The following is a 72,089-nucleotide window of genomic DNA, read 5'->3' on the forward strand; positions in this document are numbered from 1 at the left end:
TTTCGAGGATCTACGCTGGCACGAGTTGGAACAGTAGAGCCATAGGGATCAATGAGAGGATATTACGAATGTGCACGCAACTGGGATACCACTTTATTGATCCTTGGTATCTCTTTTCTAGGCGTCATGACCTTTATGCTTCTGATGGGATCCACCTTACTCGCAGAGGCAAACAAGTTCTTACAAACCTCATTGTGGGAGTTTGTAATGCACTAGTTCCTTTTCTGGGGTAGGAATTCAAAGGGAAGGGGAAATAGAGTGTATTGGGAAAACAGAATAGGGTATAGTAATAATGTAGAGCAATATGTCAGTGTAAGACAAAACATCATTTCAGGATATAATGTCGGTAGAAGACGAAATATTACACTAGGATGTAATGTCAAAGGACAAAATATCACTATGGGATATATTAATAGTGGAGGACAAAATATGACAATGGGATATAATAATTGGGGAGGAAAAAACATCACGATGGTATACAATCATAGTAGAGGACAAAATATCACGATAGGATATAATGTCAGTGGAAGACAATATCATTTTAGGAAGGGATGCCGGACAAAATGTCAGCGAACGACGGGTGGCCGGTGTGGAACGCGATGACGTAGTGGGGCAAAGTGTACACAAGAGATCAAATGACTAAGAGGGACCAGATGTCCATGATGGGGCAAATGTCTATGAGGCATTGAATGTCAAGGACCAAATGTCATTATAGAGCAATGTGTCAATAACAAAATTATAATGTAAGGCATCATGTTGAAATACAAAACGTGCCAAAAAGAAATAATCTCGAGTTTCTTAATACCATGTACTTTAATGCTCGTAGTATTAGGAATTAATTTCAAGAAATACAGGCATATGTCAAAAGTAGAAATCTCGATATGATAGGAATAAACGAGACATGGTTAAATGGTAAAGAGTTTGAAGCTGAATCTAATATTGCGGGATTTAAACACTTTCATCAGGATAGAAACCACAAGAAAGGTGGGGGTGTTCTGTAATACGTTAAAAGCAATGTCCATGCCTGTGTTTTAGAGAAAGTAAAACGGGATGCATATGATAGTTTGTGGGTAGAATTAACCTAAGCAAGATGTTGTAATGACTATCATTTATTTTATGTTATTTGTTTTTGTTTTGTTATCGTTTGTATATTATTATTTGATTCTCATTATTAGTTATGTCAATTTATCATTATTTACTATTTACCTGTTTATCATCTAAATATACATGCATTTATTTGTTTCATTTAGTATTTACATTGTTATAGTTTTTATTTATTCATTTATTTGTTTATCATTATTATGATTTTTTCGCATCCGACCTCGATATGGACCAAAAGGTCTCCTGTCGGCGTGCTCCGCCTTTGTAATCCTTTGTACTAGTAAGTACAGTATGTTACTTGAAGAGTTAATCTGAACAAACAGCCTGTCATTGGCTTGTGTCCAGTACCTCTGATATCTGATGGTGATTTACCATCGAACAAAAAAATATATATAATAACTACAGCGTCCAACCTTATGTGGTCTTAGTATCCTTCGGGGTACTTAATGGCCAATACTAAAGGTAATTATTATATTGTGGTTTATCTCAACATCCTTTACTGTATCAGTGTATGGAAGTGGTAGGCAATTCAAAGTTTTCGAATCGTACATTTTACATGCATTATATATATATATATATATATATATATATATATATATATATATATATATATATATATATATATATATATATATATATATATATATATATAATTATATATATGCATTACGTCATGCTATCAATATACATGCATTACTATATGCATTGTTATACATGTATTATTATACATTATACATGTATTGTTATACATGTATTATTATACATGCATGCATTATTATACATCATGCATTACTACATGCATTTAAATAAATAATCACAAATTTATAATATGATATTCTATGGACGTGAAATTCAGGTACGTAGCACCTCAAATATGATTGCCATATGTTTCCAGAGACTTGGTTACCATCAAAACAACTGAACTGACATCACTATGCGGTAGTCGTCAAGTGACCAGGGTAGCGGTAGTATTAAGTGGTGATAACGAGTAAAGATTTTGGCAATCATGATTCGGTCCCTTTTACGACCTGGCGTTTTGCAATTATTGAAGCCTAATATTGCTGCAGCCAGTTACTCAACGGCTGCCATCCCCAACCCAATCACTGAGCCTGAAATTAAGCATACTGGGGTAAGTCTATGGAGCCCATGTCGGACCAGAGATTGCATTATACTATTTATAATTATCATTGCTATGACATTACTTCAGATTTGTAATAACTTTTAGTAGACTATGACATATGTTAGCTTACATGTTTACATTTTACTGGGAGATGTTCGTAAATTAGATTTCACCAAAGCGGTTCCAATCCAAGGAACCACAAACATTTCCAATAGTATGTTCAGGTTCTTCAGTTTGCTGATTCTAAATACAGAATGAAGGAAACAGGAAAGTGCACTATTTTGGGTATAATTAATTTCTTGATGCACGCGGTGTAGTTTGGGAACAGTTTAATATTCAAACGGATGGTACTAGGCCTAGGGTAACATTTCAAGTCCTATCCAAGTGGGTGCCAATACAGCAGATGAGGGCAGGTTATTTCAGGAGGTTGGTCACTTAGAAATAATCTTTTGCAATACTCATTCTACATGAGGATAGAAAATCCAGAGAGAATGGTCCCATATCATGATAACTGGGTACTTGTACAGTGTTGAAAGATGTCAATTTCTCCAATTCATAGGTCTAACTCTAACCCAAGACCAATGGTACCTGCACATAGTAGTCATGCAAGATAAAAGGAATTTTGTATGAAAGAGAGCCTCAAAAATATTACCTCCTCCCTATCTGTTTTAGCTTGTCATTAGTACAATTTTTGTTGCAAAGTCTCCTTGGGTAACCAGTACCTAGAATAATCATGTGAAGTCCCTTTAGAACTAGGGAGGGGAGGGAGTGAAGCCATTCACTTCATTAGCAAAATGCAGTAGACCCTTGGTGACATTGCCACAATTATGTGGGGGGTCACAATTCAATATACTTAAATCCTGAAGGGATCAAATGAAGTAGAGGGGCCAGTGCACAAAGCAACAGGTGCCTCAGCAAAGTCCTCAAACCCAAACCTTATCCTGTCCAAGCTCCTATTACTGCAGTACCCCAATCTCTGCCTTGGTTGGTTACCAATTTCAATGTTCCACATACTCCTGTACCCTACTCCCAGTTCCATTGTGTTACCTCTAGCTTTCCCCATGATCAACCTTTTCTGGCATTGCAACTGACTTAAATGTCCCATTATCCAACCAAAAGTGATAAAAGCTGGTTTGTGTAATGTTGGTAGCTTTATTAATGAAGTTTTTGTTAAACAGTTCAATCTCAAAACGATTTACATTTTGGGTATAACTGAGACCTCGTCAGTTTATTCTTGATGCCATCAAATGTGTACTTTTAAGAAAGGTGTTGTGAAGGTTTGTGATACATTGATTTTTGTTAATGGGTAGGTAGTGATCATTTACATCTTTCTGGCTTTATAGGACACATTCCAGTCTTTTCTCACTTTTTCAGTAGTAACTTGTTCTCATGAAAAAGGAGTGTGGGGTTCCCTCTGAAGGGAACCTACTTCAACTACTTAGGAGAGAGAATAAAGCTTTCCACTGCAATAGCCAAATGTTAAACCCTGGGTGACATTGATACATTTATGTGGAGGAGGGGAGGATTACACTTAAATGTGCATTAATAATGAAGGGATCAAATGAAAGGAGGGAAGAGTTACTCTTTCTATGACATGCATTGGGAACGTGCCCTATAAGCTCATGGTTCATGCAACAATTACACTGATCTTGGTTCCACTTTAGCTACTGATTGCATTCCATAAGAGAACAGTAAATTCATGTGTGGTAATCATATTAAATCCATTATTCTTGTCCTCTGAGGTGGCTGGCATTAAATACAAACATGATTGACCCCCTACCAGATCGGTCACGAGTACAATAGTGTGTTTTAAAATTCTATTTCACATCACTCTTATGTGAGCAGTAGTGTACTAGACTGCAGGGTTATATGAAACTCCAATATATGAAGATTCAAAGGTATGAAAAAAAGGATAGGACAATTTTCTCCTTATAAAAGGCCTATGCTTCATTGGTATGAAAAGAAGTATGAAAATAATGCACAGAAGAAAGTTGACAGCATGAGCAACAGCGGCACCAGTCTTGCTTCAATATGTCAATTATCAGTAAACAAAAGTGTTTAAAAAGTACGTATCCTTTTGGTATATAAGGGCATTTCCTGTATTTTGTTTCTGCTGTACTTTGTATAATATGGGCCCACATTCAGACCCAGTAACCAAAGATTTTTCTCTGAAGTCTAGGCATGCGAGGCAAAAGTTTCAGTTGCAGCTAAGAACCTGGTGTGAGCTCTGCATGGGATTGAATTTGTAAATAGACCCCTCTTGAGTTTATACATAGGTTTTACAAATTATCCATTTTGCCAAGGAAAGAATATACACACTGTGTCATATGGAGTAGGGATTTGGAATATAAGGGAGGCAGAAATGTAGACTGAATGTCTTAGAGGTGAGGTTGGGTTAGAGGAACATGATAGCTATTGTATTTCATTGTCAGTAATCAGTGGGTCCAACCTTTCCAACAATATAGCACTGAAGATGTGAACGTAAGAATGAAGGAGACAGCAAGAGACCACAAGGCCTACACTAAGCAGATCCATGCCTATTACCATTTGACATCCCCATCCATAAAGTTGTCTAACCATTTCTTAAAGCAACCGATAGTTTCAGCACTTGCCACGTGGTTACTAAGTTGATTCCATTTGTTGACCACCCTGTTAGTTAACCAGTTCCTGCCTATTTCCTTCTTAAATCTAAAATTATCCAATTTAAATACATTACTCTGAGTCCCATCCTGTTTTCTTAATATGATGACCTTGTTTGCATTGCCCTTGTTAAAACCTTTAATCAACTATTAACAACTCTAATAGATCACCCTGCACTCTGCATCTTTCCAGGGAATGTAAGTTAAGGTGCCTAAGCCTCTCCTTGTAAGGTAAATTTCTGAACCTATGTATCATTTTGGTCATTATCTTCTGTATTGATTCTAGTGAATTGATGTCCATTCTATAGGACGGAGACCAAAACTGTACTGCATGGTCAAGGATAGATCTAACACCGGATAATTTGATAATTACCTCTGCACTTGTATTCATAACTGTCCTAGCAATGAAACCTAATGCTCTGTTAGCTTTATTCCTGTTGCTAATGCACAGTTTCCTGGATTTAAGGTTAGGACTCGATAGAACTACGAAGTCTCTCTCGCACTCTGTTTTCTCAAAAAAAGCATTATCTAAGCTATATCTACTATTGGGGTTGCATAACCCTATGTTTAACACACTGCACTTTGAGATATTAAAGTCTATTTGCCATTTCACTGACCATGTAAACAATTTAAGATCTTTCTGAAGAATCTTGGCATCTTCTCCTGACCTAATTAGGCATCCTATTTTAGTGTCATCCACAAACTTGTTGATATTATTAATCCCATTGTCAAAGTCATACACACAGTGAACAATAAGGGACCCAATACAGAGCCCTGAGGAACTCCACTAGAAACACTCCCCCATTTGGATTTTACACCTTCCATGGTGACCCACTGTTTTGTCACTGATCCAAGCTCTAATCTATTCAAACACTTTTTCTCCTATGCCATGAGCTTTGACTTTTAGTAGTCATTGGTGGGGCACCTTGTTAAATGCTTTGCTAAAAGCCAGGTAAATAACATCATAGCAATCATTGTTATCTGATGCCTTGTAATTTAGTGTAAAAAGAGATTGGTCACATATGACTTACCCTTGGAGAAACCATACTGTCAGTCACAAGTCTAATTATGTCTCTCAATTTGATCTGTGATTATTAGCTATTATTGATTCAAGCATTTTACCTATAACTGATGTCAAACTGGCATGTAGGTGCATATAAGTGATTTATCTCCCTTTTTGAAAACGGGAACAATGTTTGCCTGCCTCCAAGCAATAGGCATAAAATCAATGTCTACCAACTTAAAATATTCTGTTAACTGGTTGCAGATTTCAAATTTACACTCTTTAAGCGTTCTTGGAAAATTTTGTCTAGATCCAAGAACTTTGTAGCTTCAAGTCTTTCATTCAGTTTAACTACTTCTACCTTACTAATGCTGGTATTAGTCTTTCTTCATCCCCACTGAAAATTGGATCAGTCAGGTACTATATGTAACCTCTCCATTGTAAACACAGAGAAAATATTTGTTAAACACCTCGCTTGTTTTTACCTCCGTGGTAAAGAAATAACCAACTTTGACTTTTGGGCCCAGCAGTGGAGATGCCATTTCTTGCTGCATTGCATCTGACCTGGACTGTCGGTGGGCAAGAGACAGGGATGACCCTTCATCCACAAGGAGCTAAGATAGAAGGAACAACAAATAGGTGTTAGGTGTGTGAAAGGTGGGTGTATGCCTTGGCTAGGGCATTCTTCTTATAAGGGGGAGAGGACATTTTGGTATGTATTTACCTAATTGTACATAGTATACAGGAAAGGAGCAATGCTCGTTGAGTCCCATCTCCTACTCTCTAATTTGTCATACCTAGCCTCAAATTGATGTCCATATGTCAAAGTAAAGTGATCAGCAATCTTTTCTGAGTAAAGGTTAGTTCCAATTCATAAAGCAAGTTATTACTAGAATAGGAATATGGAGAAATGTGAAGGTGGACAGAAAATTGGATGAAAAGGAAGCTGTTACATAAGGTTATATGGTGCTGATATGGTTTGGGCACATGGAAAGAATGAACAAGGAAGACAGTTAAGTTGTGGAAAGCAAAAAGGGATAGAATTTGGTTGAAGACAAAACAAGATGGATGGATGGGGTGAGGGAGGGTTTTGATGCACACTGTTGAGCAGTGAAGAGTGCAAAATTTAGAAGTGAATGGATAAAGATGTTCTCATCTGCTTCATAATTTGTTTTGGGTGTATGAGAAGGTTACCATAAAGTTAAAGTAGCTTCAGCTGCCAGGCCCAGTTGTGGAAAAGCTGTGCCGTGCTTTACACTGAATAGCTTTTGATCCAGTCAGTATGGCTCAGGAACTGAAAAACTGGAAAAGGAGAACCAACTACACCCCACCATCTCTTAGTGGTGCTTCTTGGGACCTGCTCCCACTTGGGAGTTGCCAAGAGTGTGGCAGTGACTGATACTGGCTAAGGAAGCCCTTGGTCATAACCCATATGGCAGGCATTGTAGGCCCAGTGGTCATCCTGTGTGAATATGAAGAATGGCGGCATGCAACTACAAATTTATCTAACACATCCCCGATGTGTAAAGGTTGACAGAATATGAAGGTGAGGTAGCAGTGGAAGTTTATGGTGAGAATGGAGTTTCATCCAGAACCAGACACTTCAACCCTTTTTAGCAGTCTTCAGTGGACTCGGAAGAAGGCCCAAGAGATTGAAATGTCTGGTTCTGAATAAATTTCCATATTCTAGCCTTCAAGTTTCATTGCCACCTTACTTCCAAACATCCACCTACCCATCCAAACACCCTCAGTCCTCCCACCTGAAAAAAAGAATACAGGGATCTTTCTGTACGTTTGTACAGGTGATTCCCTCCACCTTCACTAGTCCACTACAACTCTCACAAACCTATTCACCCCCTTCCCTTATCCACCCTAACACTTACAGTGCTCTTATCCCAAGAAAAGTTCTAACTCTCAAAGAGAAATCATGTGTACATATACCAACAGCTTTTTCCCCCTTACAAGGGAGATAGCATAAAAAAAAAGGCATAAAAGCCGCTCCCACCCATTCCATCCCCACATACTCCACACCCATTCATCCCTTCCCTTCCTCTTATTTTGGCCTCTCCTGGATGACAGATAATTCCTGCATCTTGTCCACTGCCCTGGGTCAGAAGCAATGTACCAAGACACAGCACAACCACAGCAAGGCCACTTCACTTAATCAGTGATCCCCCCTCTCCATCTCCTCGTGCAGAAAAAGAGGAGAGAAATCTTTTCTGGCTTTATCGAAATATCATTCACACTTACTCCCCCCATCCCCCACCCACTCCCATGCATCACAGCATTATCCATATACAACCATTCTCCACTTGCCCCTATTTTCTGTCTTCTCCCTTCCTTAACAGACATTCCTCTCTTTCCTAATGACCCTTTTACCCCATCCATCCATCTCTCGCTTGGTTGCCCCTCATGTTCACTCCTTCCACCTCTCCATACCTCTTTCACTAATCTTTCATCACATATTCTTTCCATGTATTCAAACCATCCCAATACTTTCATCAACCCTATCTCCCAACTCCCTTTCCACCCCCCACTCTCTTCCTCACCTCCTAGTTTCTCACTCCATCCAACCTATGAACCCCCACCATACCTCTCAGGCATTTCATCTCAAACATATTCAAACTCTTTCTCTCTTATGTTTCATGCTTCCACCCCACACAGTGCTGCTGGGACAATCTGCCCCCCCGCTACAATCTCCTCAGCATCCACTCCCAAATGTCTTTCTCACCATACTTTTCAGTCCCCCCAGGGCATCCACCTGCCTCTCCCAATCCCCATTCCACCTCCACTCTTCCCCTTCTACCCCCTCCTGCCACATTGCACCTCAATACTCACCTCCAACCCACTGCCACTTTCTCCCCTTGCACATCTCACCACCCCACTTTTACCCACACTCACCTTCAACCTCCTTCTTTCGCACACCTTCCCAAACTCCGTCACTAACCTCGCCAATCCCTCCTCCGATCCTGCCACAAGCACAGCATCACCAGCAAACAACAACCGGCCCATCTCCCATTTTTCTCCACCCTCCTCAACCATCTCCAATCCCCAGCCTATCACCCCCCACATTCACCCCTCACACCACCCCACCCATGTACAAATTGAACAGCCAAGGCAACACAACACATCCCTGGCAAAGCCCCACCCCAAACCACTCCACTTCCAATCCCAACACAGGCTCCACCGTTCTCGCAAAAACTCCGGACTGCTCCCAACAACCCTCCCCCCATCCCATACATCTGCAACACCTCCCACAGTGCCCACCCCATCTACCCTATTACAAACTTTTTCCAGATCCACAAAAACCAAAAAAAATCCTTACCCCTCCCAAAGCCCTCTCGCACATCTTCCCAACCACAAAAATCTAATCCACGCAACCCCTCTCTGTCCCAAACTCACAATGCTCCTCACCAATTACTCTGTTCCTCTGCTAATCCTCTCAATCTAAACTCTCCCATAAGCCTTCCCAACTACTCAACAAACTGATCCCTCTGAAACTACTACTCGCTTTTCCCATTTTCCCTTGTAAAATGGAACTATACAGGCACTCATCCAGTCCTCCGGCACTCTACCCTCTTTTAGACAAACATTAAACAACTACACAAGCCAGTCCATCTTCAATGTATCTCCCTTTTTAGACACTCCACATGACACCCATCCAACCCAGGTGCCTTACCTGCTCTCGTCATTTTAATAACTGCTTTCACCTCATCTTTCCTTGTTTCTTTTCCATTTTCCTCATTCATCACTGTCATTTTCTTAGCACTTCCCACTGTAACTACCCTTCCCTCCCTATCCTCCTTCACATTTAGCAACTCCCAAAAATACTCTGCCCATCTTTCTCTTACTGCCATCTCTTCCATTGTCATATCTCCATCAGCACCTTTTGCATTTTCTTCTATGCTTCTCAAGCAGAGAAGAGAAATCATAAAAGATATGGAGCACATCAGCCCACACCAAAAAAACTCTTCACCCCAGAAATTCCAACAAACTGTTCCCTTTATCAAGAACAAAGATAAACTTCTCCTGTTCTCAGTGTCCGCTGCAGCCTCGACATCAAACATACAAACTGAAATCCATCCCAGTACTAACCTTCTATGTAAACCATCTAGATCTGGTACTTCCAGATCCAACTGGAATAAATGAATGAATACATAAATATCCAGTCCTAACCAATAACCTAGTTGAATTAACCTCTTCGTTACCGACCCGTCAACCTTACGTAAACAAACGTTTCAAACCATCCCACGAATGGCTGGAGCCTTATGTTTGTAAACACACACTTGCCACCACGTGGGTAGAAATAACCCAGTAACCGAGGCCTTGAGAGCCCTCAATACACACAGCTTATTAATGTGACACGTGCGTGTCATGGGGAGCACGCTCGGTTCCTGGCGGGTGCAATCAGCCGTGACACGCAGGTGTCACAAAACACACATCCGGTACTCAAGGGGTTAACAAGTCCTACACCAAGGGAATACAACCCAAAACAACACACAAAACTAAACAATATATTCCTTTATACAGTAGAACTCCCATTTGCCAAAATAAAGTTCCCATCACAAAATTGTACATACCAGACTGTCCAGTTTACATGCAATAAGTCAGAAAGCAACATGTGAGGATGGGTATTTTATTGGCACATTTTGCTCATTCAAGCTTTATCAAGTGTACATGATGCTTAGATGAGTGAAATTGTGCACCAATAAAGACTTCATCCTCACATGGTGCTTTTCCTGACTTTTTGCGAACAGTTGCCTTTCTTTCACCTGCAATAACCACTTACTCTCATCTACCCCCTCAAATAGCACAGACTCTGTAATGAATCCTGAACGACAAAAACCCAATGCCTCTATCATTTCTCTGCAGCTTCTCACAGAAAACAGGATTATTAAGCAAACTATAAATATCCTGTACTGACTAAACCAATATATGATAACACAACAGTGGTGCAAGAATGTCCAAAAGGATAGAAGCACAAATTAACTACAATCCATGACTTCCAACCACCCCCCTCATAACGAGGAAAAGGTCTTTGGTATACATGTCATGGGCACAAGTCATCCGAGCTCAGTAACTGTACCTGAAATATGTCTCCTGTTTTCTGTGCAATAGCCATTTACAAGTCGGTTGGTCCCATTTTTCATTTCTATGATAAGGTAGGACTTCACCAGGGATGTCATGTCACCATGGAAGTTCAGTATGTACATGGATGGGGTGGTGTGAGAAGTAAGCGAAATGGCCAAGAGATTGGAGATGATTAAAGAAAATGGAGAAAAATGAGAGATAAGCCAGTTGTTTGCTGATGACACTGCACTTTTAGTAGGATCAGAGGAAGGATTAAGGAAGTTAGTGACAGGGTTTGGAGGGATGTGCAAAATAAGGAAGTTGAAGATAAATGTGGGTAAAAGTAAGGTGATAAGATGTACAAGGGAAAATGATGACAGCAAATTGGAAACGAGTATTAAGGGAGAGAGGCTGGAGGAAGTGGATAGCTTTAGATACTTGGGGGCCCATGTGGCGGGAAAGGGGGGGAAGTGGAGGTGGAGGTAGAATGTAGATTTGAAAAGCAAGTAAATGCCTTGGGGGATTAAAAAGTGTGACGAGAAATAGACATTTGGGAATGGGATGCTAAGAGGAGAATGCATTTACCTAGTTGTATTTTGCGGGAAGGAGAGCTATGCTCGTGATGTCCCGCCTTTGTATCTCGCAGTGTCTAGTTTGCTCTTAAACTCATGAATGGTTTTTGCACACACACTTTCAGTGTCCACCACTCTGTGGAAAAAAAAAATTCTTCAGATTTCTTCTGTAGCAATGTTTTTTTATTTTCTTTCCATGTCCTCTTGTGTTTCTCTTGTCCCAGATTAACAAGTCCTCTATATCAAGTATTTCTGTGCCTTTCATGATTATGTAGATCAGTGGTTCTTAACCTGTGGGGAATGGCAGAGTTGCCAAGTGGGGAATGACCGGTTGGACATAAGAACCACTTCTTTTTTTTTTTTTTTTTTTAATCAATGTGTTTTTTTCTTTTTGTTTGTTTCTGGTGTCTTCTTGTCAGATTTCGTGAATTTGTTTCCACCCACAAATAATCAATAGTGCTTCAAAATTTAATACATTACATCCAAATGTTGACTTACTTTACAAATCACAACCATTTACAGACTGTTTTAATAACAAAAACAACCAATATATGAGGTATTGTAAGTCATGTTTGGGTAAAAGTGACAACACTGTATATTTACGTACACTGCATGGGTTAAAATCGTATTTGTCAAAGACCGATGCTGTGATGGGAAATGGAGAGTTGGCTCACTAAAAAGTGGGGAATTGAAGAAAAAAGGTTAAGAACCCCTGATGTAGATGGTCATTATGTCACCTCTCTCTTCTTTGCTCCAGAGTCGGTAACTCCAGTTTGGCCAATCTCTCCTCATATGACAAGTTTGCAAGTGCAGGTGCCATTTTTGTTGCTGCTCTCTGGATTCTTTCCATTTTCTTTATTCTTTTTGGTACTGGGTGACCACAATGTCACCACATATTCTAGTCTAGTGCATAGAGGATTTAGGGAGAAATGTCAAATGTAATAGTACTGGGAGACCTTAATGCTAGGGTAGGAAATGGTCCAATTGATGGAGTGGTTGGGAAATGTGGAGTTCCAGGAAAGAATCATAGTGGAGAGTTGATGGTGGAATGTTTTTTGGGCTTTTATGGATCTGGAAAAGGCTTATGATAGGGTAGACAGAAAGGCACTGTGGGAGGTTATGCAGATATATGGGATAGGAGGAAAGCTTCTAGGAGCTGTCAGGAGTTTTTATGAGAGTAGTAGAGCTTGTCAGGATTAGAAATGGAGAGAGTGAGTGGTTCAAGGTAAAGGTGGGACTTCGTCAAGGATGCGTTATGTCGCCCTGGCTGTTCAACTTATACATGGATGGGGTAGTGCGAGAGGTAAATGCAAGGGTAGTGGGTCAGGGATTGGAGATGGTTAAAGAAAATGGAGAAAAGTGGGAGGTGAGCCAGCTGTTGTTTGCGGACGACACTGCGCTTGTGGCAGGATCGGAGGAGGGACTGAGGAAGTTGGTGACAGAGTTTGGGAGAGTATGTGATAGAAGAAAGCTAAAGATAAATGTGGGTGAAAGTAAGGTGATGAGATGTACAAGGGGTAAAAGTGGCAGTAGACTGGAAGTGAGCATTAAGGGAGAGCAACTGGAGGAAGTGGATAGTTTTAGATACTTGGGTGCAAATGTGGCAGGAAAAGGTGGAGTCAAGGTGGAGGTAGAATGTAGATTGAGAGAAGCGAGTAAATGCCTTGGTGGATTGAAGAGTGTAATGAGGAATAGACATTTGGGAATGGATGCCAAGAGGAGACTGTATGAAGGAGTGATTGTGCCAACAGCACTGTATGGGGCAGAAACATAGAACATAAGAGAGGAAGAGAGAAGGAGTTTGAATGTGTTTGAGATGAGGTGTCTGAGAAGTATGATGGGGTTACTAGGCTAGATAGAGTGAGAAATGAGGAGGTGAGGAGAAGAACGGGGGTGGAAAGGGAGCTGGGAGATAGGGTTGATGAAAGAGTATTAGGATGGTTTGGACACATGGAAAGAATGAGTGAAGAAAGACTAAAAGAGGTATGGAAGGCAGATGTGGAGGGAGTGAACATGAGGGGACGTCCTAAGATGAGGTGGATGGATGGGGTGAAGGGGGCTTTGGGGAAGAGGGGAATGTCTGTTGAGGAAGGATGGGAGAGGACAGAAGACAGGGGTGAATGGAGAATGGTTGTATATAGATGATGTTGTGATGCATGAGGTGGGGTGGGGGGTGAGGTAGTATGTGTGAGCAAAATTTGACGCAGCCCGAAAGGATTTCTCCCCGTCCTCTCCTTTTATGCATGGGGGGACGGAGAGGGGGGGTCGCCGATTTAATGAAGCAGCCTTGCTGTGGATGTGCTGTGTCTTGCTTCTGACCCAGGGCAGTGGACAGGATGCAGGGATGACCCATCATCCAGGAGGTGCTAAGATAAGAGGGAGGGTGGAGGGGTGTGGAGTGTATTCAGGGATGGAATGGGTGGGAATGATTTTATGCCTTTTCCTTTTTGGCTACCTCCCTTATAAGGGGGAAAAAGCCTTGGTATATGTATGTATGCCTTATCAGACCAATATTTTTTTTATCATTTCTTCATCCAGATATGTAAATGCCACTTTTATTGATCTTGGCAAGTTGTAGGATTCTCCAACAATTTTATCTGTTTGTCATAGGACAAGTCATTTTAGATAATTACACCCAAATCTTTTTCGGATCCCTCCTTCTTTACCTCCTTGGTTCCAATTTTATATTGTCCCGATATTTTGTTTTCAGGACAGTATAAAGGGTGATTGTGCCAATAACATTGTATGGGGCAGAAACATAGAACATAAGGAAGGAAGCATTTAAATGTGTTTGAAATGAAATGTCTGAGAAGTATGGTAACAGTTACTAGGCTGGATAGAGTGAGAAACAAGTTGAGGAGGAGAAGAGCATTGGTGAAAAGTGAGTTGGGAGATGATGTTGATGAAAGAGTATTGGGATGGTTTGGACACAGAAAGAATGAGTGAAGAAAGAAGTGTGGAAGGCAGAGGTGGATTGGGTGAACATGAGAGGGCAATTGAGGCTAAGTTGGATGGAAGGGGTAAAAGGGCCATTGAGAAAGAGGGGGATGTCTGTAGAGGAAGGAAAGGAGAAGGCAGAAGATAGGGGTGAGGGGAGAATTGTTGTGTATGGATGATGCTATGATGCATGGAAGGGAGTGGGTGGGGAATGGGGTTAGGGAGTTGTGTGAATATTTTGTTGCAGCTTGAAGCGGTTTCTCCCCGGCTTCTCTATTTCCACTCAAGGGGGGTTGCCGATTAAATGAATGATATTTTGATGTAGCTTGAAGTGGTTTCTCCCTGTCTTCTCTATTTCCACTCAAGGGGGTTGCCAATTTAATGAAGTGTCCTTGCTGTGGATGTGTTGTCTTGCTGCATTTCTTCTGACCCAGGACAATGGGTAAGATGCAGGGATGACTCGTCATCCAGGCGGAGCCAAGAAAAGAGGGAGATAGGGATGGTGAATGGGAATGGTGTGCAAGGATGAAATGAGTGGGAGTGGATTGCCTTTTGACTTGGCTACCTTCCTTGTAAAGGAAAAAAGACATGGGTATGCATGACAAGGAAGTACAATTTTGCCAGCTACCAGTTATTTTTTTCCTCCCACTTCTCCCATTCCTGCTCCTACCACTCCCAGTCCTCCTCCTCCTTCCACTCTTCCTTCTACTACTACTCCACCTCCACCACCAGAAAGGGATTTTTTACGTGGTTAGCGGGACTATCGAAGCTACCTCACTGGCATGGCATTTGACACACAATTGTTAAGCTTTATTTTCTTTCTGGAGTGGCGCTCCAGATAATCTGTTTATTTATTTATGTACCCTACTGTTATTAGGTATGTAGATATGAAATCTGAAAAATTTCTCTAGACAATAAATCATGTTTGTGGATCTACAGACATGGAAACTTAGATTTTGAGTCCATGGTGTGCTGACATTGTATCCAGAAGTATTTATTTTTCCGCCTTGGACGCTGACATGTACAGTAATTGCTGCCCCCTACATTGATGTTGATGGACAACTTGCTAGAAAATATTTTGGATGCACCTTCACCCATCTTTTCTGTGCATAATACTCAGTAGATTATACATATTTTTCAAGAATTGTATGAACACGTGATCATTGCAAATAACCGAACAATGAATTGTAAAGACGTTTACTGGAGGTAAACAAGATAGTTATAACCAAACACAGCAACCAATCCCACCATACCCAAGGTCTAGTGTGCCGAGCGTGTTGAAATGGAGAACGAGGATATGGGTGAACGTCAACGCTGCAAACAAGTTATCGCACTCGTAGAGAATCGTGAATTACCTCGCAGAATGGTGGCACGAGTATAGTGGAGCAGAGTATACGGCTGGTTTAGATTAGAGTTGTTACAAGTGACTTCACTTAGAAGAACAGAGGCGACACGATGATTATAATATAACTGCGAGCAGGTTTGGAGAATGAAGAAGTAATTACTGGCACGAGATAACAAGGCCACAGTAAAAAGAATAAAGAAGTTAAGCTTTGCGCATAGAAGTGTAGACTTGTGGAATAAACTAGATGAAAATATAACCCAAATCAACACGCTAAAAGAATTAAAGTCAGTTTGACAAATTATGGGGGTAAGAGACATGCGCTCCAACCCCCCACAACAACAACTAGCTAAATACGTAGTTTTGTGGCCAGCTTGCGTGCCTCCTGCTCGGCTCTTTAGAGCAGAACACCAGACAGCCAGCATTACATACGAGGCAGGCATAAGATCCTAGCGAGGTGTGTGGACACCACACTGCTTAATAAACTAGAAAAGACAGATCAAAGCAAAATTTACAATTTGGCCTCGTATAGAGTAGGTCGAAAGTGTCGATCCATAGGTAGATATTAATTTGTCAGCCTGTAGCAGCATCAAAACTGAAATTATTAATAAATGTCCAAACCTCGTTTATACTATACACGTATCGGAGACATTTAGAGTGTTCGCTTGGTTTCTAACTAGGAGAGAGTTTGTCAGTGGGTACACTTTTTAGGCGCACCATGGACATACGTCATACGAGTGCTTGAGCCAAAGCTTTGACAAGAGGAAAGCTCAGCAGATTTTCAAGGTCACCGAGGAGGCTCTTCTCTTGGTTATACACGGCCTTGCTGTCTAAGCTGGCACGTAGCAACTGGGTTGCGCAAGGCCAGCATCGCCGTATGCTATCAGCATATGTTGATGATTTTCCTGAAGTTAAAGTAGTCTCGCCGAGAGATAACGGGGGAGCGTAAGAGTAGTGATAACGATGAATGTACGCCTACCCCAGGAGGAACGAAGATTTGTTTATTGGTTAGTTTATTTGATATCGGTTGATTTTTAAAGTATCAGCTATTTATCAGTTATCATGTATGTAGCGATATTGAAGAGTAGCAAGGCAAACCGACAGGCCTGCATTCATTAGCAGCGGACACTCCAAGGTCATAAAGTTATCATTCTCTTCCAATCTTTCCTTCCCTTCCTCGCAGGGATTATTCCAAGGAATTTTTAGAACTACACAAGGCAAGAGCTGAAGCCATTTGGGCGAAGCTAGGGTCCGGGATCAGTTTAAAGCCCCCGGAAGCCAGCGCTTTGTGATATCCTACAATGTCGACTGTCGCTAAAATTGTTTGAAACGTTCAACAGTTGATAGTAATGGAAATGCAGAAAGGTGTTCTAAGTTTGAGAAACGATTGTTCCATAAGCAGTCTTTCAAGATGTTAGCAAAAATGTGTTTTAGATGTCAAGCTACACACACCCTCCAACCTCTTCCACTTTCATGCACAAGAAAAATCATAAGTTCAGAACATATCTTGTGATGACTGAATAAATTTTTCATGTCGATTAACGGGAAGTTAAGAATTTAGGTTAAGGTAAAATTCCAGAATCACGCAAACACGTATAACATGAAATTTACGTTGTCCCATAGCTCCTAACGTAATACGAGTATATCCAAACCTAACCTATTCCATAGAAAAATTGATATTTGAAATAAAAAAAAAACCGAAAGAATTGAAAAAATGTGTTTGTGTGAGAGTGGAATAGACATCGTCCTGCACTGCGACGGTTTTTGGTAGCCGTGGTCTGTTTATTGCAAGAATCTTAACTTCTTGTCAATCACATGATAAGCTCACAGATTTGAAAGACAAATCCCCAAACAACGTAAATATTGGTCAAATAATGCTTCAAACTGCATATTTGTGTTATCTAACCTGGTCGGTTTTTATCTGTTAGTAGGGAACCAAGGAATGTTAATGAATTTACTGCATAAGAAGTATTGAGAATGAAGACGGAAAATATATAGTTATGACACACTTTGGTATGCGATCTACATAACCAACATGATCTATGTATAAACTTGCGGGGATACAGGGGGGGGGGCAGCCCCCCCCCTCCCCCAACGCTCCTCATCAGAGCCCGGAAGAATATTATCGCAGGTCGGTGTACATTCCGTTCGTAGATCACGTGCTGTCTGAATTAAGATATCGTTTCGACGAAAGCAGTGTGGCTGTTAGTAACACTTTAGGTGAAGGAACTCCTCAAAGGTCCGGACACAAACGCAGCAGCTGTTCTACAAGCTGCAGAGTTGTATCAAAAAGATATTGAATCGCTGCCTCTTGTAAAAGCAGAAATAGAGCGTTGGACAATATAACTTCCCCCAACGTTCAGCTCTCTGATGGACGCGCAAGTGCACGCGAGTGCGAACATGTTTCCCAACATGATTATCATGCCTTTTGAAAGTTGTGTTAACGCAACCGGTGTCAAATGCTCAAGCTGAGAGGTCTTTTTCAGCACCTATAAGAGTGAAAACATATCTTAGAAGCACAGTTGGGCAGGAACGCATGAATGGTGTGCATTGCTCTCAGTGCATAGTAATACCATTCCCATTTCCGTGGAGCAAATCCTGAACAAATTCTCGGAAAAGAACCGCCGTTTACTTTTCACTTGATGTGGTGTTGTATGTTTGTGTCAGTGGTGTATTACTGTTGTATTATGGTACCAAAACACCATTATTATCCATGGTGTGTTCTATTATTTGACGGTAATTGAGTAGTGAGCACACATTTATGTTTTGCAGAGCGCGATCTACATACATACATATACCAAGGCCCCTTACAAGGGGGGTAGCCAAAAAGAAAAAGGCATAAAATCCTTCCCACCCATTCCATCCCTGAATACACTCCACACCCCTCCACCCTCCCTCCCATCTTAGCACCTCCTGAATGACGGGTCATCCCTGCACCTTGTCCACTGCCCTGGGTCAGAGGCAGTGTCGCAAGACACAGCACATCCACAGCAAGGCCGCTTCATTAAATCGGCGACCCCCCCTCTCCGCCCCCCCCTCCCCCCATTGCATAAAATGAGAGGACGGGGAGAAATCCCTTCGGGCTGCGTCAAATTTTGCTCACACATACTACCTCACCCCCCATCCACCCGCCCATTCCACCTCATGCTATCACAACATCATCCATATGCAACCATTCTCCATTCACCCCTGTCTTCTGTCCTCTCCCGTCCTTCCTCAACAGACATACCCCTCTTCCCCAAAGCCCCCTTCACCCCATCCATCCACCTCATCCTAGGACGCCCCCTCATGTTCACTCCCTCCACATCTACCTTCCACACCTCTTTTACTAGTCTTTCTTCACTCATTCTTTCCATGTGTCCAAACCATCCTAATACTCTTTCATCAACCCTATCTCCCAACTCCCTTTCCACCCCCGTTCTCCTCCTCACCTCCTCATTTCTCACTCTATCTAGCCTAGTAACCCCCATCATACTTCTCAGACACCTCATCTCAAACACATTCAAACTCCTTCTCTCTTCCTCTCTTATGTTCCATGTTTCTGCCCCATACAGTGCTGTTGGCACAATCACTCCTTCATACAGTCTCCTCTTAGCATCCATTCCCAAATGTCTATTCCTCATTACACTCTTTAATCCACCAAGGCATTTACTCGCTTCTCTCAATCTACATTCTACCTCCACTTTCACTTCACCTTTCCCTGCCACATTTGCACCCAAGTATCTAAAACTATCCACTTCCTCCAGTTGCTCTCCCTTAATGCTCACTTCCAGTCTACTGCCACTTTCACCCCTTGTACATCTCATCACCTTACTTTTACCCACATTTATCTTTAGCTTTCTTCTATCACATACTCTCCCAAACTCTGCCACCAACTTCCTCAATCCCTCCTCCGATCCTGCCACAAGCGCAGTGTCGTCCGCAAACAACTGGCTCACCTCCCACTTTTCTCCATTTTCTTTAGCCATCTCCAATCCCTTGCCCACTACCCTTGCATTTACCTCTCGCACCACCCCATCCATGTATAAGTTGAACAGCCAGGGCGACATAACGCATCCTTGACGAAGTCCCACCTTTACCTCGAACCACTCACTCTCTTCATTTCCAATCCTGACACAAGCTCTACTATTCTCATAAAAACTCTTGACAGCGCGATCTAATGTCATGTTATTAATTTTTTCACTCATCTCGACTTTGATTCTCCTTGGATAAACACTTTTTAGTGCGAATTTATTATTTTAATTATATTTGTGAATTATATATGATTTTACATACAATTACGAGCAAAACAGACTTAGGTGTCTGGACCAATCTCCAAGCCAAGAGCATTATTCTTGGGGTTAAAATATCGGCGTGTTTCAAGTATCGGTTAAACATTTGAGCATTTGTCGTTTTTTTTTTCATTAAGGATGTGAGCATTTGTTTTGTGAGTGTGTCATGTGAGCATATGTCTTGTAAGTATTTGACGTGGAACACCAGTAAATTTGAGGTAGGTTATGCAACAATCCAACCTCAGTCTGCACGGCCCCGGTCGCTTGACCCTGAAAATGACGAACCGAAAGCGCGGTGACGTCAGCTGAATACTATAGAGGGGAGATGAGTTAGAGAAGTCCAGAGGCATGTGTGTGGATAAAAACAAAACAAAAATTGGCCCTGATTTCAAGGTACTGGAGTTTATTAAAATGCACAGATTGCCTTTTTCAACTGCACACTTTCATCTACAACTGCACAATTAGTAACTGCATGAGTATATTACTTGGGATCTAGTGACTTAGGGAGAGGCCAAAGCTCGGATTGGTTTATGCTCTTTGTTCTGGTTAAGTGCGAGCGTCGGTCTAGGGACGCAGTCGTGCACACACTCTCAAGGGGAGACCGACTGCCAAAAGCCTAGTGACGCCTACCAAGTACAGCAGAGAACTGGACTGGTCTTTTTTTTTCTCCAGAAGTATATACATATATAAGTATGTACATACACGATTGCGCATATGATATATATATATATATATATATATATATGAAAAATATGTATATATATATATATATATATATATATATATATATATATATATATATAGGAACAAGAACACAAAATCCATCAATATCATAAACATACAAAAAGGAAGAGTACACATTGAAATAAATAAGAAAAGCAGTATGAAAAAATGCCCCCCAAGATTGGGGGAACAAAAGTGGTGTGTGCAAAAACAATACATGGATTTAAAAGCGGTTTAGATAAAGTGAGATATGAAGATGGGACTTCACGAGCATAGCTCCCTTTCCCGTAAAATACAACTAGGTAAATACAATGCGGCGGCCGCAAGCCCGCCACTGGGGCTTACGACCCGATGTTTTCTACGGTGTGGGTTGTTGCCCGCTGTTGTTGTTGTTGTTGTTTATGCATTTAGTCCCAGCGCAGCTAGCCGATTTAGGGACTGGCTTTTAGTTTTTGAGTGGCTTGAAGGAAATATGTGTTGCTACCGGGGAGGGCAAGTAGCGTGTAACACTCGCGTGTGTGGGTGTATACATGACTTGTATCAACGCAGATGCGTGTGTAGGTGTATACATGACTTGTATCAACGCAGATGCGTGTGTGGGTGTATACATGACTTGTGTTTACGCAGATGCGTCTGTGAGAGTGGGCGGATGTTTTTTTGGAGGATTAGGCGAGTTTGGCCGCGAGGACAAGGTCGGCATTGGGACAGTCATCTGCCCTGAGGCGGTCGAAAGCCGTGGTGTGGTTGCCGAGGGTTACGCGTAGTGGCCGGAAGTGGGCTTCCATCACGGGGCACGTGAGGAGGCAGTGCTGGAAGGAGATTTCCGCGCCTCGGGTGCAGCGTGAAGCAGTATATCGGGTGCGCCAGTGATTTACCCGTATCCTGCTAATTGTCGCTGAAATGTGCGGGGACAGGGAGGAGGAGAAGGTGGGAGGGGTCGGTCCGAGGCAGGTCTTGAGGGGCCATCCTTGGGCAACAGCGGTAGAGTGGTCTTCCGATTTCCAAAGGTCCCAGGCAGCAAGGTCAAACTTCCAGAAGATGTCATTTGCTGAGGGCTGGAGTGGGATGACGTCGTCTTCAGGTGATGAATGAAGCACCTAGCTAGCTTGGCAGCATTGTCTGCCATCTCATTTCCGTGGAGGCCCACAGGCGAGGGGATCCATTGCAATCGGAGGAGGACGCCCAGCCTGCCGGCCTCGGTCAAGAGGCTCAGGACGTCTTCAAGGATGTCGGGGCGTGACGTACAGCTTCCATTTTGGATTGCTGCCAGGCTGGATTTTGAATCCGAAAACACCGTTGCTTGCGAAGGCCGGTGAGCCCGGGGCAGGCAGTTTATAAACGATAACTGACCCGACTTGACCTAAGGCGGTGACCTTTTCTGGCCTTTCTTACCATCGTCACCTCTAGAGTCAGGCTCAGTACCCTCTAGCTCCAGATGCATTATTATTGTACCTATACTAGCGCACATGTACGCCACATCCCTGCTTCCTCGTTCTCCTCCCCCTCCCCCTCCCCCTCCAGTCTCTCTGTCGTCGCTCTCCTACTCCTTCCCCTCCTCCTTCACCACCTCCTCCTCCTCCTTCACCTCATCCTTCCCCTCCTCTCCCTCCTCTCCCTCCTCTTCCACCTCTCCCTCCTCTTCCACCTCTCCCTCCGCCCCATCCCCTTCTTCCTCCCCCATTTCTCCCTCTTCTCCCTTCTTTCACTCCTCCCACCTCCTCCAACTGCTCGTTCCCCTCTTCTCTTCTCCTTCCCCCTCATCCTTTCTCTCCCTCCTCCTTCCTCCCTTCTCTCCTTTTTCTCCCTTTTCCTCCCTTTTCCTCCTCTTTTTTTCCTTCCTTGACCGCCCTCTTTTCTCTCCTTCCTTGACCTCCCTCTTTTTTCTCCTTCCTCCTCCTTTTCTCCTTTCTCCTTCCACATCTTTCTTCTTCCTCATCTTTCTTCTTCCTCATCATCCTTTTTCTCCTTCTCCCTCCTTTTTCTCCTTCTCCCTCCTTTTTCTCCTTCTCCCTCCTTTTTCTCCTTCTCCCTCCTTTTTCTCCTTTCTTCTCTTCCTTTTCTCCTTTCTCCTCTCTCCTCCTCCCTCCTTTTTCTCATATCTTCCTCCTTTTCCTCCTCCCTCGTCCTTTTCCTCCTCCCTCGTCCTTTTCCTCCTTCATCCTCCCTCATCCTTTTCCTCCTTCATCCTCCCTCTACCTTTTTCTCCCTCCTCCTCCTCTTCCTCCTTTTCCTCTTCATCCTCTTCATCCTCCTCCTTTTCGTCGTCTTCCTCCTCCTCCTCCTCTTCCTCCTCCTCCTCTTCCTCCTCCTCCTCTTCCTCCTCTTCCTCCTCCTCTTCCTCCTCCCCCTCTTCCCTCTCATCCTCCCTCCTCTTTCTCCTCTTCCTCCTCTCCCCCATTCTTTTTGCAGATCATTTCACATTGCAGTAGTACCACCATACTTTTGTAAGAAAATATTACATCTGTAAATAGTGTCTGGCACTATTGGTAATGGAGGAGGGGTGAAAGTTGTACTGTTGGATCCAGTGGTTTTCCTTAATAAAGAGAATATTTTCACATTATGTTTATACCAAAAGGCTTCTTCCTCCTTACAAAAGAGGTACCCAGCCAAGGCCTATACCAACCCCCCCCCCCCCCACTCATCCCATGCTTGCCCATTAACCATTTGCTTAGCTTTCATTTTAGCTCCTTGTGGATGAGGGGCCATTTCTGGCCCTTGCATCAGAAGCACTGTAGCAAGACAGTACATCCAAAGCAAGGCCTGACAGCTTAAGCTGGTTTAGCCCCCCCTGCTGTATTACAAGGTGACCCTTCCTCCCTCCCTCCTTCCCTCCCTCCCTCCCTCCCTCCCTTCCTCCCTCCCTCCCTCCCTCCCTTCCTCCCTTCCTCCCTCATCCACTTGAGTAATTAAAGTTAAGATATCCTTTGGGCCATGTCAATTTTATCATCCATTCACAGCTATACTTCACTCCAACATCTCTTGCCCTCTCCCTTCCCTGCTCAACAGGCATTCCCTTGTTACCCATGGCCCACTTCACCCATTTGGCCACCTCTTTTCAGTCTTCCCTCAAACTCGCTCAATCCACCTCTGCCTTCCACACTTTTTTTGCTAGTCTTTCTTCACTTTCCATATGCCTGTTCCCCTTCCACCCCCTACTCTCTGCCTCGCTTTATTTCTCACTCAATCCATCTAGTAACACCCATCATTCTTCTCAAACACTTGTCAAACCCATTTGACTTCCTCCTTTCTGCCTCCCTTAAAGTCCAAGTGTTAGGCCCATATATCAACCAAAACTTAGATGTGCTGAAATATCCCATTGCCTCAGAAGAGGTCGATAATTTGGTCATTTAACCATTTGGATTAGAGGGGTCCCCCAGATATAAGTAAAATTGATGTGAGCATGAACAAAATTCTTAATTGTTCCAAAAATCAACATGCCCACATTTCTCCAAGGAGAAAAAGAAAAAGAAATAAATTCAACTGTTTGAGAAATGTTCCACACAACTTTCAGACATGTCTTATCATTCACAGATTTTCATCAACAATGAGTTCTACAAGTCCGAGAGTGGGAAGCAGTTCCCAACAGTCAACCCAGCAACTGGAGAAGTCATCACGATGGTTGAGGAGGGTGACAAGGTAATGTTAAAAAAAAAAAAAAAAAAATGATACAGAATTTGTTGATTTAATTTGCTTGGATATTAGTCAGAATTTTTCATTGCATCTTGTTTTTCCAGGACAGTTTTTCCTCTAACCCTCTCCCTCCCTGTCTGACCCTCTCTACCCCTCTCTGACCCTCTCCTTCCCTCTCTACCCCTCTCTACCCCTCTCTGACCCTCTCCGACCCTCTCTACCCCACTCCCTGTCTTACCCACTCCCTGTCTTACCCACTCCCTCTCCAACCCTCTCCCTCTCCAACCCTCTCCCTCTCCAACCCTCTCCCTCTCCAACCCTCTCCCTCTCCAACCCTCTCCCTCTCCAACCCTCTCCCTCTCCAACCCTCTCCCTCTCCAACCCTCTCCCTCTCTGGCCCTCAACCTTCCTCTCTCTAGCCCTCAACCTTCCTCTCTCTAGCCCTCAACCTTCCTCTCTCTAGCTCTCTAACCCTCCCTCTCTAGCTCTCTAACCCTCTGTTCCTCTCCCTCTATAGCTCACTCTCCCCCTCAGTCCCTCTCCCCCTCAGCCACACTGTCCCTCTGTGTCCCTTTCTCTATCTTTATCTCCCTACCTCCCTTCTGTGTCTGAAAAACCCGTGTTTTTATTCAACCACAGGCTGATGTAGATAAGGCCGTTAAAGCTGCCCGTCAGGCTTTTGCTCTCAACTCCGAATGGCGACAGATGGATGCTTCCCAACGGGGAGCTCTGATTAATCGTTTAGCTGACCTAATGGAACGTGATAGGGTCTACTTAGCTGTAAGTTTTGATAGATTTATGCAAATTACTGACTTGCTGCCTAAATGTGCCATTCTAGAATGTTTTGGTATTACCGTGTATCTTGTTGCAATGTAAGATTTATTTTCCAGAGCTTAGAAACTTTGGACAATGGCAAACCATACACAAACTCCTTCATGGCAGACTTGCATCTCAGCATCTCCAACTTGCGGTATTTTGCAGGCTGGGCAGATAAGATTCATGGTAAAGTGATTCCCACAGATGGCCCATTTTTTGCTTATACTCGCCATGAACCTATTGGTGTATGTGGACAAATTATCCCATGGAACTTTCCCTTGTTAATGCAAGCATGGAAGCTTGGACCAGCTCTTGCCACAGGTAATTATATTAATGTGTGATTCTCTTCATTTCTGTTCAACATGTATCTTGCCTTCTACCTCTCCTTCATGTGCACAAGTAATTAAGCTCGCATAGTTAAGAGGAAGGAAGAGTTTGGTTTCTTATTGTGGCTAGATAATGTGGGTATTGTCTGCACAAGAGTACAAGTGAGAACTGGCTTTAAATATCCAACTGGTTATCAGTTTTTGTCTTGTCTTTGTTTAGGATATCATCTTGCAGTTTGATATAAAGAATTGTGGGCTTTGAACCCCAGTCAAAGATCAACAATAGGTACCTGCTAGTTGTGGATATGTGAGATGGACCAACACCCTTGTCTCCATATAGAGATGATGCTAGGGGTTGGCACTTGGACACTGGACTGGGCCAAATAAATTTCAACTATTTTCCACAGCCATTCCAACACTTGACACTTCATTGCATACCACCCATACAACCTCATCCAACCTGATTGATCTACTGTGGTGAGGTACAGAGGCTATATCATTCCCCCAGGAGATTCTGCCAGTTCTACAGTGAACCCTCAAGAATGAATACTTCTATTTTTTTAATTTTTCATTAATCCAGCATTCAACAGATTCTCTAAATACACAAGGCAAAAGTAATCTTTTTAACCCCAGCAGAAAGTTTTGTGGCACAAACTACTACTGTGCTACCAACATTGCCCATTGCAATGTGAATGATTATATACAGTGCTTTGATTTCAGGCAACACAGTTGTGATGAAATTGGCTGAGCAAACCCCATTGACAGGATTGCATGTAGCAAGTCTTATTGCTGAAGCAGGTTTCCCTGCAGGAGTTGTGAATGTGATTCCAGGCTATGGGCAAACTGCTGGTGCTGCAATTTCAAGCCATATGGATGTAGATAAAGTGGCATTTACAGGATCTACAGAGGTAATGGCTTGATAACATCTGTGCATTGAAAGTCCAAAACATATAATCAAACCAATGTAAAGGCTTAAAAATGTGTATACCTCCCTCACCTTTTCATTAACACCTGTGATTAATCCGTTGCCCCAGGTGTCTCTTGCAGAAGACCCATGACTCCCAGGTAATTAGCACTGGCCATTGGGTTGGCCAATAGGTCACTCAGGAAAGAAATGCTATGTTTTGTCCAGGGATTGTTGGTGTAGGGCATTCTAGGATGAGGTGGTCATTGTCCATTGTGGTGGTGGCATTAAAGGCAGTTCCTTTAGCCAGGCCTCTTCTGTGTTCATACCATCTAAGTGCTGAATGGTGTCCTGAACACAAAGATGCCAGTGTCATTCTTGCTTCACTTACAGGTTCTTCTGTGGAGCTGATGTTTGGGAGGAGGGGTTGAAGTATTGAATTAGGTGGTCCATCATGAAGAGTTTTAGTGAATTGGGTATGAACATGTTTTTGTATGGATGTGTTATGTGGTTCAGTGTAAGTTGGTGTGTATTTACCAAATTTTAGTACATCTCAGTCTCTTAATCCCACACTTGCCAACCACCCCTTGTGCAGATGTTTAGCTCCAAGACATAAACCCACTTCTGGAATTACCCCCCCAGGAGGACATTAAACACCACCAATTCCAGAAGTGGGTTTATGTCCTGGACCCAAATGTCCATGCTAGTGGTGGTTGGCAAGTGTGAGATTAAGAGACCAAAGTGAATACAGGAAAGGTGTAACGCTTATGGGGTCCCATCTTCCTCTCCAATTGATCCTACCAAGCCTCAATTGACATATGGTTTCAATGTGGTTTATATCCTTGCTTTCCAATCATTATATTTAGATTAGAATTCATGACCCAAACCTTAGGGAGCTGGCTGGAAAACTCCTAGACCCTCTTATGCCTTTACTCTTTTTAGGAATGTCCCCCTGTGGGGCTACAGGGAGAAGGATGCCTGGTCCCAAACCCCATCCCTTTTTTCTCGGCTCTTACGATCCAAGTGGAAATACTTGGTGGCAGTATTCTTTTGCCCCCACCACAGGGTAGGTAGGCAAAAAAGGAAATGAATATTCAGAGAAATTGTACAGGACAATAACAAGGAGTTGGGGGACAGCATAACGGAGGGACAGTCGTAGTATAAAAGTGTCATCATTTCTCTATGAGCAGAGTTTTCCTCTATCACAGACAAAATGATGTGTGGCTCTGGTCCGTAGGGGTGCCCCATATAGACCCTAAAGTATCAACTGCATGCTACTTTGCCACAAAAACATGCAGCCAATACCCCAGATGGGGTATATGTATGTACATGTACATACATATACCAAGGCTTTTTCCCCCTTGATGATAGGTGGTGATGGATACGGAGCTGCCTAGTGTAGGCCTTATGGTCTTTTGCAGTCTCCTTTATTCTTATGTTCTTATGTTACAAGGGAGGTAGCCAAAAAGAAAAAGGCATAAAATCATTCCCATCCATTCCATCCCTAAATACACTCCACTCCCCCTCCACCCTCCCTCCCATCTTATTACCTCCTGGATGATGGGTCATCCCTGCACCTTGTCCACTGCCCTGGGTCAAAGGCAGTGTCACAAGGCACAGCACATCCACAGCAAGGCCACTTCATTAAATTGGCGACCCCCCCCCTCCATCCCCCCATGAATAAAAGGAGAAGGCAGGGAGAAATCCCATCAGGCTGCATCAAATTTTGCTCGCACATACTACCTCACCCCCTATCCCCCCCCCCATTCCACCTCATGCATCACAACATCCATATACAACCATTCTCCATTCACCCATCTTCTGTCCTCTCTCGTCCTTCCTCAACAGACATTCCCTTCTTTCCCAAAGCCCCCTTCACCCCATCCATCCACCTCATCCTAGGACGTCCCTTCATGTTCACTCCCTCCACATCTGCCTTCCATACCTCTTTTACTAGTCTTTCTTCACTCATTCTTTCCATGTGTCCAAACCATCCTAATACTCTTTCATCAACCCTATCTCCCAATCATACTTCTCGCACCTCATCTCAAACAAATTAGGAATGTAACTTGCATAATATAATGTACGTGAAGTCGAAAATGCCACAGTTTATACAGTATTTCTTGCATCATTTACTGAACATACAGAATTCATCATATGAGTAGACACAACATGATATACAGTATAAGATATAGTACATGATAGCCATACAATGATTGAACAAGTAGGGGAAAGGAATTAACTTCCATAAGGAGTCATGACTGTTACTCCGACCAGTCCCAAACAGACTGTGATGGCATAGCCACAGTTTTGTCAATTGTTTACGGAGTATGACACACAGCCAAAGTGACAAAATATAACATGACATTTCTAGAATTCTTCAATGCATTCCAGATTGGCCATTTAATCCAGCAAGCTGCAGGTGCCAGCAACTTGAAGCGTGTGACTCTGGAGTTAGGAGGGAAGAGCCCCAACATCATCTTCAAGGATGCAGATATGGATTATGCAGTTGAACAGTCCCACTTCGGTCTCTTCTTTAACCAGGTTAGATTTTCTAAAACTAATTACTGCTGCTCTCCCTCCCTCTCCCCCTCTCTTCCTCTCCCCTCTCTCTCCCTCTTCCTCTTCCCTCTCTCTCCCTCTCTTCCTCTCCCCTCTCTCTCCCTCTCTTCCTCTCCCCTCTCTCTCCCTCTCTTCCTCTCCCCTCTCTCTTCCTCTCCCCTCTCTCTCCCTCTCTTCCTCTCCCCTCTCTCTCCCTCTCTTCCTCTCCCCTCTCTCTCCCTCTCTTCCTCTCCCCTCTCTCTCCCTCTCTTCCTCTCCCCTCTCTCTCCCTCTCTTCCTCTCCCCTCTCTCTTCCTCTCCCCTCTCTCTCCCTCTCTTCCTCTCCCCTCTCTCTTCCTCTCCCTTCCTCTCCCCTCTCTCTTCCTCTCCCCTCTCTCTCCCTCTCTTCCTCTCCCCTCTCTCTCCCTCTCTTCCTCTCCCCTCTCTCTCCCTCTCTTCCTCTCCCCTCTCTCTCCCTCTCTTCCTCTCCCCTCTCTCTCCCTCTCCCTCTCTTCCTCTCCCTCTCTCTCCCCGCTCTCCCTCTCCCCCCTCTCTCCCTCTCTTCCTCTCCCCTCTCTGTCTCCCTCTCTTCCTCTCCCCTCTCTCTTCCTCCCTCTTCCTCTCCCCTCTCTCTTCCTCTCCCCTCTCTCTTCCTCTCTTCCTCCCCATCTCTCTCCCTCTCTTCCTCCCCCATCTCTCTCCCTCTCTCACTTTCCTCCCTCTCCCTCTCCTCCCTCTCACTCTCTTCCCTCTCACTCTCTTCCCTCTCTCTCTTCCCTCTCTCTCTTTTCCCTCTCTCTCTTCCCTCTCACTCTCTTCCCTCTCTCTCTTCCCTCTCTCCCCTCTCTCTCACTCTTTTCCCTCTCTCTCACTCTCTTCCCCCTCTCTCACTCTTTTCCCTCTCTCTCACTCTCTTCCCTCTCTCTCACTCTCTTCCCTCTCTCTCACTCTCCTCCCTCTCTCTCACTCTCCTCCCTCTCTCTCACTCTCCTCTCTCACTCTCCTCCCTCTCTCTCACTCTCCTCCCTCTCTCTCACTCTCCTCCCTCTCTCTCTCTCACTCTCCTCCCTCTCTCTCACTCTCCTCCCTCTCTCTCACTCTCCTCCCTCTCTCTCACTCTCCTCCCTCTCTCACTCTGCCCTCTCTCTCACTCTCCAGCCTCCTCTCTCCCTCTACTCCCTCCCTCATTTCCCCTCCTCTTCCCCTCCCCTTCCTTCTCTCTCCCCCCCTTTCCCCCACTCTCCCACTTTCCCCTCTCTCTCTCTCTCTCTCTCTCTCTCTCCTTTTTGAAGAAATAGAACAGTGCCATAACTATTAGTGCAAAGTTCATATATGTGTTATCTGGATGTTTAGGCAATTTGACGTCATGCTTGCCTTGTATTCTCGGGCTTTCAGCAGATTTGATGTACATTGTGTTATGGTTGATCAAGAATATTGTGCTAATGGTCTCCGATAGTTTTGAGTTTGGCAGGGATTAAATATTTTATTCCATTAGGGTCAGTGCTGCTGTGCTGGTTCTCGCATATATGTAGAAGATGCTGTGTATGATGAGTTTGTGGAACGTAGTGTGGAGAGGGCGAAAAAGAGGTCGGTCGGCAATCCATTTGACCCTAACATTGAACAGGGACCACAGGTATGTTGACATGAAATTGCTTTTTCAATGAATGTGAGAAGGTTGCATTGTTGGTGAAACTATAGGTTGTGACATCCAATTTTAGGTTGATGGTGTACAAATGGGCAAAATTCTTGAGCTCATCGATTCTGGTAAGAAGGAAGGTGCAAAGATGCTGTGTGGTGGTAACAGATACGGTGATACAGGCTACTTCGTAGAACCCACAGTATTTGCTGATGTTGAGGATCATATGAAGATTGCCAAGGAAGAGGTAAGATGTACAAGCTTAGATAATTTTGAAACTGCTTGAAGATATTTGCATAAGATGAATAAAGTATTTTGCTGTAGATTTAGGTATTACAGCATTTATATTTTATGTGTCATGCATCAATCACAGATTGTGTAGATATATATTTTTTTAACTTCCATAGATTTTTGGGCCAGTGCAACAGATCTTTAAATTCAGTGATGTCAATGAATTAATTGAGCGTGCCAACAATACTATATATGGCTTGGCTGCTTCAGTGTTCACAAAGGATATTGACAAGGCCAACCTCTTTGCTCAGGGCCTAAGAGCTGGCACAGTATGGTAAGGATCAAGAATTTAGTAATTTTATTTTCTAGAACCTAAGTGGAAGGAGACTTGGGTTGTGAGGAAAAAATAAAGGGAGCAGATATATGATGAAAGAGGTATATGTGATGTAATGAGCAGTGTTTTCTAAGAATTTGCTTGGTCCTGTTCTTTTTTTATTTATGTAAATAACATGGATAGTGGTCTGTTACGTAAAATATCAAAATTTTCCACAAAAATTGCTTGCAAGATCAGTAATGCAGCAGATAGATCAACTACAGCCTGCAAAAAATAATTGTGGTACTCCCCAAGGCAGTCGTAGCTCCTCTTGGGGATCGGTGCCACCTGCGTAGAGCCGGTGGCCAGGGCTGGTTGCCACTGTTTGGCCCCCAACTCTTGGGGTTAGGGGGTGGTCCCACGACGTAGACGCTGCGGCTCCATGGTCTCCTAATCTCAGTGAGACACACCTCAACACCCTTCAAATCATACAAAACAAAGCCCTAAAAACAATTACAGGCTGCACAAATACAACACCTACAGACCATTTACACCATGAAACAAAAGTCCTCAAAATCAAGGACCACCTCGACATCAGAGGCACACAAACACTTGCCGCAGCCACCACAAACGCATCACACCTGCTACACTACGTAGCAGAACACCCACACACACCAAGAAACATTAAAACAACACCCAAAGACCTGTATCACACACAGATACTCTCTTCTCTTCCTCCACAACCACCAAATACCAGCCTCCGGAAACATATTCATAATCATATCACTCACCGCTCCATTAACACACTGAAAGACAACACACTGCTGCATGCCAGACCCCCTGATATCCACCCTTCTGAATCCTCTCTCCCACGAAAGGACAAAGTCCACCTGGCCAGACTGCGGTGTGGCCACCACCCAGCACTTCTAAGCTACCAGAAGAGGCTGGATGACCGCATTGTGAACAGCTGCCCAGGATGTAACACTTCACCCCATACCATACAACACATAATGGAAGACTGCTTTATACACAATCATGCACGCAAACAACACAACATACATTCTATAAAGGATTTGTGGGAAAACCCAGTTTCGGCTGTGGCATTCCTTGGGGAGACGGGACTGCTCGGACAGACAGTCTAGGGAACGACAACAACAACTACAGCCTGATTTAGATCATTTGGTTGAGTGGAGCAATGGCAAATGGAATTTGACATATGAGTGGTAATTAGCTTCATAAATCAGATCAAGAAAGACCTAGTTATTATAGTATCTAAGGACCAGTATACAAAAGCTGCAAAACCTACCTAGCAAATGGTAGGATTTGTTAGAAGAACATTTGAACACAAGACTGAAAAAAGTAACAATTATTTAACATCATTCTTTTGGAAGACCTTATCTCCATTATTTAGTTCAGTTTTGGTCCCCATATCTTATAGAAGAAACAGACAAAATAGACAGTGTGTAAGGTATAATCACTAAAATGATCCCTCATTTATGTAAAAACCTTGTGAAGTGTCAAAGTAAACTTAGTCTATTTAGCTCGTCCAAATGCAGAATGCAGGGTGATTCAATTGAAGTCTTCAAGCAAAAAGGTCTGGGGTATTAGCTTCATGTTATTGCGAGGTAAAAATCTCCTCGGTAGCATGCAACAGATACTTTAGGGTCTATATGTGGTGCCCTTATGGACCAGAGCCACACATTTTGTGTTAGTGGAAATTTAGAGAAATTATGCTACTTTATGATACTGCAATTGTCCCTCTGTTATACTGTCCCCCACTCTTAATACTGTTGTGTACCACTTCTCTGAATATTCATTTCCATTAACACTAAACCCTGTGGTACGGGAGAAAGTACACTGCCACTGAGTGTTTCCCACTTGAGTCATAAAAGATCACTAAATTGGGACAGAGGATAGGACTAGGCATCCTACTCTCTGCATCCCCATAAAGCAAAGGCATAATAGGGTCTGGGAGGAGTTTTCCAACCAGAACCCTGAAGTTTGGGTATTTTAGTATATGTGGAAGTGGTACGGATGAGAGTAAAAGGAAAGAGATGGGCAGTATGTCTTTTAGAAGAAAGATTAAATAGAGGGGTGAGACTGAGTTTGAAAGTATGTGGTGAGGGTGTTAGGAGTGAAGAGAGGACAAGGGAGAGTAGGGGTGACTATACTAGCAAGTGAAAAAATAAGTGTGGTGGAGTGGAAGGAGATTTCTTCAAGGTTAATGTGGATGAAGGTGAAACTGGGAAGGGAGATGTAGGTGCATAAGGGCCCAGTAGTGAGAAGATTGTAGAGGAAAGGAAGGCTTTTTGGATAGATTTAAACAAGTGTATAGAAGGCTTAGGGAAAAATGTCAATGTAGTGGTATTGGGAGATCTCGGTGCTAGAGTAGGTGATGAACCAATAGAGGGAGAGGTTGGGGAAGTGTTGAGTGCTTGGAAAAAATCACAGCGGAGAGTTGATGGTGGAGATGTGTTTAGAGAGCTGATGATAGCTAACAGTATTTAGGAAGAAAGTCAAGCATAAGTACACCTGGGAGAAGGTGGCAGAAGGAAGGGTGGTAGATAGGGCTATAATGGACATATAGTGGTACTCGGGAGAAAAGTAGGAAGAGTTTTGCATGTACATGTTCTAAGGGGAGAGAGTGGGGGAATATCAGATCAGTTTTTGGTGGAAGGTAAGTTGAGAGGGGAGAATAGGTGGAGAAAGAGGAAAAGGGCAGAAGGTAGGGAGGTACTTAGAGTGAACTGCTTAAATGAGAAAGAAAAGGAGTACAAGAAGCTGAGAGAGGAGTGGGAGAGAGTGAAGGATAGAGTAGAACTAGGAGTGAAGGAGGAGTGGGGATGGTTCAAGGAGGGAGTAATAAGGTGTGCAAAGATGGTGTGTGGAACAAGAATGGGAGGAAATAGAAGGAAGGGTAGTGAGTGGTGGGATGAGGAAGCAAAGAAGGGTGTAGAGGAGAAGCAGGCTTTCATAGATTGGCTACAAATTAGGATGAGGGAATCATATGAGAGGTACAAAGTAGAGAGAGAAGTAAAGCATAAGATAAAGGAGGCAAAGAGGAGAGCAGATGTGAAATGGGGTAAGAGTATGACAGAAAATTTTGAAAGTAATAAAAAGATGTTTTAGAAAGAAATTAAGAGGAAGAGGAGGTGAATCAAGTAGAGAAGAAAAGGTAAAAGGTGTAGATGGAGAGATGATAATGGAAGAGAAGGCAGTGAGAGGAAGGTGGGCAGAGTATTTTAGGGAGTTGCTAAATGTGAAGGAGGATAAGGAGGGAAAGCTGGGCAGATTGCGCCTTCTTGGACTTGCAGAAGGCATTTGACAAAGTACCACATAAAAAAATTAATAAGAAATTGAAATAATAGGAGGAATACAAGGTAAACTGCTGGAATGGATGAAGGATTTCTTAACTGGGAGAAAAAGGAGTGGTACTTAAGAGACAAAAATTCGAAGTGGGAAGATGTGTAAAATGGTGTCCCACAAGGCTCTGTACTGGCTCCTTTAATGTTTGCCATACATATATATGATATGGATGAGGGAGTAAACTGTTATATGAACTTCTTTGCTGACAATGCCAAACTACTCAAGAGAGTGAGAACAGAAGATTGCATATCACTACAAGAAGACCTAGACAAAATATGGGAATGGAGTCTGAAAAGTGAGATGAATTTCAACATTAAAGAATGTAGCATAATGGAATTTGGAAGAAGTAAAAATAGAGTATTGGGACAGTACAAAATTGGAAACAAAAGTCAAAAAAGTCATTCAGAAAGGGACCTGGGAGTAATCATCTCAAGTGACTTGACACCTGATAAACATGTAGATAAATTATTTGGAGAGACTTATAACTTATTGAGGTCAATGAAAGTGGCCTTTGACTACATAGATGAGATGGTTAAAAAAATGGTTGTTACACTGATAAGACCTAAACTAGAATATGCTGCAACACTATGGGCACCTAGCACAAAGAAGAACATAAGAATGTTAGAAAGAATACAAAGAGCAGCAACAGATGGCACTTACACTGACAGACCTGACATACGAACAAAGATTGGAAAAATTACATCTGTCATCACTGGAACAGAGAAGAGAGGCAATTTGTTTACCATTTTCAGAATTATGAAAGGGATGGAAATTCTCGACAGAGACGAATTATCAAAGTGGGACAGAAGAGAAACAAGAGGACATGAAAAGAAATTAAAGAAAGCAAGCTACAGAAGAGACCTGAAAAAGAATAACTTCTCACATAGTTATTGATGTGTGGAAGAAACTGAACGGAGAAACAGTGAATGCCAAAACTATACACAATTTTAAGAATAAACTGGATGTGGAGAGATATGAAAACTGGTCACTACAAACATAGCTCTCATCCTGTAAAATACAACTAGGTAAATACACACACACACACACATAGGAAGAGCAGAAAGTTTGTAATATATTATGTGCCTCCTAAAACAGCCTCATGGGATGAGAGAGAACATAAAAGAATGTTAGAAGACACAAGGATAACATTAAATAAGATAATGGAAGATGGAGGTAGAATAGTTATAATGGGTGACATTAATTGTAAAGAAGTCTGCTGGGAAGAGATGACAGTAAAGGGCAGAGAAGACTCATGGGGAAATGTACAACTTGATATGGTTATTGACCACACAATGACGCAATGGATTCAAGAGAACATTAGGTATAGAAATGAAGAAGAACCATCGAGACTGGACCTAATAATCACATCAGAACCTGAAAGTGGAAAAAATTGAATATAAGACACCAATAAGTAAAAGTGACCACATATTGGTTGAAATGGAGCTAAATGAGGAAAAATACATAAGAAGAAATGAACAATATAGAAAAGGAAGATTGATGTATGAAAAAACAAATTTTGATCAAATAAGAGAATTCTTTCAAAAAGAACACTGGGAAAGAATATACAAAAAGGAAACAACAGTGGAAGAGAAATGGAATATTTTGACCAGAATTTATAAAGGAGTGGAAAAGTATGTCCCAAGACAAAAGCAAGAAAAAGAATATGTACAACAAAAGTTGTAGGGAGTTAAAAGACGAGACAAAGCTTGGACAAAATGGAAAAAAAACAAAAGACCTGAAAAATGGAAAATATATACTAGTTATAGAAATGAATATGTACAAGTGTGCAGAGAAGAAAAAAGAAAATATGAAAAAGATGTCATAGAAAAATGTAAAGACCAACCAAAACTATTTTACAAATTTGTAAATAACAGTGAAAAACAAACAAGATTTAGAGAAACTACGACAAGGAGTTGAATACACAGAGGAAATAGAAATGGCAGAAATTATGAAAAAGCATTTTAAATCCGTCTTTACAAGGGAGAACATACAACCTAGTGATATCGAATGGGAGGAGAAAGTCCCCCCTATGAAAGAAATGGAAGTAACAAGGAATGAAATAACGAAACACTTGAATAATCTTGATGTCAGAAAGTCGCATGGACCAGATGAAATAGCAAACTGGATTTTGAGAGAATGCAGGAATGAACTGGCAGACAAAACACATAGCCAAATAAACAGTTCATTGAAAGAAGGAAAAGTTCCAAAAGATTGGAAAAGAGCAAATATAGTACCTATATATATAAAGGGGGAAACAAAGAAGACCCTACAAACTATAGACCAGTCTCTCTAACAAGCACAATAGCAAAAATTTGTGAAAGAATTATCAAAAGTAGATGGGTAAGGCATTTAGAAAAAAACAACGTACTAAATCCAAGACAATTTGGATTCAGACAAGGATGATCATGCGTCACAAACTTAATGTTTCTATTCAAGGCTAATAGATATAATACAAGAAAGAGATGGATGGGCTAATTGTGCATTTCTAGACCTAAAAAAAGCTTTTGACAAGGTGCCACATAAGAAGTTGCTTAAGAAATTAGAAACTACAGGTGGAATACAGGGCAAACTGGTGAAATGGATGGAAGACTTTGCAAGAAAGAAAAATGAGTGGTGATAAGAAACACACTCTAATTGGGATGAAGTGATAAGTGGTGTTCCACAAGGAACAGTTCTGGCCCCAATAATGTTTGCTATATATATTAATGATATGGATGAAGGAATTGAAAGTTATGAGCTTCTTTGCAGATGATGCAAAACTATTGAAAAAAGTGAACACTGAAGAAGATCGAGTCACTACAGAGTGATCTCAATAAAGTATGGGAATGGAGTAGGAAGTGGGAGATGGAGTTCAACACTAAAAGGTGTAGTATAATGGAATTTGGAAGAAGCAAAAAAAGAATAGCAGGATCATATAAATTGAGAGAAGAAGGAATAAAAAAAGTAGAAAATGAGAAGGACCTGGGAGTCATTATTATGAATAATGTCACCTGAGAAACATATAAACAAGATTTTTGGAGAAACTTGTAATTTAATAAGAACAATCAAAGTGGCATTTACATACCTGGATGAAGAAATGGTGAAGAAAATACTAATCACTTTGATAAGACCAAGATTGGAATGTGCAGCAATGATGTGGTCACCAAGTACAAAAAATGTATAACAAAACTTGAAAGAATACAAAGAGCAATTACAAAATTGGCACCAACTCTCTCAAAACTATCATATGAAGAGAGACTAGCAAAACTTGAACTACAAACATTAGAGCAAAGAAGAGAGAGAGGAGATTTGATAACTATTTATAGAATCATGAAAGGCATAGAAACTATTGAGAGGATCTAATAAAATGGATGATAGAAATACAAGAGGACATGGAAAGAAAATCAAGAAAGACGGTTATAGGAGAGATCTGAAAAAGAACAGCTTTCCCCACAGAGTAATAGACATTTGGAACAAGTTAGATGAGAAAGTGGTGTGTGCAAAAACAATACATGAATTTAAAAACAGTTTAGATAAAATGAGATATGAAGACAGGACACCATGAGCATAGCTCCCCTTCCCGTAAAATACAACTAGGTAAATACACACCTCGTGCATAGCTCCCCTTCCCGTAAAATACAACTAGGTAAATACACACCTCGTGCATAGCTCCCCTTCCCGTAAAATACAACTAGGTAAATACACACACACACCAAGGGCTTTTTCCCCCTTACAATGAAGGTAATGAAAGTCAGGTATAAATCTACTCCCACCCTTTTCATCCCCACATACTCCACTCCCATTCACCACCCATCCCTCCCTCTTTTCTTGGCTTCTGGATGATGGGTCATCCCTGCATCTTGCCCACTGCCCTGGGTCAGAGACAATGCAGTAAGACACAGCACAACCACAGTATGGTCACTTCATTTAATCTGCAACCCCCCTCTCTGTCCCTTCATGCAGAAAAAGAGAAGACAAAAATGACAGTGATAAATGATAAAAGGAAACCCATTTTTAAAATAATGAGAGCAGGCAAGGCACCTGGGATTAGGTGGGTGTTATGCAGAGTGTCTAAAAAAAATGAGGTACAGTGATGGTGGATTGGCTGGTGAGGTTGTTTAATGTTTGTATAAAAGAGCTAGAGGACTGGATGAGTGCCTGTATAATTTCTATTTACAAGGGAAGCATGGACAAATTTGAATGTAGCAGTTTCAGAGGGATCAGTTTGTTGAGTGTGGTTGGGAAAGGTTGTGGGAGAGTTTTGATTGAGGATAAGGAGAAGAACAGGGAGTAATTGATGAAGAACAGTATGTGGTTAGGGCAGGTAGGGGTTGTGTGGATCAGATTTTTGTGGCAAGACAAATATGTGAGAACCTTTAGCAAAGGATATGGATGTTTTGTGGGCCTTTATGGATTTGGAAAAGGCTTATGACAGGCTAGACAGGAAGGCACTACCAGAGGTATAAGAGGAGATTGTATGAAGGGGTGATCATGCAGACAGCACTGTATGGGGCAGAAACATGAAACATGTTTGAGAGGAAAGGTCTGAGAAGTATGATAGGAATTACTAGACTGGATAGAGTGAGAAGCAAGGTGAGGAGGAGAGCAAGGGTGGGAAAGGAGTTAGGAGATAGGTTTGATGAGAGGATTGGATGGTTGTACACATGGAAAGAATGAGTAAAGAAAGACTAGTAAAAGAGCTGTGGAAGGAAGAGGTGGATGGAGTGAACATGAGAGGGAGACCAAGGATGGGGGGGGCGGGGGTCACCAATTAAATGAAGCGGCCTTGATGTGGATGCACTGTGTCTTGCTGCATTGCTTTTGACCCAGGACAGTGGGTGAGATACAGGAATGACCTATCATCCAAGAAAAGAGGGAGGGATGGGTGGTGAATGGGAGTGGAGAATGTTGGGATAAAATGGATGGGAGTGGATTTATGCCTGACTGGCTACCTTCCTTGTAAATGGGAAAAAAGCCTTTGGTATATATATGTATGAAGTGCAATGCAACAGATGATTGTGAAGAGATGGACAAGGGGTAAGGGTTTTAGTAAGTTGGAGGTAAGTCAGGAGAGAGGCTGAAGGAATTGGAGTTTTAAATATTTTGGATCTCGTGTAGCAGGAATAGAGTTGTGGTGGAAGTAAAATGTCAAGTGAGAGAAGCAAGTAAAAGTTTTGAGGGAATAATAAGTGTCATGAGAAATAGATATCTAGGGATGGATGCAAATATACATACATATACCAAGGCTTTTTCCCCCTTACCAGGGAGGTAGCAAAGATGAAACAATTTTTAATACAAAACTGTATAGTTGAGAAACTTGGAATTTAAAGGAGGCAGAAAGAAGGAAAGAATGAATGAAGAAAGATTAGTACAAGAGGTGTGGAAGGCAGAATACAGGATAGTTTTGGTGTACGGAAAAAATTGTTAGAGGAAGGATGAGTAGGAAAGAGATGTGGAAAGCAAAGGTGGGTGGAATGAACTTGAGGGTGAAGACTGAGAATGAGAATTACATGGATAGGGTGAATGGGGGTCCTGGGTAAAAGGGGAATGTCTGTTGAGTAGGGAAGGGAGACCTATTGTGGAAAAGCTGTGTTTCGTTACATTGCTTTAAATGTGAGAAATATATTTGGGGGACTAGGCACTCTCCATTCCTGAGGTTCTGAGATGGGAGGGGTGGTTGAATGGGTTCATGGTTGTGTGATTTTCATTTGGCCACCCTCTCTGTAGGCGGGGAAGTGTCGTAGGTTTATGCATGCATATTATAAGAATTTTAATATCACTGGAATTGTTTAAATTTTAGAATTGATGATCTTTGACAATGGTTCTAATGACCTTTTTCTATTCCTCTTACAGGATTAATTGCTATGATGTACTCAATGCACAGACACCATTTGGTGGTTACAAAATGTCTGGCCAGGGACGTGAAAATTCTGAGTATGCACTAAGGAATTACCTGGAAGTGAAGTCTGTTATCACCAAGCTTCCTGCTAAGAACAGTTAAATATGTTACACACATTAGTTAGTATAACAACTTTAATTGAAGTATTAATGGGAAAAGGATGGTACTTCTTAAGGAATTAGTTTTCTACAGGGCCTCCAGTCCAAGCAAAACTGTTTGATACTGTCAATAAAATTTATAATAAAGAATAGTTTTAATTTCATTGCTATTTTAGAAATTATAGTTATCTTGATTGTCAAGTTTAATTAATTCAGAGTTGATAGTTTGAGGAGGGGTGGGTGAACTGTGTGTACCTCAACATGTAGAAGACATTTGATAAAGTACCTCACAGTCGACTTGTGTGGAAATCTGAGCATGTTAGAGGACTGAGAGGCAAAGGATAGAGAAGCCCACCACCACAAGGTGCAGCCCCAAGGGGCCAGTACTTAGTTCCAGGATTGAACACAGAAACACTGTCCAGTTTCTGTATCGCCTCCCTCTATCTTCCTTGCAAATGTTTCCTCTTGTAAGGGGGTCAGTACCCTGGCACCTGCCCTCACAATTTCTTCTAGCTGGAGACTGAAACCAACCCAGGCCCATGCACATGTCCAATGTGTACCAAACCTATAAATGTCTTGTTTGAAGCCATCAGATGGAGCACATACACATAGATCCACTTCACACAAACTACATTCACTAACACAAACCAGTACAGAGTTGGAGCTACAGCCACCACACTCACACCTTAAAATACTCTGAGCATAAAAGTACAATCTAAACATACTATAAATAATCATTAGTGGTATGACAAATGTATGGAGTTTCAATTCTTAAATATCTTTACATGCTCATGTATACAAGTTACAAGTTGGATATTCTATCATAGAGGTAAGTGAAATTCTAACAGAGTTGATTTAGATATTTCATTTCCTCCCATGAAGCTAGATTGCATGATCTGGAGCAAAAACTTGAGCAAGATGCAGGAACAAACCTGGCTCAGAGAGCAGAGATTGATCAATTTAGAAGATAGAATGAAACTTTGACAAATGAGAGAAAATATTCTCAACACCATGGAGGAAAAAGAGGATAGGCCAACAACAAATGAGGATGGGGGAGAGAGAGAGAGTAACATTTAAAGAGATTGAGGAGAAGAGAAAGCCTAGAAGGAATGGTCAAGTTTATATAAAAAAAAGAACCCTTGTCAGATGTAGTTGACAAGTCTAGATGTGTCTTACTCTATAGTTGCTCAGAATACATCACCTCATGGAAGTTACACCATGAACAAGAAATGCAAATTATAGAAATTACCTCAATAACTAAAGGAGGACTTGGATGTAACAGACCAGATTGATAGCATCTGTAGGGTCAGTGTAAGTGAAATGGCATAATTATGTCCAATGAAAATAAAGTTAGTCACAAGCCAAGGCAAACAAAGTAATCAGCAAATCTTGGAAGCTAGCACTAGAAGAAAATTAAAAAAAATATTTGTATTAGGAAAAAAGCTAATGAAGAGGAATGAGCAAAGACAAAAATTATAGGTCAGAAAAAAAGAACTACTCTTTTTGAGAGTTGTCAATCAGGGGAAGAAATGATTAAAAAAATAGGACGACAGTATTGCAAAGGAAACTTAAAATAGCATATGAGTATGCTAATGTTCTTGGTGTACTATCGGTTATGTTGGTGATAAATGACTACTTAAGGATAAACAAGATACTTTGTGTCTAGTGGAGACAAACCTCCCAAAAAAAATGTTGACCTACAGTTAGGAGAAGAGACAGAAGGTACATTGGGTGGATGAGGGGTCATGTTTGTGTTGAGAAGTGACATAAAGGTGGAAGAAGCAAAGCTGAAGGAATTCACCTAAAAATTAGAACAAAAGGGCGGAATGAGAGATTTCATGGTAGTATATCCCCCCCCTCCAAAAATCAAGGGCTTGGAAAGTAGCTGAATATCAAGAAATGTTATTGGATACAGCTCTTTTCCTAAGGAAAAATTTTAATTGCAGTAAGATCAACTGGGAGGAATGGGAAGAAAGTGAAGCAGATTCCTGGGGAAATACCTTATTAAGTATAACAATGGAACCTACCAAAATACTGCGTGTTTGGCACTTATAACAAACACACTGACCCAATGTGGAAAGGAAGTGACCTGAGTAAGAGATGACATTCCCACAAGATATCTTACTAACCAAAGAGCCAGGCTTCATCAGCTCGTTGACTACTTTTGCCCCATAGGGAAAAGTGACCATGTGACAATTGAATTTCAGCTGGAGGATGATGCAGTAAAGCTGAGGAATGAATCACATGGGGGAAAGGAGACTCAATTTTAGGAAAGCAGATTAGAATTTAAAAAATCTTGGAAGAAGCAAACTGGGAGGAATTCATGAATACCATGGGAATAATGAGGGAATGTGAAACCTTTGACATTTACAACTGGGGAATAAACCAACATGTACCAAAGACTAGTGGAAGTGTTTGAGGTTACAATTACACACTTCTATATCTAGGCGTAGACTCTATTTGCGTGCTTGGCTGCCTAATTTATCATACATTCTACATCTCTGAGATAAACCATGATAATTGCCATGGGTTAACTAATACTAAAATACAGTAGATATGGAACATCATGAACATAAAATGAATTTTTGACAAAAGTAAACTTAAAAGTTATACAATATGCCCGTGACATGGGTGCGCGACCCCTGATAATGAACTCCAGAGAGTAGTGGTCACATCATTGCTGAATAAAGTATTTTAACCATGCGGATGGCCGTGATTGCCGTGGGCAACTTGGGCGTTGGCCCTGGGGGGCAGGCGGGCGAGGGTGTGCTGTGCGATGTCGATGGTGATGGAGAGAGCCCCTCGGGTGTCGTGATCATGGGTCTCGTGTGGCGACGATTCCTTCTGGATACTCGACCACTGCCGTCCAGCTTGACTGTATACTGCCGGTGTGGGAGTGCCTCGACAACAGTGCCCTGTCCTGTCCCAGGTATTTGAAGCCTGGTTCTGCACTCGCACGCGGGCACCGGGGAGGAGGGGTGGCAGGGTTCTTGCTGGGCTGTTGTTGACCAGAATTTCGCCCTTGTTAACCATCTATTTCTCCCGCTGGCGAAGTGCCCTGACCCAGTGTTGAGTGACTAGAAGGTGTCGGCCGGCGGTGGGCACCCCGTCCCGTAATTCTCCCCACACCTAGCTGCGCGGTCGATTTGTCGATTCCCGGAAGTGGTGTGTTTAGGTACTGGAGTTGGGCCAGCGAGGCTGTATCTGTGTCGAGGCTGCCTCCGCCGTCAGTGTTGGCCATGATGAGACGCTTCGCGACCTTGACCGCGGCCGTTGCCCTGCCATTGGATGGGGGATAATTGGCGGATGAATGTTTTACCGAGACGCCCCATTTCTTGAAGAATTCTGCCATTTCTTCACTGCCCAGATTCGTTCCACCGTCTGTCGATATTTGTCGTGGGGCTCCCCAGCGGATGAAGTACCTCCGCAGTTGCGTCTTGATTCGGTTGGATGAGGTGCCATTGGGCAAGTGGGCCAGTTCCAGCCAGCCTGTCCGCGTACGCCATATACATGTGGCCCTGGTGCTGGAACATATCTGCCACTGTACATTGGAACGGGTATCCAGGGGGAGGGCTTACAATGCATGTTTCAGCCGGTAGGGACGGGGCCTGGGCCTCGCACTCGTCACAAGACAGCCTGTGATGCTGAAGGTCGCCCTCTATCCCCGGCCAGTTGACCGCCTGCCTGGCCCTGCGGACCATGGAGTCGACGCACTGGTGGCCCGCGTGCAGGTTAGCTGCTACTCGTTGGCGGAGATCTTCGGGGATGACGAGGCGGATGCATCCCTGGTCCTACGTGTATGTCACGACGTCTGTCGCGACGGCCAGCCTCTCCCTAACCCCATAGAAGGGGCGAAGGCAAGCCACTTATTGTGATTTATTAGGGTGCCAGTCGCCGGCGGTGACCTTCGCTACTAGCATCTGGTAGACTGGGTCTGCGGCAGCGGCCTCTCTGTAGCATACTTCGTCCACCACGAATCCTTCTTGCGTGATTGCAGCCGAGACTGCGGCAGCTACTGTTGCAGCTCTGTCCTCGTCAAGGTCGATGTGTCGATCCTGCTGGGGCTCAGCCCTGAGGGCGGGGTAGCGTGATGAGCAATCCGAAGCGGAATTACGTTTTCCGGGTAGGTACTTACTTGGAACTTGAAGTGTAGGGTCCTCTCCTTGAGCCTAAGGAGGCGGCGAGGGTTTGCTATGTCCGCCAGGGCCCGATCCTCCAGTTGCTTAGTCAGGGGGCGGTGCTCTGTGCTGACGATGATGAGGTTGGAGCACCCGAGGAGGAACAGCCTCGCTCTCTGCAGGCACCACGCAACGGCGAGGGCCTCCCCCTCCACCGCAGCAGAGGCCGAGATGGCGGCTTCCACGCAGCGCGAAGCGCCAGCCCCCTTTTGCAGTAGAAGGGCGTGTCGGCGGAGGAGCACCCGCAGTATTGCTGAAAGAGAATAATTCCGATGCCTTCCTTGCTGCACTCGGTGATGGCGGCCGTGGGGCGGGACTTATCGTAGTATGCCGCCAGGCGCGTTGGCAGATGATGTCCTGGGCCTGGTGGAACTTGGTACGGAGTTGCTCGTCCCAGTAGACGTACTTGCCGGATGGCTTCTTCAGGAGCTCCCGGAATGCGTTCATGACGGGAGCAGTGGCAAGGAATAGTGCCAGCTGATTTACGAATCCCGTACCAAGCTCTGATGTCGACGATGGTGAGCTGGGTTTGTATTCCTCCCACCCGAGCCTGAACCCTACGAAGTCCACCTCTCTCCTGGCGAATTGGAATTTCTCCGGTTTTAGTGTGATGCCCTTAGCCGCGCAGGTTTCCAGGAAGTCGTAGACGTGCCAAAATGGGTCCTAGATACTGCTGTCGTACAACAGGGTGTCATCCACGCATTTGTGCTTCCTTATTATTCCTTGTATGGCGTCGACGAACCGCTTCGTGTACAGTATGCATCACCAGCAGAGTAGTGGCCCATAGGGGTGCGGCGATACCTGTACCTACCCCATGGCGTGATGAACGTAGTGAGATTGCGGCCGTCCGGGTGGAGCTCCACCTGGTGTTATCCCCAGTGTGCATCCGCTACCGACTTGTAGGAATGCTTGGGAATGTCTGATACCATGTCGAAGGGTGCGGAGGTGTGGTGAGTCTCCCGTAGGCGTGCTGCGTCGAGCCGCTGAAAGTCGGCGGGGTTGACCAGGCTTCTTGGCCACCACCACCATCCGGGCGCACCATTCGGTGGGCAGTCCAGCCGGAACAGGCTTAATGACCTCACATCTTCATCGAGTTGTGCTTTGACCTCTGCTTTCCAGTGTTTCGGCACCGATACCGGCGTGTGACACGCGTACGGAGTAACTCCGGGGGCCAGGTGGATTCGATGTCCATCACCGGCAGTGGTACTCTTGAGGTGTTGAATGTGGATGTTGAAAAATGCCGTAGGAGCCACTCCCCGAGCCTGGCTGCGTTCTCCTCGAATTGGGGGAGAGGTGCTGTGGATGGTCTGGGCGGTGGCTGGGTGAGTAGGCTCGTCTCTGGTGTGAGTAGGGTGGCCATTTCCAAATTTCCAAAAAAGGAGGACACTGATTTCCAAAAAGGAGGACAAAGGAGGACACTGCATATCGATGATTATAATATACAGTAATACACACACACACACATAATATATATAAATATATACAGTATATATATATATATATATATATATAAATATATACAGTATATATATATATATATATATATATACAGTATATATATATATATATATATGTGATAAAAAAAATGAAAATGAATAATATTTTTCACTTCTAATGACACCGACAAAAAACAAATACCTGTATTTTTTACTAAGTTACAACACAAACAAAACCTAGTTGTATCCTCACCTTGATTGCCAAACTCTTTGGCCCAGAGTTAAACAAAGTCTTTCTTTTCGGCATTTTCAGACTCCTTAACCTCATAAATTAATTGCCAAACCACACTGCACCCTGGCCACCTCAGGACTGCAGCCCAATGTATGAGATTTTAATCATGCAATCACACATTCACAACGTTAGTCTTTTCAGTTCCTGTCTACTTCGGCTGCCGAGTTCCGACGTTGACCTTGGCCTAGGTACTCCCACATAATTTAATTGTACGGCATTATTTTATACCTAACGTTATTTATTTATTTATTTATTCTTTATTATCTTTATTCATGTATTTGTTTATTCATTTATTTTTGTCATACCCCAAGAAAGGAGGACAAATGCACGTCCGGCGAGAGGTTGCGCCGAATGGAGGACAAAGTGCTCAAAAGGAGGACTGTCCTCCCTAAAGGAGGACGTCTGGCCACCCTAGGTGTGGGCTGCTAGGCTTGTGCCGCTATAGGGGAAACGTGTAGGAAGCTCCCGGGTACCAGATGTAGCCCCTTGCAGGCACCAAGAGATAGAAAGAGATCCCTGGCTGATTGCACAAAGTAGATGTCTTGCTTTGTGGTATGAGCCTCTTGGGGGATAGTGCACTTTGCAGTACCCATGCACTTCAATGGGAGGTTAGCCACGTCTCGCATGCTTGTAGATTTGCAGGTAGCAACCTCACCCCTGATAGGACTGCCGGCCCTGCTACACAGACTTGGGCCCCTTATCGCCTGAGGTTGCCGTGCTCCCTGATTACGTGTATATAAATAGGTGGTGGTAGCTGTGGCCAAGATGGTTAGATCAGGGAAACACGAACACTTTGATATAGTTTTAGTATCGCATTTTTATCTCTCACAATGGTGGTGTTGAATGAGACTAATTTCTCCTATCCATGACTTTTATTTGTTATTATTTGTACTTTAATGAACAAGTGTAAATTGAGTGTGTGGGCTGGACTTAATAATTAATACCGACCTTCTCTATGATACTCCGGGCCAGTCTTGACTTCCGATACTCAAGACTTTGTAGACTTCTACAAGAGAGCTGCCTTGACTCTTTTACTTTTACTTAAACTCAAAAACTGAAAGAACTGAACTAGACTCTGCTGCTAGCCAACATGAAACCTCTTGAAGAGATGGGCTCCTCCTACAACCAATTTTGATTGGCTAAGATTTGTTCTGTTTACTATATACTGGCCAATATGATGCATGTCTCTTTGTAAACACCCTTTCCTTCCTATGCCTTCCTCAACAGAGCTCCATTCACTAGGTGTCATGTTGTCCAAGAAAGCCTGACCTCAGCAAGAATGAAATGGTGTTTATGGCTCGAAAATGTTTTTATGGCTCGAGAAGGGGCCCCGCGCGATGCGATGATAAAAACTAGCATCATACTTTCTAGTATCAACTAGTATCAACCAGTGGTGATGTTGCCGTCGTCAAACCAATCACCACCACAAGGCGTGGTCCCGTAGGTCACGATAACTGGCACTGTGAGTTGGTGGGAGGGTAGGGCGCCGGCACACCTGATAGACCCCGACACCGGCGATATCACTCTTGAGCTGGGCTTGGGGGGTGCTCCTGCAGCACTTTTTAAAGTGGCCACGCTTCCGGGACCCGTCACATCGCGCAGTTCTTGCGGGGCAGAGTGCACGTTCTGGTGAGTGGTGTGTGCCGCAATTCGTAGATGTACGGGCCTCTGGGGGTTGCCGGGGGGTCTGCCCTCGGCTGCTGCCAGTCCGTCTTGGAGGTCTGAACACTTGCCGCTCATGTCGCTGCCAACCGCACGAGCTGGTTCCCGACAGCACAGCTTTACTGCATCTTTCTGCGCCGATTCGAATGAACAGCATTTCGCTCTTAATGTCCCAACACATGTGATATCGTCACATTGTTGGTAAACGTAGCGTCGGAGTGCCTCATCCCTAAGCCCCACAATCAATTTGGGCAATAGCAAGTCCTCTGCTTGGGAGGGGTTATACTGGGGGCGTTTGAACTCGCAGTTTGTAGCTTTTTGTGAACATTTCGTGAAATGATCGCTAACACTCTCACTGGGTTCCTGTGATCCATTAAAGAAATCAGACCAGAGCATTGCCTGCTTGCACTCGCGTAACACTATTTGCTTAATTGCATCCAGAGCCGCGTCCAGGGTGAGGGAGTTCCATTCTTGCACCGTGCATTTCGCATCCAGCGTGCGTTGCAAAGCCGGAGTGCAGTGTAGCCTCACATGGACCACTGTGTCGTGGAAAGGGAACTGGGAGATAGGGTTGATGAAAGAGTATTAGGATAGTTTGGACATATGGAAAGAATGAGTGAAGAAAGATTAGTAAAAGAAGTGTGGAAGGCAGAGGTGGAAAGAGTGAATATGAGGGGGTGTCCTAGGATGAGATGGATGGATGGGGTGAAAGGGGCATTACAAAAGAGAGGAATGTCTGTGGAGGAAGGACGGGAGAGGACAGAAGATAGGGGTGAATAGAGAGGGGTTGTGTAAAGATGATGCTGTGATGCATGAGGGGGAGTGGGTGGGGGATGGGGGGTGAGAAAGTATGTATGAGAAAAATTTGACGCAGGCCAAAGGGATTTCTCCCCGTCTTCTCCTTTTCTGCATGAGGGGACGGAGAGGGGGGGTCGCCGAATTTATGAAGCGGCCTTGCTGTGGATGTGCTGTGTCTTGCGACACTACTTCTGACCCAGGGCAGTGGACAGGATGCAGGGATGACCCGTCATCCAGAAGGTGCCAAGATAAGAGGGAGGGAGGAGGGTGGAGGGGAGTGGAATATATAGGAAATGGAATGGGTGGGATTGGTTTCTATGCCTTTTTTTTTTTTTGGCTACCCCCCGTGTAGGGGGGAAAAGCCTTTGGTATATGTATGTATGTTAATGAGTGATGGACTTTTGAGGCCAAAAGATCGCGCAATCAGTCCTAGAATCTTATTTGCTTTCTCATACATATACCATACATATACCAAGGCTTTTTTTTTCCTTACCAGGGGGGTAGCCAAAAAGGACAAGGCACAAAAACATTCCCACCCATTTCATCCCCGAAAACACTCCACACCCCTCCACCCTCCCTCCCATCTTAGCATCTCCTAGATGACGGGTCATCCCTGCACCCTGTCCACTGCCCTGGGTCAGAAGCAGTGTCGCAGGACACAGCACATCCACAGCAAGGCCGCTTCATTAAATCGGCGACCCCCCTCTCCGTCCCCCCCATATAAAGGAGAGGACGGGGAGAAATCCCTTCGGGCTGCGTCAAAAATTTTTGCTCACACACACTACCTTACCCCCATTCCCCCGTCCAATCCACCTCATGCTTTCTCAGAGGCTGAAATACACTGTTTGGATGATTTGAGATCGTTACTGATAATTACGCCGAGATCCTTTTCACTATCCACTTTTGTTAACGAATTTCCAAATAACTTGTAATCGTACTTGCTGTTATTTTCACCTATGTGCATTACCTTGCATATACTTGTGTTAAATTATATTAGCCACTTTTCAGACTATTGCTGTAATTTGCCTAAATTTTTTTGAATATCTAATTGATTTAAGTGATCATTTGTCATTCCGCACATTTTTGTATCATCAGCAAATTTGGAGACAATAGATTTTAGTCCGTGGTCTGTATCATTTAATATATACTATGAATAGAAGTGTCCCAAGAACGGAACCCTGAGGAACTCCACTCGTAATATTTTTCCGTCTAGAAGTTTTGTCATTTAAAACAACTATTTTTTCGATCATTCAGGCAATTTCTAGTCCAACTTGATAGGCTACCACTTACTCCGTGTGAAGCTAATTTAGTAAGTAGTCTTTCGTGGGGGACAGTATCAAAAGCTTTTGCAGTCTAAATATATTAAATCTATATTGTTTCTTTTGTCATAATTCGAGATAACTGTGTTGTAGAATTCGAGAAGTTAGTCACGCAGGAATGTTTCTGTCTGAAACCATGCTCCCTATCATTTATCAAACGGTTATTTTCTAAATGATGTTCGATAGCATCTCTGATATTAGTTTCCATCGTTTTTCTTACGATTGAAGTCAAGCTTATAGGCCTGTAGTTATTTGGTTTCTTTTTTGTCACCTTTTTGAATATGGGAATAACGTTAGCTAGCTTCTATTCTCTTGGGACATTTCCGGATATGATGGATTTCCTTGAAATAATTTCTAATGGAACAACAATCTCATTTTTTATTTCTTTAAGATTCTTGGACACCAACCGTCAGGCCCTGATGTTTTATTACCTTGAGTATCTCTATACACCTTTTTTTTTTTTTGTACCGTAGTAAGTTCATCCTTGATTTTTTACAGGTTTCAGTTTGGAGTTCACTTTGAGATGTTTCATTTACAAATACTGAGCTAAAATAGTTGTTTAAAATATCACACATTCCCTCGTCTGAATACTCAAGTTAACCGTCAGCAGATAAAAGTAGACCAATGTGATTCCTAATAACTTTTTTATCTCTAATGTAACTATAGAATTCTTTGGGATTCTCTTTGGATTTATCGGCGATATTCATTTCGTATTGTCGTTTTCGTTTTTTTTTTTATCATTATCTCTCTGTATTATTACATAACTATGATAGCCATTATGTGCACCCGAGCACTAGTATTTTTAAAAGTCTGTCTCTTTTTAGCAATACTTTTTTTTTTAGTTTCTCTGTCGGGCCATTTTGGGCGAGCCTGATTTGGAGGTCGTCTGTCCCTAAACGGGATGCAACTATGAATCATCTTAGTGAGCGTATTTTGAAATATTTCCCACATCTGATCTACAGGTCTTTCGCTTAATTTTGCCTCCCAATCTTTAAGCTGAAGCTCCTGACGTAGTCCTATGAACTCAGCTTTACTAAAATCGGGTGTAAGGGAAAATCGCCACTATCTTCTAAACAACCAGCCCTCTTGAATTACACACAATTCGAGTGCGCTTCGAAGTCTTACTCGAAACGAGCTGCCACGTATGACGACCGAGGTTACGTGCGTCCCGGACAGACATGGTTTTATCAGAGAGAACTTGGTGACTGCACCTAGTCCACTATTCCCCTCCCCTCTCTCCACTCTTAATTAAACTGCCGTGATACATCGTCTGGACGTCGTTTGTCTCCAACTTCGCTTTCCGCTCTGCCAGAGTCGTCATCGCTCAGCTCCAAAACCCTGATCTTCTACCGAACCTTTCTACGAGTAATTTAAGTGTTTACTGTGGAGTCAATTCGAGTGAGCTACGACCGAACTGACCTAAGGTGAAACAGTTGTTGTTGTTTTTCCCTTTTCCTGAAATTGATTTGATAGTGCATTGTGGAAGGACCAGAATTATAAACTTCCAGTGCAATCCTGTGTTTTCTTACTTGTCCTACGAGTCTATACACGAACCGAGAGTTCTGAAGCAGGCAGTGGTGGTCCGCACCTAGTTTCAGAACTAAAGGTCCTTTACATCGGGTATTTTAGATACACGAGCATCTATTCTAAAATTTTAGCAGTTTGAATCTAAGTTGTGATCGCTATTTGCAACAGTTTCACCAACTTCATCGGTTATCATGCTTTCACGGCTATAGTGATCAATAGATCGAGTAAGTTTCCATGTCTTGTGGGCTCTTTTACATGCTGAACTAAGTAATTGTGGTAAATTGAGATTAATTGTATTGTTGCATTGCTCTTGCTTTGCAATAGACTGTGTTGATATATAATAATTGTATACTTGTGCTGTAGGTTCCTTACATACCATGTGATTCTCAGATGTTTAATACTCTGAAATATGTTCAGATGCTCTATAGCATCTATTGGTATTGTTTATATGTTTGGATCCTATGTAGACGTCTTTTGTTTTGTTCAGGTACTTATACTATGACGTCAACATCTTTGTTTACGTTTTCGTTCAACCTTTCAATAAAGGAACAATCTTGGTTCCTGTTTAAGTTCATAACCATCGACAGCCCAACAGTAACAGTAACAGTAATTGTAACCGAGAAAATCTATCAAGTGACTACCTACATGGCCATGTTCAAGGGTCATCCAATCAATGCCAGTTGAATTGAAATTACCCGTTATCGATAAGTCCTGGTTGCAGAAACTAGAAAGTTCTTGAAACAACAGTTTGTCTGCTAATGATAATGTTTTCGGCGTATATATATTCCACCTACATTCATTTTTTGTCCATTCGTTTGGGTTAATTCGACCCACAAACTATCATATGCATCCTGTTTTACTTTCTCTAAAACACAGGAATGGGCATTGCTTTTAACGTACAACAGAACACCTCCACCTTTCTTGTGATTTCTGTCCAGATGAAAGTGTTTAAATCCTGCAATATTAAATTCAGCTTCAAACTCTTTACCATTTAAACATGTCTCGGTTATTCCTATCATATCGAGATTTTTGCTTTTGACATACGCCTGTATTTTTTTGGACTTACAAGCACCTGGCCTTCGGCAAGACCCGCTGCGCGGATCGCTCGCTTCGCTTTCGTGTTACACGGGCAGTTCTAATCTTTAATTGTTGGTCTCTGTCATAATAAAAGTATAGGTCCAAATACGAATAATCATTTCTCCGTTTCGGCGCCCCTGGAAACGGGCAGAGGCATTGTGTCCAACGTGCAACCTTGACCACGATTGGGGTACTTTCTTTTAAATGTCTTGAACCTACGCTCTAAATAGTACAACTGGTATTGCCTGTCCTCTTCCACCATTACCACAAAAATTGTTGTAGCCTGCGTAATAGTGCTTCTTGAAATTTTCTACAACCTCGGAAGAAATACGAAACCAAGAACTTCGAGACCTTCCAGAACTTCGAGACCTTCCAGACCTTCCAGAACTTCGGCACCTTCGAGAACTTCGGCACATTCGAGAACTTCGGCACCTTCGAGAACTTCGGCACCTTCGAGAACTTTGGCGCCTTCGAGAACTTTGGCGCCTTCGAGAACTTTGGCGCCTTCGAGAACTTCGGCACCTTCGACAATTTCGGCACTTTCGAGAACCTCGGCACCTTCGAGAACTTCGGCACCTTCGAGAACTTCGGCACCTTCGAGAACTTCGACACCATGGCTTAACGATGATCGATGATCGTCCATTGCAAAACGATGATCGTTCAGGGCTCAACGATGATCGTCCATGACTCAACGATGAGCGTCCATGGCCTAAAGATGATCGTCCACGGCTCAAGGTTGAGTCATCGAAATTAGTCGATCGATCGAATCGAGAAAAAAGTCTGACAGACAGACACGAAACCGCTTTTATTTATAAGACAACAAAAATTTACGATGAAATGACTTTATTGATTCCTTGATGGAGAAATCCTTGCAAGTTTGATATAACGTTGGAAATTTAGCGGCATGTTCTCGTTTTAAAAACACAACTTGCTTTTTGTTTTTTGACAGGTGCTGTTGTGTTATTTTTTTCGTTTCTGTAACCCATTTCCAAAAATGGCGGTTTCTTCGTTTCATTACTGCTGAAGTTTCAGGTATCTTTAACAGGTTGAATGTACACGTGCCCTTGATATCACGTCGGGCCCTGCCAAAAAAAATCGAATAGACCTTTACTCTCGGACAGGGGTCAGCGTGTCCGCATTCTGCCGGGTTCTGACGGATTGGGAAAATCGATCGGGTCACAGATTTTTAGTAATAGAGATTCCTAATACTACGAGGATTAAAGCACATGGTATTAAGAAACTCGTGATTATTTCTTTTTGACACGTTTTGTATTTCAACATTATGCCTTACATTATAATTTTGTTCCTTATTGACACCTTGCTCTATATTGACATTTGGTCCTTCATTGACATTCAATGCCACATGGACATTTCCCCCATCACGGGCATCTGGTCCCTCACGGTCATTCGATCTCTTATTATGCTTTACCCCCCTACGTCACCGCGTTCCACACCGGTGTAGACGTTTGAGGACACTCCCCCAAAACATAACTCCCGGAGTCTCCTGAACCTAGTTTGGAAACACTCCTCAGTTAAATGAAACTAGATTGACAACACTCCTCAGTTAACTGAAACTGGTTTCAAATGACTCCCCATTAGGTTGAAATGACTCCCATTATTGGATGCTTGTTTTTTGTTTTGTTTTTGTTTTGTTTTAAGGTTGCTCCCCCCCATACAAAAAACTACTAATTACACTATACATGATTACCTTTTTTTCTTGAATTACAATGACCTATTTATTACTTATTACAAATTACACTACACACGGATGACTACATTGAAATGGTTGCCTGCGTTATTCTCAAGGTACACTGAATCCTTTAGGATTTTACTACCTTTCGGCCTATGTATATGCCATGTGTGAATAGATCCAAACTTTGTTCAAACACATACATTTACTTGAAACATGTTGGCTGCTGCAATAATCTCTGTAGTTGTTCCCCACACTTTATCCTCACGCATTGAATCAACTTGGATGTTTTCATTGGTGGAAAGGAAATCACATATCAAGCTTCTGACAACAGGATGTTGGTCCTCTTCTCCAGTGATAGCGAATGTCATGGAACGAAAAAAAAAACAATTTCCATCACCTTTAATTACTTTGACAGCAAGGGGTTCACTTGTGTTTTTGAAAGTCTTACTTATTTTTCCAGAGGGACCAGATTTTTTCTTAAATATCAGACGTCCACCAGAGTTGTTGCAGATTACTCGCTGTGTTGCAACTGTTATTGTATTAAATTTGTAGATAATCTCCTGTTGCTGAACCCCTATGGTCTGGACAATTGGTAGGGTTGCCAACCGTCCTTTATTTCAAAGGACAGTCCTTTATTCAGCACTATTTGTCCTTGTCCTTTATTGAGATTTGAAATGACACTAGTCCTTTATTTTGACTGGTAGTTCAATCCTACTCTTGAGATGTGATGATTACAAAAGCATTTACTTCTTGTAAGAGTGCAGACTGTCAACTCCGCATTCTGCACAATACCAGACGCACAGAGCGGCAGACCGCAGTCCAGGGTGTAAAATTAACCTCATTTTATCTATAACTAAATTTTTCATAAAAGAGACACCAATTTTGGGAAAACCAAAAAATCGTAAACTATGTTACTAAATATGAGAACCACCACCAAGAAAAAAGAAAAGAAAAATAATAGAGAAAGAAAGGTGTCGTTGGACGTTTGGAAAGGCAATACCTCCGTCTATCAACTGAACTCACGAAGAACTAAAACAAATATGGCGGATTATACAACAATGTAATGATGACACCCTTCACAAAATCGAGCCGTAATGTGTTATAAATACCAGAAGAACAGTAAAATCTATGTGAGAAAACTTGTATTAGCAGTGCCAATATTTCATGTTAACAGGTATTTGGAAAAACAGAAAAGATTTCGATGAACTTCAACATTCGGCATATTATCAAACCTAAGCTTCGTAGGCCATTTATTTCCCAAAGTTTCAGAAATCTGTAGTTGTAGTAGAACACTTGAAGTTAGAAGGAAAGCTTAGATTAAAGATGGATGAACTTTTTGAAGTAGTATTAATTCAAAGAAACTTCAACACTATCAAAAGCTCTGAACTCTTCATAACCAGAAAGTGGTATTTTGTTTTGAAATCTATGGATTTTAAATGTATCAATGTTTTCAAAATAGTTTCTTTTGTACAATCGATTCCTGGAACATCATCTTATTGTGAGAGATTTTAGTATGTCATCTAAATGGCGAGATGAAAGGAATTGATGCTCTGTTGAGTTAAGATGAACTTCTCATACATTTTAACATAAAAGATAGTTATTTGGAATTCGCTAAAATCACCTAAGATGATACAAATTTTCTGAAGGCAACAAAAAGCCAGGGCAAATATAGTTCTAAACATTAGAAACCTTTGATCAAGGTAAAATAAATGTCTTCTCATTCTTGTTTTTGTATTTTCATTTAGGTAAGAGAAATGTAATTTTGAACTGCATTTAATGTTGACATCTATTATGATCTATAGCTACTTAAATAAATATAAATCAAGTTTTTATGTCCTTTATTGTAGCTTAACAGAGTTGGCAACCCTAACAATTGAAGATGGTGGCTCTGACAGAGAAGTTGGAGATGGTGGGTCTGATGAAGAACTTGGTGGTAAAACTTCTGGAGCACGTTCGAAGAAGGGCTTCAGGTTGCATCCATTCACTTTATTTTTAAGGGTGATATTCGTGGATACATTAATGAGATAGTACATTCCCTTTTCACAAACTTGAGCCACCTCATAGGGACCATCCCATGGATCAGTTTGTTTGCCTCCTTTTCTATCTGCTCTGCGTAGGTTGTAGCGCAGCACTTTGTCGCCTACGATAAAATGCTTTTCTTTGTATCGCCTTCTTGCAAAATCAGCCTGCTGTTTTGGCTGAGCTCGCTCGAGGTTGGCATCTGCTTGCTTGAAGACAACATCCTGAAAGATAAAAATAACATATCGATTCATGTATAAAAATATTGTTAGCTCATTAGTAATCTAGTTTCTGTGAGAACTGTCCCAGGTTTGATAAAGATACTGCGTATGCACAGTCATCACTTTTGTATAAAAAATACCTGCAACATTTGGAGCTTTGAGAGTGTGGCTTGGAAGTCAGACTCGTCAAATTCAGGATCATCAGGATCAGAGGTACAGTCAGCAAATTCGTGATCCACATCAATGGGAAGGGCAGGTTCTCGTCCATATAGCATCTTGAATGGGCAAAACTTTGTGGAAGCCTGGAATGTAGATCTCAGAGCAAATAGGACACCATGCAAACATTTGTCCCAAGGCAATAGATTCGTCGCTGTAACCAGATCCTCGGTGACTAGCCAGTACAATGTCAAGCTGGTATTGGCGATCCTTAATCACCCGAAGGAAGCGAACTTCTGCAATCACAAAAATAAACAATTACAGACGCGCAATACTACATCTATTGGAACTAACATTTATCTAGGAAATGATAAAAGATAAAGACAAAAATTGCGCATTAGAGCAATAACGAATGTCAATCAAAATGATAAATTTACGGAATAGGCTACTCACCAGTTATATCTTTCCTGTAGGCTACTCACCAGTTATATCTTTCCTGTTCGGTTTATGAACATACTTCAGACGTCTTGGATTGTGAATGCCTGACACTTCCTTCGAAAATTAGCTTTTTTTCCCTTGTTCAATTTGTTTCCAACATGCACTGGATAATTTTTTGACCGCAGGAACTCTTCCACCTCGTCCATTTCAGTATTAAAGTCCATGGTAGCACACGACACCACACCACACGTACTGACAACTAACAAATCTCGGCAACACTGGCAATTGACAAACCTCTGTAATTTGTCCATGTTCGTTTCATTTCAAAGGTTTCAAAGATTCATTCGAACCAGTTGTATCTTTCCTGTTCGGTTTATGAAACAATCACAAAAATAAACAATCACAGTCGCGCAATACTACATCTATTGGAACTAACATTTATCTAGGAAATGATAAAAGATAAAGACAAAAATTGCGCATTACGGCAATAACAAATGTGCAGTCATTTCAAACTAGGTTCATTCGCATGGGGAGTCATCTCAAACTAGGTTATCCGCTCATGCCCTTTCTTTCGTGTAATACTACATCTATTGGAACTAACATTTATCTAGGAAATGATAAAAGATAAAGACAAAAATTGCGCATTAGAGCAATAACGAATGTCAATCAAAATTATGAATTTACGGAATAGGCTACTCACCAGTTATATCTTTCCTGTTCGGTTTATGAAACAATCACAAAAATAAACAATCACAGTCGCGCAGTACTAGATCTATTGGAACTAACATTTATCTAGGAAATGATAAAAGATAAAGACAAAAGTTGCGCATTACAGCAATAACGAATGTGTAGTCATTTCAAACTAGGTTCATTCGCATGGGGAGTCATCTCAAACCAGGTTCATTCGAATGTGGAGTCATTTCAAACGGGTGGGGAGTCGTCTGAAACTAGTTTCAAGTGACGGGGAGTCGTCTGAACCTAGATTGATCTGACTGGGGGAGTCTTTTGAAACGGGGAGTCACTTGAACCGGCTACACCGGCCACCTGTCGTTCGCTGACATTCTGTCCAACATCCTTCCCAAAATTATATTCTGTCCTACCGTGATATTTTGTCCTTCACTTTCATTGCAAACCATCGTGATATTTTGTCCTCCACTATCATTACATCCCATCTTGATATTTTGTCCTCCACAATTATTACATCCCATCGTGATATTTTGTCCTTTCACATTACATCCTAATGTAATATTTCGTCCTCTACCGACATTATATCCTAAAATTATATTGTGTCCTACAGTGATATATTACTCTACATTATTACTATACCCTACTCTGTTTTCCCCCAATACACTCTATTTCCCCTTCCCTTTGAGTTTCTACCCAAAAAAAGGAACTAGTTCATTACAAACTCCCACAATGAGGTTTGTAAGAAAATCTTTGCCTCTGCGAGTAAGGTGGATCCTATCAGAAACATAAAGGTCATGACGCCTGGAAAAGAGATACCAAGGATCAAGAAAGTGGTATCCCAGTTGGGTGCACAATTGTGATATCCTCTCATTGATCCCTATGGCTCTACTGTTCCAACACGAGCCAGCGTAGATCCTCGGAAGGATCCCACAGACTACGTGACGGCTTCCACGTTTCTTCATCTTCTGAAGGAGGACCTTGTAATTCCGAACAAGTTCCTCTGATCTCACCCTACCAACATCATTACTTCCCGTATGAACAATCGTAGCCGTGTCCGTCCGCCTTTGCTCCTTGATGGTCTGGGTACAATCGGCGATCCCACGGCCCGGTTGACATACAAGCTTGCAACGTCGTTTAGACTTCCGCTGCAGGATGTCGTCATAGACTCGCACCATGGAGTCTACCAAGAACTCCCGATTTTCTGTCATATTCTCCAGTAGAGCAAAACGATTGGCTAGAGCCAGCGGTTGCTCCACAGGGCACCCGCTCATCGAACGTGGGTTCGACAAACGGGACCCCACGGAGCGCCAATCGCTCACGGCAGTGGCAGAAGTAGAAGATGTGGCACGCTGTTTGGGTTGTAGGGAGGATTCACTCTTTTCATAGAGCGCACTCTTGAGAAGACGAATTTCCTCCTCACACATCCTGAGACGGTCCTTCAGGTCCACACAACCCTCACAAGCCCTTTCGCTCCTCCTTCAGCAATATAAACGGCAAAGAGAAAATATAAAACAACAAAAGAAAACAAAAACGGTCACTAAATTAAACTAAATACACGACGCTTACTCTGCTTACCTTATACTATTACTCCTACATTTGGAGTACAGTAACAACTACTGTTTTGATTCTAAATTACTAGAACACTACACTTTATCTTATACCTGTAAATGTATAGCGCTATACTTATACAGTTACAAAAACGCAACAGAATCACTTGTCGTTATTGAGTTATTCGAAGATATAAACTTCACAAGAAGTAATACACTTAACAAGAGGTATTCGCCAGCTGGTGTCTCGGCAAAAGACGAGTTCTCAAGCTGAGGTCACTGAGCAGACTGAGCTGAGGTCACTGAGCAGGTGGGAGGGGTCCAAGGGGAAAGGCATTCTACGATCATCATCGTCGTCGTCGTCGTCGTCGTCGTCATCGTCATAAGCTTGGCATAGAACATTTCTTCAAGGTTATATGCCTCAGTAGGAACATATACTGCAATAATATAGGTGAAGTCTAAAGTGTGCTTCAACCTCACCAGCATCATACCTTCATCAATCGGAGTATCGTAGTCGGTTACGTATGCCTATACCTACTCCCGCGATGTGGGCACCATTGGTTCGCCCCAACCAGAAATAGGTGAACCCTCATCACTGACCTCACCACTGATTAATGGTCTTCTCATCTCTGAGAGAGCTTCTATATACAGTCTAAATTTCTTGAGCCCCGCCGAAAAAGGCATCAGTTGTCTTGGGAGAATGTTCCAGGCTCCCTGTGATGTTTATTATTATTATTACTATTATTACTATTATTATCATTATCATTATTATTATCATTATCATTATTATTATCATTATTATTATCATTATCATTATCATTATTATCATCATCACCACCACCACTACCACTACTACTTACCTGATTTCGGTAGAAATCCCGCTCCTGCTTCGAGCTTTACTCCCTCGTTGGTTTCGCACCGTTCGTGTATCACTCTCTCTAACCTAACTAATCCTATCCTCTAAATCCTAGCACAGTCTCGCTTGCTTCCGCTAATATTCCACTTGCACCAACGCTCACGCCTTGTGTAAGTATATGGATGAGAGAACCTGGTGTGACACATTCACACCACACTCCCACACGGAGAGCCCGCCAGAGGTTCACCCCAGGCCTTGCATGCAATTACAAAATAGAGAATAAAGGAAAAGAAACAATATGCATCATGTATGATCATAGCATAGAAAACATAAACCACTTTTTACTCTGGTGTCCAGCATATAGAAAGGAGAAGGGGAAACTAATTTTGAACGACCATTCATAGAAGAAGAAAAAACATTGTGATATCTATTCTTTGGTGAAAATATACATAATACAAACGAAATTATGTATGAATTCTGGAAAACCAGCTAAAAAAGAAGATAATTTAAAAAACAAGAAGCAAAAACAAGAATACACAATAGAAACAGGTAAGCGCCGTCGTGAAGGCAAACGCTTTCCGACATTCGCCTGAACACAGATTGTTTACAAATATTGAATGGTCACTTCGTGCGTGGAGCGTGGGTACGAAGTAACTCGCAGCTGGATTTTTCTTATATATGTATATAATTTTGCTGCAACGCTTCGAACATTCTGGAAATGAGTTTTGAGATACCAGACTGGAACGGAGATTCATTTTCATATCATTTCGATGAAGCTCCCGACTCACAGGTAGAGGTACATATCGGTTCTATTCCAGTATGAGTATCAGTTATCACGGAAACACCCTTTTCACTTCTTTCTTACTTATTATTTATGTTGTCACTGGACCCAGGCCATTAGGCCTATATATCCAGATCCTCGTTGATAATTTTTCTGGTGACATTTGAGAGGTGCTTCAAAATTAAACTTGACATCTTGTCTGTCCCAGTGGCAGTGTTTGTCCAGCCGACGTTCGAAGGAAGCCTTAGGCTTACTTAGGAGCATTTACAACATGGGTAGGCAGACTGTTCCAGACGTCCACAATGCTATATGTAAAATAGTTCCTTCGCAACATTGTTTTTGGCTCTCCTCATCATCATGTACAGCTTGTAACCATGATGTCCCCTGCCCTGGTTACTTGACCTGTTCCCTAGTCATCAGAAATGGTGTTGCTTCTTCATATTATATTTGTCATGCATCATCTTATGTCTATCATATCTCCCCTAGCTCTTCTATAAACATGCGCTGAATGGCCTACCGGCCCCGGCGCTTGGCCTACGAGCCAAAAATTCCATCAATCAATCAATCAATCTTCTATAAACAAATGATGGTAAATCTAATTTTTTTAGTCTTTCCTCATATGTTAGGTTTATTAGACCAGGAATTGTCACTCTTCTTTGGGCATTTTCTATAGCTCTAATTCTAATATCTTTTTTCATCCAAGCCAAAGGCTCCGGACGGCTTGGGCATATTCCAAGATGGGTTTTACCAGCTGTAAACAGTGAACTTTAGAAATTATTTTCAAGAAATCCATCATATCCGGAGATGTCCCAAGAGAATGGAAGCTAGCTAACGTTACTCCCATATTCAAAAAAGGTGACAAAAAGAAACCAAATAACTATAGGCCTATAAGTTTGACTTCGATCGTAGGAAAAATAATGGAAACTATCATCAGAGATGATATCGAATATCATTTAGAAAGTAAACGTTTGATAAATGATAGCCAGCATGGTTTCAGACGGAAACGTTCTTGCGTGACTAACTTACTCGAATTCTACAACACAGTTATCTCGAATTATGACAAAAGAAACAATATAGATTTAATATAACTAGACTTTGCAAAAGCTTTTGATACCGTCCCACACGAAAGACTACTTACTAAATTAGCTTTGCATGGAATAAGTGGTAGCCTATTAGGTTGGACTAGTAATTGGTTGAAAGGTCGAAAACAGAGAGTTGTTTTAAATGGAAAAACTTCTGGATGGAAAAATGTTGCAAGTGGAGTTCCTCAGGGTTCCGTTCTTGGGCCACTTCTATTCATAGTATATATAAATGATATAGACAATGGACTAAAATCTACTGTTTCCAAATTTGCTGATGATACAAAACTGTGCGGAGTGGCAAATGATCACTCAAACCAATTAGATATTCAAGAAGATTTAGATCAATTACAGCAATGGTCTGAAAAGTGGCTAATGAAATTTAACACAAGTAAATGCAAGGTAATGCACATAGGTAAAAATAACAGTAAGTACGATTACAAGTTATTTGGAAATTCGTTAACAAAAGTGGATAGTGAAAAAGATCTCGGCGTAATTATCAGTAACGACCTCAAATCATCCAAGCAATGTATTTCAGCCTCTGAGAAAGCAAATAAGATTCTGGGATTGATTGCGCGATCTTTTGATTTCAAAAGTCCATCACTCATTAACAAGCTATATAAATCGTTAGTTCGTCCACATTTGGAATATGCTGTTTCCGTATGGTCACCGAATCTCACTAAAGACATTGACAGACTGGAAAAAGTACAACGGCGAGCCACAAAACTGATTCCAAATATCAAAAATAAATCATACGAAAATCGACTTAAGCACATGAATCTGTTTTCCCTAAAAAAGCGTAGACTCAGAGGTGACTTGATACAGGTCTTTAAGATTTTAAAGGGAATTGACAACATCAAAAGTGACCAAATTTTCACATTGAATGAGAATCAGACAAGAAACAATGGTCTCAAACTGTCCGGAAATAGATTCAATTTGGAAGTAGGTAGAAACAACTTTGCCAACCGTGTAGTTAATGAATGGAATAAACTTCCTGCACAGGTAGTGCAATGTAGTTCAGTTCGAAGCTTTAAGAATCATTTAGATAAATACCTAAGTAAGATGCTGTAATGATTATAATTTATGTTATATTATTTGTTTTTGTTTTGTTATAATTTGTCTGTCTGATTTTCATTTATTATTAGTTATATGTCAATTTATAATCATTTACTATTTACCTTTTTGTTTGTTATTCAACTATACCTATGCATTTATTTATGTATTTTATTTTTTATTTTTACATTACTATTTTTTTTTTTTTTTTTTTTTTTTTTTTTTTTTTTTCTCCTTTTGTTGTCCATTCACGAAGTAATTTGGCCTGTTAAACACTTTTTTAATGTTTCTGTTCATTATTTGTTGGATGATTGGGCGTAACAGAATATTTCACTGCAATTGTGGAAAAAATCATCTGTAGATTTTTTTTTATTAACATATTTATTTAAAAACTGAAAGTATAATGTTTAATGCTACCTCTTACAGTTGCAGGTTTCTTGCATAAGAAGTAATACTGGTGACCAATTGAAAGTCAAAAAGAGAAAGAAAAAAAAGAAGAATTCAAAGGCCAAAGAGGATACAGTTAAGAAGTTGCAGGTGCTTCATGAAGCAGAGGAAAACACTTCTTCCCCAAGAAAGAAGTTGAAAAAAGGAGACCACACTACTGAAGATGACATTGCAGGAAAAGAAGTAACATTTTCAAAGGATGCCAATCTTACTGTCAGTTCTTCAGGGGGAAATGTCACATCCTCAAAGATGATTAGGAAGCAAGAAGTTATTGAAAACATAGGTATGGCAAGCCAGAAAGCAAGGAAGAAAAAGAGCAGTAAAAGAAATAAATATAGGGAATTGGCAGACTTGCAGAAACAAACAAGGGAGAATAGAGAAGGTTTTGGCATCAAGAAAGGTAATGCAGCAGTGCATTCAAGTTATAATGTGCATGATATAGTTTCAATTACTAGTCTTGATTCCCATTGTAAGAAATCAGATGCTGCCATTGACATTAGCACAGGTACAGATGTAAGTAATGTACCTCTTATAGCCGATCAAAAGCCTATGCATAAAACAGTTGAGTGCAAGAATGCTGAAAGTTCTCAGGTTCAAAGTAAGGGAAGGGTAAAGAAGAAAAAAAAATGCAATGTGAAACAAGAATCCAATCTTAAAGAAGTACTTTCGAATGCTGATTGTGGTAATGAAGCCAATGAGAAAGTGCAGAGCAAAAAACTGATAGTCAGAGGGGATGAATCTGATGTTGAAATAATTTGTGAGGTTAGTGATGATGAAGCAGGCCAGGACACATTATTGCAGACAGACCTGGAGGCATTCATCACTACCCTCAACCTTGCACAGTTTAGTACAAAGAAAAAGGCTAAAAAATTGTGCAAAAATGAGAACATGGTTGTAGATAACTCTGTTGTGGGTAATCCAAAAAGTGTTCTAGAGGAGTCAGGTGACATAAAACAAATGTGTAAAGTGGATTCACAGAATCTTGAAGTTCTTGATAAATCTGACCAGGAAAAAGAAATTGTAACAGAAAAAGTAACTGAGCATCAAGTAGGTGGTGCAAAAGAAAAGAAAAGAAAGAGAAAAAAAAAGAATGAAGCAGTAAATAAGGAAAAGGTTGCACAGCCATTTCCTGAGAACTCAAGGTTAATTAGCAATGATTTTGTTATTAAAGATAAAGAGGAATGTAAGGAAGTTGCCATAGAAAATGTGAATGGAGAGAAGAAAAAAATAAAATCAAAGAAAGAACATGCAAAAAAAATTAACACAATGTCATCTGTTGAAAGCATTAGTTTAACACTTGATGATTATGCCAATAAAGATTACAAAGAGGATAATATAGCTGAGCTAGGAAGAGAAAATTTAGCAACAGAATCATCTTTTGGAGAAAAGGTTGCTGACCATGAAGAAAAGAGGAAAAAGAAGTTAAAGAGGAACATCAATAAAACAGAGGAGGTTCATACAGGTAAAAATTTGGCATTTGTAAACTCTTAAAAAGAAAGACTGATTTAAATGTGAATGTGAACAAGTTATGTACTTCAGGTTGTTTTCCAGATATAGCTGCCATGGAATTATCTTCAGCTGCATCTCCAGACAAGAAGCACAAGTTTGACAAAAATAAATTAGCTGAGATGTTGAAAGCTGCCGATTCATTTAGTAAACCAGTAGCTAGTCATAAGGGGTCAGGAGAGAGTCTTCGAGATAAGATGGAACAGCAGCTGAATGCAGCACGTTTCAGGTAAAATTGAGTTTGACTTATTATGATGTGCCTGTTGTTGTTACATCTGAAATTTTAATTCTGTCATAATTAATTGTACCCATGGCACAGTATGGAGTAAATACTTGGAATTTTAAGGAGAAAAAAGAAGAGCCTAGATATTTACCTAGTTGTATTATGTGGAAAGAGAGCTATGCTTGAAGTGACCCATCTTTCTATCTTTCTGCATCTAGCTTGTTCTTAAATTCTTGTATCGTTTTTGCACGTACTGTTGCCTTATCCAATTTGTTCCAGACATCTACCACTCTGTGTGGGAAACTATTCTTTTTCAGATTTCTTCTATAACTATCCTTTTTGAGTTTCTTTTCATGTCCTCTTCTTTTTCTTTTTTCCCACTTAATCTTCTCTGTTGAGGACTTCCACTCCTTTCATAATTCTGTAAATGGCCAGGGCAATGGGTGAGATGCAGGGATGGTCCGTCATCCAGGAGGTGCCAAGATGGGAGGGAGGGAGGAGGATGGAGGGGAGTGGAATATGTAGGGAATGGAATGGGTGGGAGTGGTTTCTATGCCTTTATCTCTTTGGCTAAGGGGGGGGGAAAGTCTTTGGTGTATGTATGTATGTAAATGGCCAGTAGATCTCTTTCTCTTCTTTGTTCCAGGGTTGGTAGTTCCAGTTTGGACAATCTTTGTTCGTATGTCAATTTAGAGAGTGTTGGTGTCATCTTCATCATTGCTCTTTGGATTCTTTCTAATTTCTTTATATTCTTTTTTGTACTGGGTGTCCATAGTGTCACAGTGTACTCCAGTTGTGGTCTTATCAGTGTGACTTATATTTTCATTACCATTTCCTCATCCAAGTAGTCAAAGGCCACTTTCATTGATCTTCATAAATGGAAGGTTTCTCTGACTATTTTGTTAATATGCTTGTCTGGTGACATGTCTTTACTAGTAATTACTCCTAGGTCCCTTTCCGATCTAATTGTTTTTTTTTTTTTACTTCCTTTGTACCAATTTTATATTGCCCTGATATTCTATTTTTACTTTTTCCAAACTCCATTATATTACATTTCTTGATGTTGAAGTTCACTTCCCACTTTTGACTCCATTCTCAGACTTTATCCAGGTCTCTCTGTAGTGATTCACAGTCTTCCTCTGTACTAATTTTCTTTAGTAGTTTTTTGTCATCTGCAAAGAAGTTCATATAACATTCCACACCTTCATCCATGTCATTTATATATATGGCAAACATTAATTATCCGAACCAATACAGAACCTTTTGGAACTCCACTTATCAATTCTTCCCAGGTCGAGTTTTTGTCTCTAAGTACCACCCTCATTTTTCTCCCATTACAGAAATCTTCCATCCATTTCAATAACTTTCCTTATACACCACCTATTATCTTGAGTTTTCTTAGTAGCTTTTTGTGTGGAACATACATATACCAAGGCTTTTTTTCCCCTTACAAGGGAGGTAGCCAAAAAGAAAAAGGCATAAAATCATTCCCACCTATTCCATCCCCAAATACACTCCACTCCCCTCCACCCTCCTTCTTATCTTAGCATCTCCTGGATGACGTGTCATCCCTGCACCCTGTCCACTACCCTGGGTCAGAGGCAGTATCGTAAGGCACAGCACATCCACAGCAAGGCCACTTCATTAAAGTGGTGACCCCCCCTCTCTGTCCCCCCATGCAGAAAAGAAGAAGACGAGGAGAAATCCCTTCAGGTTGCGTCAAATTTTGCTCACACATACTACCTCACCCACCATCCCCCCACCCATTCCACCTCATGCATTACAACATCATCCATTTACAACCATTCTCCATTCACCCCTGTCTTCTGTCCTCTCCCATCCTTCCTCAACAGACATTCCCCTCTTCCCCAAAGCCCCCTGTGTGGTACTTTATCAAATGCTTTTTGTAAATCTGCACTTGTAGCAGGCTCAGAGGAGGGACTGAGGAAGTTAGTGACAGAGTTTGGGAAGGTGAGTGAAAGAAGGAAGCTGAAGATAAATGTGGGTAAAAGTAAGGTGGGAAACTTGGTGGCAGTATTCTTTTCCCCGACCACAGGGAATTCCCCCATTACAGAAAGAGAATACTCAGAGAAATGGTACAGGACAGCAACAAGGGGTTGGGGGACAGCATAACGGAGGGACAGTCGTAGTATAAAAGTGTCATCATTTCTCTATGAACAGAATTTCTTCTATCATAGACAAAATGATGTGTGGCTCTGGTCCGTAGGGGCGCCCCATATAGACCCTAAAGTATCGTCCCACTTGGATCGTAAGAGGCGAGAAGAAAGGGACGGGGAGAGTTGGACAATGAAAAAAATCATGGGTCAGGAAACCATCCCGCAAGCTGATGTTGCTCTCACTTGGTATATGTATGTATGTATGTAAAAGTAAGGTGGTGAGATGTACAAAGGGAGAGAGTTGCAGCAGGCTGGAAGTGAGTATTAAGGGAGAGAGACTGGAGGAAGTGATAATTTTAGATGCTTGGGTGCGAATGTGGTAGGAAAGGGAGGAGTGGGGAGGTAGAATGTAGATTGAGAGAAGCGAGTAAATGTCTTGGGGGATTAAAAAGTGTAATGAGAAATACTGTAGGCCTTATGGTCCTTGCAGTCTCCATTCTTATGGTCTTATGTGTATGTATTCATAGGTTCTTCATACCAAGTATTTCTCTAAGATATACAAAAATATTATTTGATAAGACTATTAACAATGCCATGTACTTCTCAGATTCCTCAATGAGAAGTTGTATTCAGTAGCAGGATCAGAGGCCCAGGAGATCTTCAAGAAGGACCCAGAATCCTTCCAGATATACCACTCAGGATATCAGCAGCAGGTGTCCAAATGGCCAATCAGCCCACTAGATCTCATCATTAATGATATAAAAGACAGGTAATTCTTCATTTGATTGGTAGATTTAACATACCTTCAAATTTATAGTGTACACTTAGACTCTTTTGTTTTGACAAATGGCAGACCATTTCATACTGATATTCAGCAGTCCCTGGTGTAGTTTTCATTGACACTTCATTAGACAGTATAACTTTTGTATTTTTGGAGGTAATTGCCAGGTGAAGGTAAACCACCTTTGACTTTTGGGACCCATAGTGAGTGAAAGAGCTGTACTGCATTGCTTTGCTTTTGATCTAAGCAGGCTGGTGGGGGATAGGATGACCTCTCATCCTTAACCACTTCCATACGGTGACGCCTACGTAGGCGTCATAAGGAGCAAGTGGGTACGCGATGATGCCGACATCGGCGTCATGATTATATTTATTGTAGTCGTACCTGCGTGACCCTCATTCTCTCTAAACTGGCTTCATCATATTTTCTATGGTTATCAAAATTCACGGGTAAAAGAGAACGAGCGATTGAGCAGTGACTTAATTTTTTATAATGCGATTATTATGATGCAACAGCGCATGTCGGGCAGCTAATGCTGCCAGACGTGCGATGTGCCCCGGAGTGAAGAGGATAAAGCTACAGTTATACTAATCATTAGAATGGTTGGATTCCAACAGTTCAGTTGGATTTTGTCCAAGGTTAGAGTGTAACCATAGCTTAAAAAGTGTAAATTTTAAATCTGTTAACAGAAATGTTTAATAAGTCGGTAGGCACTGTTTTTGTGCCTGTTGCTTGGGGGCAGGTAAACATCGTTCTTGTTTTCAAAAAGGGAGATAAATCATCTGTATGCAACTGCAGGCCAATCAGTTTGACATCAGTTATAGGTAAAATGCTTAAATCAATAATAGTTAATAGACTCCGAGATCACATCAAGAGACATAATTTGATTCGTGACTCACAGCATGGTTTCTTCAAGGGCAAGTCATGTGTAACTAATCTTCTATCTTTTTACACTAATGTATATAAGGTGTCAGATAACAATGATAGTTACAGTGTTATTTACCTTGACTACTAAATAAAATCAAAGCCCATGGCATAGGAGGAAAAATGTTAGAATGGAATAGAGCTTGGATCAGTGACAGAAAACAGTGGGTCACCACAAATGGTATAAAATCCAAATGGGGGAGTGTTTCTAGTGGAGTTCCTCAGGTCTCGGTTTTGGGTCCCTTATTGTTCATTATGTACATAAATGACTTGGACAATGGGATTAATAGTGATGTTAGTAAGTTTATGGATGATACTAAACTAGGATGCCTAGTTAGGTCAGGAGACAATGCCAAAATTCTGCAGGATGATCTTAACAGATTGTTCACATGGTCGGTGAAATGGCAAACGGACTTCAATATCTCAAAGTGCATCATGTTAAATGTAGGGCTACACAACCCTGAAAACAAATAAAGCTTAGATAACATGTTTTAGAGAAAACTGAGTGCAAAAGAGACTTGGGAGTTCTAGTGAACCCTAACCTTAAATCCAGGAAACAGTGCAATAGCACCAGAAATAAAGCTAACAGAGCATTAGATTTCATTGTTAGGACAGTTACAAATAGAATTGCAGAGGTAATTATCAAACTATATATAGCGTTAGACCCATCCTTGACTATATGGTACAGTTTTGGTCTCCGTCTTATAAAATGGACATCATTTCACTGGAATTGGAACAGATGAGAATGACTAAAATGATACATGGGGTCAGAAATTTACCGTGAAGAGAGGCTTAGGCACCTTAACTTACACTCTGGAAAAACGCAGAGTGCAGGGTGATCTAATACAGATGTTCAAGTGGATAATGGTGTGTGGAACAAGGAGGACGGGAAGAAATAGAAGGAAGGGTAGTGAGTGGTGGGATGAGGAACCAAAGAAGGGTGTAGAAGAGAAGAAGCAGGCTTTCATAGATTGGCTACAAATTAGGACGTGGGAATCATATGAGAGGTACAAAGTAAAGAGAAGAGAAGTAAAGCATAAGATTAAAGAGGCATAGAGGAGAGCAGATGTGAAATGGGGTAAGAGTATGACGGATAATTTTGAAAATGATAAAAGGATGTTTTGGAAAGAAATTAAGAGAGGAAGAGGAGGCAAATCAAGTAGAGAAGAAAAGGTAAAAGGTGCAGATGGAGAGATGATAATGGAAGAGAAGGCAGTAAGGGGAAGATGGGCAGAATATTTTAGGGAGTTGCTAAATGTGAAGGAGGATAGGGAGGGAAAGATAGCTGCAGTGGGAAATGCGAAGAAAAGGAGAGTGATGAGTGAGGAGAATGGAGGAGAAATAAGGAAGGATGAAGTGAAGGCAGTTGTTAACCTCTTCCATACGGTGCCGCCTACGTAGGCGGCATGAGGAGCAAGTGGATACGCGAGGCTGCCATATCGGCATCTTGATTATATTTATTGTAGTTTTCCCTGCGTAACTGACATACTCTCTAAACTGGCTTCATCACATTTTCTATGGTTATAAAAAATTCACGGTTGAAAGAGAGAACAATTGATATAAGCGGTGACTATTTTTTATTATGTGAGTATTATGACGCAACATCGTACGTCTGGCAGCTAATGCTGCCTGTGAGATTTTGGCCCGGAGTGAAGTGGTTAAGATGGTGAAAGCAGGTAAGGCACCTGGTCTGGATGGATGCCATGCAGAATGACTGAAAAAAGGAGGTACAGTGATGGTGGACTGGCTGGTGAGGTTATTTAATGTTTGCTGGAGAGAGGGTAGAGTGCCAGAGGACTGGAGGGAAAAGGGGACAAGTGTGAATGTAGTAGTTTCAGAGGAATTATCTTGTTAAGTGTAGTTGGGAAGATAGGAGGATCTTGATTGAGAGGATTAGGAGAGGAACAGAAGGAGTAATTGGTGAGGAACAGTGTGGATTTAGGACAGGTAGAGGTTGTGTAGATCAGATTTTTGTGGTAAGACAGATATGTGAGAAAGCTATAGGAAAGGGGAGGGATGTTTATTGGGCCTTTATGGACCTGGAAAAGGCTTATGACAGGGTAGACAGAAAGACACTGTGGGAGGTTTTGCTGATATATGGGATAGGAGGAAAGCTTCTAGGAGCTGTCAAGAGTTTTTATGAGAGTAGTAGAGCTTGTGTCAGGATTAGAAATGGAGAGAGTGAGTGGTTCGAGGTAAAGGTGGGACTTTGTCAAGGATGCGTTATGTCGCCCTGGCTGTTCAACTTAAACATGGATGGGGTAGTGAGAGAGGTAAATGCAAGGGTAGTGGGCAAGGGATTGGAGATGGTTAAAGAAAATGGAGAAAAGTGGGAGGTGAGCCAGCTGTTTTTTGAGGACGACACTGCGCTTGTGGCAGGATCGGAGGAGGGATTGAGGAAGTTGGTGACAGAGTTTGGGAGAATGTGTGATAGGAGAAAGCTGAAGATAAATGTGGGTAAAAGTAAGGTGATGAGATGTACAAGGGGTGAAAGTGGCAGTAGTCTGGAAGTGAACATTAAGGGAGAGCGACTGGAAGAAGTGGATAGTTTTAGATACTTGGGTGCAAATGTGGCAGGAAAAGGTGAAGTGAAGGTGGAGGTAGAATGTAGATTGAGAGAAGCGAGTAAATGCCTTGGTGGATTAAAAAGTGTAATGAGGAATAGACATTTGGCAATGGATGCTAAGAGGAGACTATATGAAGGAGTGATTGTGCCAACAGCACTGTATGGGGCAGAAACATGGAACATAAGAGA

The 72,089-nt window shown here is 42.0% G+C and overlaps 2 protein-coding genes and 1 pseudogene across 5 annotated transcripts in view; 2 read left to right on the forward strand and 1 right to left on the reverse strand.

Annotated features, from left to right (window-relative positions):
- Nucleotides 1-1,996: 1,996 nt before the first annotated feature.
- Nucleotides 1,997-40,667, forward strand: Aldh (Aldehyde dehydrogenase). The gene is made up of 10 exons (XM_076198884.1): nt 1,997-2,230; nt 24,310-24,414; nt 25,048-25,188; nt 25,299-25,545; nt 26,271-26,458; nt 28,849-28,998; nt 30,491-30,628; nt 30,714-30,878; nt 31,039-31,196; nt 40,374-40,667. The coding sequence occupies exons 1-10, from the start codon at nt 2,108-2,110 to the stop codon at nt 40,519-40,521; spliced, it is 1,563 nt and encodes a 520-aa protein (XP_076054999.1). The 5' UTR covers nt 1,997-2,107; the 3' UTR covers nt 40,522-40,667.
- Nucleotides 40,668-54,564: 13,897 nt separating this feature from the next.
- On the reverse strand, nt 54,565-57,014 carry LOC143033043 (uncharacterized; annotated as a pseudogene).
- Nucleotides 57,015-61,017: 4,003 nt separating this feature from the next.
- The window catches only part of LOC143033440 (uncharacterized), a 19,430-nt gene continuing 8,358 nt past the window's right edge, over nt 61,018-72,089 (forward strand). The window contains exons 1-4 of one of the 4 annotated variants that reach the window (XM_076198886.1): nt 61,018-61,219; nt 63,763-65,245; nt 65,323-65,518; nt 68,237-68,398. In XM_076198886.1, coding sequence (XP_076055001.1) covers nt 61,142-61,219; nt 63,763-65,245; nt 65,323-65,518; nt 68,237-68,398 — 1,919 coding nt within the window. In that variant the 5' untranslated portion in view covers nt 61,018-61,141. Of the gene's footprint in view, nt 61,220-61,697; nt 61,794-63,762; nt 65,246-65,322; nt 65,519-68,236; nt 68,399-72,089 lie in introns of those variants that run through there. The other 3 variants (XM_076198887.1, XM_076198885.1, XM_076198888.1) reach the window with 3 other exon arrangements.

The sequence above is a fragment of the Oratosquilla oratoria genome, chromosome 15 (assembly GCF_046742065.1).
Source record: "Oratosquilla oratoria isolate Oo_2021 chromosome 15, ASM4674206v1, whole genome shotgun sequence".
Lineage (NCBI taxonomy): Eukaryota > Metazoa > Arthropoda > Malacostraca > Stomatopoda > Squillidae > Oratosquilla > Oratosquilla oratoria.

Coding starts and splice junctions, on each gene's coding strand:
- Aldh (XM_076198884.1), top strand. CDS start 2,108: ATGATTCGGTCCCTTTTACGACCTGGCGTTTTGCAATTATTGAAGCCT. Junction 2,231..24,309: donor CTGAAATTAAGCATACTGGG/GTAAGTCTATGG, acceptor TATCATTCACAG/ATTTTCATCAACAATGAGTT. Junction 30,879..31,038: donor TGAAGATTGCCAAGGAAGAG/GTAAGATGTACA, acceptor TAACTTCCATAG/ATTTTTGGGCCAGTGCAACA.